Raw genomic sequence first — 70,492 nt, forward strand, 5'->3', positions numbered from 1 at the left:
GAACATCGTATCCCATGGAACTGCAGTTACAGATGGCTGTGAGCTACCATGTGGGTACTGGGAAATGAACTCTGAACCTCTGGAAGAGCAGCCACTGTTCTTAACTGCTGAGCCACCTCTCCTGCCCTGATTTTTAAATTCTTAACTGAAAATAAATTTTCATGTTTCTTCCTAAGTAAAATCATTTAAAAACTTTCATTCAAATTGAGTATAGAAAATCTTGGGTTGTTAGCCTGGCATGGTGGTACACATCATTAGTTCCAGCACTCAGGAAGTACATGTGGGTGTGTGAGTTTAAGACGAACCTAGTCTTGGCCTCATAGTGATTACCAGAACAGCAAGGGTTATATAGAGAAACCTGGTCTCAAAATAAAATCTCAGTTTGTTTGGTTTTGTGAGTTCAAGACCAACCTGGTCTTGGTCTCATAGGGTTACATAAAGAAACCTTGTCTCAAAAAAAAAAAAAAAAATCTGGGTTTGTTTGGTTTGGTTTGGTTGTTTCATTTTTGAATTCTGTATTTTGTCCAGGCTGGCTTGAAAACTGCTTCTCAAATCTCAGCCTCCTTAGTACCAAGATTACATGTGTCACTAGGCAGTGTGGGCACATGCCTTTAATCCCAGCATTTGGGAGGTAGAAACTGATGGATTTCTGCATTGGAGGCCAGCCTGGTTTGTTCACAGGTTCCAGGAGGACACACAGGGATACACAGAGAAACTCTGTGTGAAAAAAAAAAAAAAAGATTACATATGTCAGCTATCATGGCCACTTTGGTTTACTTTAACGTAAAAAAGATCCTCCTTGCTCCAGCCTCCCAAATGCATGAGATTACAAGCCAAGCACCACCATGCCAGGCTATCTTTAACATTTCCTAAAACATTTTACAGATGGGTATGGTGGATATGCTTTTAGTCCCGGCACTCAGGAGGCAGAGACTGGTGAATTTTTGTGAGTCTGAGGCCAGCCTGGTACACAGAGTTAGTTCAAGGCCAGCCAGGGAAATGTAGAGATAACCCCATCTCAAAACAAACAGACAAACAAAAAATACTTTATTCTAGGAGTAAAGAGCCCACATTGGTAGAACCCTTGTCTACCATGCTCGGAATGTGATCCTTAGCACCCAAAAACAAAAAAGTAAGCATTGTAGATTCACTACAATAATCATAAACAATCATTTTCATTCATTCATTAACTATCTCCTCAAAGCATATCAAACATACACACAATATATTTAAATTTCTTTCCTCCAGGTTTCCCCCATAAGACAGTGAACTCACTGTGTAAACCAGGCTGGCCTTGAAACTCAGAGATCAGCCTATCTCTGCTTCCGGAGTGCTGGGGTTAACGGTGTGTGCTACCACGACTGGCTTCCCCCAGTTTTTAAAGCACACAATGTCTTCATTCTTTCTTTTTCCTTTGCAAGAGTTTGACATGGTTTACTTTGTCCCTTATTAGTGGACACTCAGAATTCCAATGGTTTCATATTGCAAATGACTTAGATGACAAGCATAACCCAGCATATCATCTTGTCTTTAAAATGACTTTTTTTGGTGCTGGTGAAAATGAAAACTCAAGGGCCTCCTGCATGTAAACGCACACCCTTCCAGCAAGTTATACACTCAGCCCCTTAAAATGATCTTTAGAGAATAAAAGAAAAAACTGTATCTGGTTACCTTTCGTAAGTACCTAGACCTTTCTGTCACTTAGGGTTATGAGGAAGTGCCAAACATTCCTGGGCAAAGGATGGGTTTTCCTGAGAGACTGTATCTTTGAATTTCAGAACCATGACCTCTTTCTCTCCCACAGGGCTATGGCATGGCATACACTGTCCACAAGTGGTCAGAGCTCAGCTGGGCCAGTCACTGGGTCACTTTTGGATGCTGGATCTTCTATCGTCTCATAGGCTGAGGCATATGACCCTCACAATCCCCTTCAAGACCCCTCCTTAGGGTACCAGCCCTGATGGGGAATGAGGGAGGACCCTTTCTCTTCTCCTTGACCCCTCTCCATTCTTGAGCCCCAACACCCCTACACACAAACACATACAGCCTTTCCATGCCTGTCAAGCCCCACCCCACCACCAGGCGGGAAGGGGGTGGTCCTCGTTGGGGTCTAGGAGTGGTAGATACTTGGGGAAGCAGAGAGGAGCAGATCTAGGGCCTCCCCGCCTGCCTTCTCCCTTTTTATATGCAGTTTGTTATTGTCAAATAAAAGTAGAAATATACAATCGTCTCGTTCTTCACTGGTCAGAGAAGAAGATGAGAAAGCAAAGAAAGTACAGCACAGATGAGGGTTGGGAAGCAGATTGTGGGGAACAGATTGTGATGTTTGCAGTGAATTTAAGATTCTTCACGATTGGCGGTGAATTTAAGATTGTTCATGATTGGCTAATGAGTTCAGGATGGCAGGGTCCTGATCCTGCTTATGTGGAGCAGGGATAGATTGGGAGGAGGGGGTTAATAATAAATGAGAGAATTGAGGGATCCCTATTCTGACTGGTCTCTCAGATCAGGACAGAAAGGGGGAGGGCAGGATGTGAAGGGTAGGTGTTTATTGGTCCTTAGTATTAAGGGTTGCAGGTTATAATTAAATTGAGTCTGAGGAAAGTCTGTTTTCTGACTGAATGCTGGTGAGGTGTGGTTGCCCACCGGCTGGTTTAGCGTTCTACTTGTTTGGCTCTTCAGAACTGGCATGTAATCCCAGTACTTGGGAGGCAGAAACAGGTGGATTTCTGATTTTGAGACAAGCCTGGTTTACAGAGCGAGTTCCAGGAAAGGCTCTAAGGTTACAGAGAAACCCTGTCTTGAAAAACCAGAAAAAGGAAAGAAAAAGAAAAAGGCACGGTTGAGAGTCTGCACGCCAATTGGTCAGCAGGAGCGAGGGTTCTGGGTTATGAATAGTTTCGATTTGAAGTAGGGTCTGGTGAGGATGGCCGTTGCTTTTAGCACTGGGGAGTTTTGAGCTGAGGTGGGTGCTAGGTTTATGCGAAATGCGATCTACCTGTCATATTCTCTTTGCATTCGGACTGAGGCTGGGCCTGGGAACTGACTGGTTGCCTAGAAAACTATGAGATAGAGGGTCACTCAACGCTGATTCATTAACACATGTCGATGAGTTACCCCTTCATTATCCTCACCTCCTGCAATTGATATGGGGGCGGGAAGATTGAAGCTCAGAATAAAGTAGATTTCCTGCTTGGAGGGTCCAGGTCTCCACCCCACTGCTGACTTAGTCTCAGCCAACAGGGGAGGTGGCACCACGGGCGAGGACAGGGCTTGAGACATACGGAGGACTCCTATTGGCAGAAACAACCTCCTCCCCTTCACTATTGGTCCGCTCCATTAGGCGGGGAAACTGCGAGGGCTGGGCGAAATTGGGGCTGTTTGGGAGCCATCATCGCAAGCCTAGTGCTAAGAAGTCGCCCTGCGATCGTGCCGCTTAGGTGAGTACCCTCCGCCCGCCAGGTGCCCGAGTCCCCACACGTGCCCGGACCCTCCACAACAGCCACCTGCAGGAGAGCCCTGCCCTATCCCGCCCTAAAGCGGTTGTCCAGACGACGGAAAACTCGCCTTCTCGTTGGGCAGCTGCAATGGAAGTTTCTGGTTATGATTGGTGGTGTTTGGGCTCGGTTCCCCTTTCTCCCGGTTAGCGCTGCCCTTGAGACCCTGCCTTTGCCATTCATTTTGGGTTGCTGGCTGCATGGTACACTAATTGCCTGGAGTCTGACTTTTGGAATGTGGTGCTGGGGGCTGTAGCTCTGATTGGTCATCTCTACACCCCACCAACAACTACCCCCGCCCCCCCCGCCGCCACCTGTATTTCCTGGACCCCAGGGCAGGAGTAGCTTCCAGTTGAATGATTCCAAGCCACTGTCTCCCGCTGTGGACTCAAACTAGCTATGTTCCTGTGTCTTTCCCTGAACCCCAAGTGCTGGGACCTGGCTTGCTGACAGTGACTCTCCCACTAGAGTGTGACCAATGCTGTCCATGGGCAGGACTGATCCCTGTGTGTCCTTCACTAGATTGTGATCCCTGAGGGCTGAGATCAAGGCCTTTGGTTCTTGTCACTTCCACCAGACTGTGACCAATGAGGACTGGGACCAGAACTCCTATGTGTGTCCTTTACCACATTGTGACCCCCTGAGGCAGCAGAGTCTGTGACTAGTAATGGGAAATAAAGCTTGTTGTAGCTGGCAGTGCCTCCTGCTGATACCCCCTTGGAGCCTCGGGCCTCCGCTTAGGTTCACCGGAGGCCGTGAAGCCTGCCATGTAAGAAAATGTTAGCATGTATCACAGTGAAGCAGCCAGTGCGTTTCTTAAAGCAGAAAACTACACTTGATGACAGGGTTAGGAGAAGGGTGCACCTCGGTGCCCAGCAGAAGCTATCTGTCTAATTTGAGGCTCTTGGGAAGACACTCAGTCTCTACGTTTATTTATTCGTTTGAATACAGGATCATGCTGGGTAGCTCTGACTACCTTGGAACTTTCTAGGTAGACCAGGCTACCCTGGACCTCAATCCCTCGGCCTCCAGGATTTCAGGCATATGCTACCACACATTGTCATAACTAACTTGAAGTATTAGGGAGAGTATGTGCTTGTGTCTTTACTTTTTTAAGCTGCTGTCTTTGAAGACGAGATTTCAGAATAGCACACAGGTGAAGAAGGCAGAGAAAGCGTGTTGCTCAAAGGCATCCTTACACACATTTTGCAACGACTTTGGACTTAAGTCCATTAGCCAGCTTTGACAGTTTTGCTTTTGCTGTTTCCCAGAAATGAGGTGTAGTTCTTTTACAGGTGAACTGGCTAAGTATGTCAAAATCCCTGACATCATTCCCAGAGAGTGGGGAGGGCCTTTTCCCTGCTCATGCCCACTCTGATTTCCTAATTAGCCCTCCTGTTTCACCAGTCTCCCAGAGGCCTGGGGCAAACCTTTATTATTTATGCAGATTCATGTTTTAGTTGCTTTTTTGAATATTAATTTTATTCTATATGTATGAGTGTTTTGCCTCCATGTATGTATGTATCCACAGGAGCCAAAATGTGTTGGGTCCCCTGGAACTGGAGGTACAGATGGTTGTGAGCCACCATGTGGGTGCTGGGAATTGAACCCAGGTCCTTTTCAAGAACAAGTGCTCTAAACCACCAATACATCCTTCCAACACCAGTTATATTCTTGAAATGGCTCAAAATTAAGGTTTTTTTTTCTTTTCTTCTCTTCTTCCCCACCCCTCCCTCTGAGACAGGGTATTGCTGTGTACCCTGCTTGACCGGAAACTCACTATGTACTCCAGGGTGGCCTCAAACTCAGAGAGTTTGGGATTAAATGCCTGCAACACCAGGTCCAGCTAAAATTGGTCTGTTTTTAATCTGGTCTTACAGTAATTCCGTCAAATAATAGATCCAGTTCATTTACATTTCTTGTTGCGAACTGTTTGGATTTGGTTTAATTATCTCACCATGTGCTTTCTGTTTGCCCAGGTTTTTCTGTTTCTTTATTCTCCCTGTTTATCTTCAAGCAGCCAGTGGCCCATAGAAACATGGCCAACAGTATGGGCCCCTTACACCCATACTGGCCCAGGCACCTGAAGCTGGACAACTTTGTGCCTAATGACCTCCCAACCTGTCATATCCTGGTTTGCCTATTCTCTGTCTCTGGCGTCCTAATGGTGATCACGTGGCTGTTGTCCAGTCGAGCTTCTGTTGTCCCGCTTGGAATTTGGCGTCGACTGGCCCTGTGCTGGTTTGCCGTGTGTACATTCATTCACCTTGTGATTGAGGGTTGGTTCTCTTTGTACCATGACATCCTACTTGAAGACCAAGCCTTCTTATCCCAACTTTGTGAGTCCTGAATTCTTATACTGTGGGAGGGAATTTTCTGGGTAGAGATTAGTTTTGCTATTTACATCCCCCAGCCCACCCCCATGTTTGTTTGCTTACTTGCTTGCTCCCTTTCTTTTTTATTCTGTTAACTTCCTTTTAAAGCCTAAGGAGTTGTTATCTGTGCTGGGATTTTTTTTTTCAATTTTTAAGATTTAATAATTTTGGGCTGGGCTCAGGGTTAAGAACACTGGCTGTTCTTGCAAAGGACTCGGGTTCAATTCCCAGCACCCAAATGGTGGCTCACAGCCATCTGCAACTCTAGTCCCAGGGGATCCCATGCCTTCTTATAGCCTCTGAGGTTAGTGTACTTACACACACAGAGATTTAAAAATAACTAAAAAATGGCTCACAGAGATCTGTCTGTCTCTGCTTCCTGGGTGCTGGGACTAAAGGCAGGAACCACCACTGCCTGGCAGCCATCTTCTATTATTTTTCCAGACAGTATCTCATGCAATCTGTGCTGGCTTCTAAATATCTAAATAGATAAAGGATGACCTTGAACTTGGGATCCTTCTGCCTCTACTTCTCAAGTTTGGGGGGCCGTGGTGGCACACACTTTTAATCCCTGCAGGCAGACCTCTTTGAGTTCAAGACCAGCCTGGTCTATAAAGTGAGGTTCTAGGACAGCCAGAGCTGTCTCGAAAAAACAAAACCATAGTTTGTTGTCATAAAGTGATTATCAGAAATATGAGTCCCTTTTCCTGACTTGATTCTTCTTGTGTCTGCCTCAGGGAAAGAGTATTCCAAGGGAGACAGTCGATACATCCTGTAAGTATTTTACCTCTATCAGTGGAAACCTACATTGATGTGGGCCAGTGGTGAGTTGGGGGCAGAATACAATGATGCCAGTGTTCATCTTTTCTCTTGCAGTAATGATGGCTTCATCGTCTCTATGGAGACTATCACAGCTTTTCTCTGGGGACCACTCAGCCTGTGGGTAGTGATTGCTTTTCTCCGCCAGAAACCGTTCCGCTTTATCCTACAGCTGGTGGTCTCTGTGGGTGAGGAGAAAACCTATACCTGGCATTGCAAGGGCTAATGGGGGAATTTATAGATACAGGCACATCCCTGTGAGTGAGATATTATAAGTGTCCACTCAGGGGTGAGAGACATGCTGAATATTCTTGGTATTCTGAAACTTCCAAATCTCTCTCCAGCTTGCCTCTCCAGCAAGAATGTCTGTTTCTCTTCCTTCTCCATCATAATCTCTTAGGAAAGTCCCTGGATCCTCTAGGATTAGGACCTAAAGTGTTAGCCTTTTTTTTTTTTTTTTTTTTTTTTTGCATATATGAGCTCTCTTTAGTCCTGAAATCCAAGTTGTCATGAATTCTAGGATTTTACACTCACCTTCAATTCTAGAACTATGAAGTCTCCTGAGTTGCATTTTCCATGCTCTTTCTGGGTGTGGAGGTACATGCCTGTAATCCTAGCATTCAGAAGGCTGAGGCAAAAGGATCAAGACACATTCTCTCTCTCTCTCTCTCTCCCTCTCTCCCTCTCTCTCTCTCTCTCTCTCTCTCTCTCTCTCTCTCTCTCTCTCTCTCTCTCTCTCACCCACCCAGACACACACACACACAGGAAGAGAGGAGGGTTGAAGGGAAGAAAGGAAAAAAAAAAAACATTTCCCACACTGATTTCTGCAATTTGTACTTTGTTATCTCAGATTTTCAGCTTCAGTTTCAGACTTTGGGCTGAGCTCTGAGTCCTTGAGAAATGACTTGATAAATGCCACGGAAGGGAGTCTTGGCTTAGCTTCCTTGTTCTCACAAGGGCTTTTCCTTCTCTTACCTCCCACAGGCCAGATATACGGGGATGTGCTGTACTTCCTGACAGAGCATCGGGATGGATTCCAGCATGGGGAGCTAGGCCACCCCCTTCATTTCTGGTTTTACTTTGTTGTCATGAATGGCATATGGCTGGTGGTACCTGCAATTCTAGTGCTTGATTCCATAAAGCATCTCACTTATGCCCAGAGCATGTTGGACAGCAAGGTCATGAAAACTAAGAGCAAGCATAACTAGAGAGCACTAGAGTGGGCCCATACACTGAGGATGAGGCACCCTGCCCATATTCCAGAAGATTTAAGTCCTCCTCCCACAGGTTGGAGGGTCACAACTATCTGATGTGTCACACTCAGGCTGATGAGTGGGCACAAAAAGGACCACTAAGGAAAAGTAGGGAATGTATAGAGTCATTGGGGAAAAATAAAAGACAGGGTGGGGGAGGGGGGCTCCGTGATGGTGGCAATTTTCAAAACCGGGAAATAAAATACCTTTAATTATAACACTGAGAGATATTTAATTCCTAATCCTACCATGTCATGTAACTAACCCCACAGACCTCCCATCACTTACTTAATCATCCATAGGCCTCCATCATCACATAGCTATTCCATGTCTGGCTTTACAAACTCTTAACACTAACTCCACACACTCCCATGATTTACCCTGTAGAAGCTTGAACGCAATACACAGACCTTCATTCACGAGCACCCTGTCACTTACCGTGTAAATCCTGCCAGTAACCTGGTAGTTACCTTATATTAGCTTGGTCCATCAGCCATAACAAAATGATATGGATTGAGCATTAAGCAAGAGACATGGAAGTTCTCAGTACTGGAGCTGGTCAGTCAAGGTGTTGGAAGGTTTGGCTTTTTTTTTTTTCCACCTGAAGCCTCTTTCCTAGCACTGAATTCTGTGTTCTCACATTTCCCTGTATGCTCAGCTTCTGCGGTTCTTTGTGAGCAACTTTCCTCTTAGGACATCATTCAGATTGGATTAGGGCCCATTGGACCAGCCTCATTTTTAACTTCACATCTTTTAAAGACTCTGTCATCAGGGGCTGCAGAGATGGTTTAGCACTGACTGCTCTTCCACAGGTCATGAGTTCAATTCCCAGCAACTACATGGTGGATCACAACCATTTATAATGAAATTGGGCGCCCCCTTCTGGCCCACATGGAAATGTGCATGCAACACTATACATAGTAAACAGGTCGTCGTCGTGTCCCCCCCCCCCGCCGAGATGGTTTCTCTGTATTGCTTTAGAGGTTGTACTGGAACTCGCTCTGTAGAACAGACTGCCCTCAAACTCATAGAGAGCCACACGCCTCTGCCTCCCAAGTGCTGGGATTAAAGGTGTTTGTCACCAATGCCTGGTAATAATTAAGTCTTAAAAAAAAGATTATATCCAAGATTCTTAAAGTAAGGCCTTCAATATATGAACTTGAAGAGGACACAGTTCAATCCATAACATTCCTGCCCTGTAGTCTCCCTAAATTAACTCTTGTATGCAAACTTTGTTTATCCCATTCTTCATCCTGAAATCCTTCACTTATTCTGGAATTAACTTTTTCCGGGGTGAAGTTGAAGTGCTGGAGATCAAAGAGAATCCATCATCTTAAGCAAGGCTCTGTCCCTGAGCTACATTCATCACTCATGAATGAACGTTTTGTTTTGTTTTGTTTTTTTGAGGTTTGTTTGTTTGTTTTTTGAGACAGGCCTTCTCTATATAACAGCCCTGGCTGTCCTGGAACTCACTCTGTAGACCAGGCTGGCCTTAAACTCAGAGATTCATCTGTCTCTGCCTCCCAAGTGCTGGGATTAAAGGCGTGAGCCACCACTGACTTTTTTTCTTTCTCTTTGCTTGTTTCCTTTTGTTTTTCAGATAGGTCCTAATGCTGTAGTCCAGGCTGGCCTGGAACTAATTATGTAGCTAGAATTGTCTAAGACTCATGGCAATCCTCCTGCTTCAGCCTCCCCAATGGTGGGATTATAGGTATGAGCTACCCTCCCCCCCCAGTAATCTTCAGTGCATTTCTTAGAAATCTCAACTAAAAAAAATCCAAGTTTACCACTTACAAGTTCTACCTTTTCTAGTTCAGTCAGGTTTTTTTGCCTTCCTGTCAGTTCCCTTGTGTTCCTTATTTCCACATGAGACCTCAACAGAAATACCTAGAATGTCCACTTTTTACAAAGTCTTTTTTTCTTTTTAAATTATTATTATTTTATGTATATGGGTATTTTGCTTGCAAGCATGTCTGTACACCACATGCATGTAGGGCCTGCTGAGGTCAGAAAAGGGCATTGGATCCCATGAAACTGGAATGAGAGTCAGTTGTGAGCTGCCATGTAGGTACTGGGAATTGAACCGATCCTCTGAAAGCAGCCAGTGCTCTTAACCACGGAGCCATCTCTCTTCCCCAACCCAACAGTCTCTTAAGGCAGTTGTCTTAGTCTGTCTGGGCTGCTATAAGGAAATATACTGTAATCTGTGTATCGTATAAGCATCAGAACTTCTTTAACACAGTTCTAGAAGCTAGTACCAACAGATTGGACATCTAGTGAGGGCCACTTTTCACTTTTTCACTGTGTCCTTACATAGTTGAAGGTTTAGAACTCGTCTCTGTCTCTGTCTCTCTCTCTCTCTGATCTTTGGAGACAGGGTTTTCTGTTTAACAGCTCTGGATATCCTAGAACTATCTCTGTAGACCAGGCTGGCCTTGAACTCCCAGCCTCTGCCTCCCCAGTGCTGAGGTTAAAGGCATATGCCACCACTGCCCAGCTTCTCTGGTCTCTTCTTATTTGGCCACTAAATCCTATATCCACCTCCAAATATTGTCACACTAAAGATTAAGTTTCGGTATAGTAATAGGATGACACAATCAAAACCAAACTTTTTAAAGCATGTACGCCAAAGCTCTTCCTCTACCCATTATCTTTAGATGTTATTACAGTAGCCTCCATCTTACTCAGTATCAAGTCTGTACTAACTACCATAGATCAAGAGGCCGTGGGGTGGGGGTGTAGATAGTTGTTCATATAACTGCGACTGACCTTGAATGCCTGATCCATTGCCTCCATTTCTTAAGTACTGAGGTTACAGGTGTTGTGACTGGCTTCCATATGGCTAAGACAACAGGAATATTCTGGATCTGGTAGGGTAAGCTATTTGATATAGCTTGAGGCTATAGCTTGAGGTTCTCTTGTTCAAGGGAACCTCAAGTTCAAGGCCAGCCTTAGCAACTTGGTGAGACCCTGTCTCAAAAATTAAAAAGAGGGCCAGGCATGTTCTACCACTCAGGAGGCAGAGGCAAGTAGATATTTGGGTTCTGAGGCCAGCCTGGTCTAGATAGTAAGTTCCAGAACAGCCAGGGCTTTATGGAGGGACCCTGTTCGCCACCCCCCACCCCGCAAAAAAAGAGGGCTGGGAACACAAATACATGGTAGAGTACTCAGCTAGTTTGTGCAAGGTCCTTCTTTTAGTCCACAGTGCAACAAACAAACAAACAAACAAACAAACAAAAAAGCCATGTCTTCTCAGCCCTGAAGGCTGCAAGTTCATGTTCATTTTGTCAGGTTTGATTGTCATGAGGCTGCTGTCCTTGGCTTGCAGATGGCTATGTCTCACTGTGTCTTCATAGTGTCTCCCTTCTTTGTAAACCATGTCCTAATTGCTTTGTATCAGGACACCAGCCAGATTTTCATTCGAGCTCAACCTACCGGCCTAATTTTTTTTTTTTTAAACTCATTTCATCTCTTTAAAGGCACTACCTCCAAATATAGCAACTATATAAGATACTGGGAATTAGAACTTTAGCATGAATTTTTTTTGGACTTGCATTACTCTGATTAATCATCATAGATATCCCCCACACTACTACATAGAACCGAAGAAACTCCCAATGCTCACTGTAAAAATCCCCACCACAAAGTCTAAAGATCCCCAGCTCTAGCCCTACAGACATCATCACTCTCATAGACCTCATCTTGCCCCCATGGGCCCCATCACTAACTACATAATTTATATCACTCCACAGACTCTGCACCATTCACCTCACAGAGCTTTCCCTGAATCATTTAGCTCCTGGGCTCCTAATCACTCATTCCACAGACTCAACCATCATGAACCTTACAAAACTCACTCCATAGGCCTTTCCATTCACCTCCCAGATAGCCTATCATAATTCATTCAGCTGCACCATTATTCCCCAAGCCCTGATCTTTCACAACATAATACCCCATCACTTACCTTACAGACCAGCACAACAACAATGTCTACAGATCACTATCCCACAAAGCCCCTGTCACCTGACAGCACATCATCAGTCACCTACAGATCCCTAACCACTCACCCTAAAAACCAACTACAGTCCCCTACAGACTCATTCATTATTTGCACCATAGGCTCCATCATTAACCCTGTCCCTTACCTCTCAATGCCTCTTATTCACTGTAAAGACTCTCCACCAATGAACTTACCTATCACTACCCCACAAGTCCTCATCAATCAGCTTCCAGTATCTTAATCACATCTAACACAGGCCTCGTCTGTGTAAAGCAGGACTTCAGTTCACATCCTGGCTTTATTCTGGTTTTCACTGTAACTTTGGAGAAATGCCTTCTTGAATAAGTACATTTCAAGAGGCAGCAAGTATGGCAATAACAGGAATCCTACCAGCAGTCAAGAAATGCCTGACCAGCCAAATGTTAAGACCAAAGTCCTGCATAATTTCACCTCAATTCTTTCAGTCCAGATGTTGTCACTCAATAACCTGCCTTATTTAAAGACATGCTGACTTTGCTTGGCCTCACACACTAGGCACAGCCCCAATTTCTGACCACTGTGCTACCTACTCTTGGTGTTACTTTGCCTTTTGACCTTGAACTTGTTTCTCCACAGCCTTTAATACTAACACTTCTCAATGGTGAGTGATAGCTAAAATACTACTATTAATAACATCTACCTCATTAAGTTTTGAATACAGATAAAAATGAACTGATATATGAAGTCTGTCTAGCATATATACTTTGTTGACAGAAGAATGAATAAAGAAACAAAAGGAAAAGTTCTCCCCATAATAATAGCAAGGGCCTCCTGTTTATCTCCTTGATTCCAGTATCTTTCTGTCTAAGCCCCCTGCACACCCAAGAAAAGACATCTTACCCTGTCAAAAGGGTATGCCAATGCTTTCAATGCTAATGGGTTGATCATTCCACTTTAACGTAACTGAAATGAGAATCAGACTGTCAAAATCTTTCCCAGCATAAAAATCCACTAGTGATCTGGGTGGTGGTGGTACACACCTGTAATCCCAGAACTCATGAGGCAGAGGCAGGCGGATCTTTGTGAGTTCAAAGCCAGCCTGGTCTACAGATCGAGGTCCAGGAGAGCTAGGGCTATTACACAAAGAAAACCAAGAGAGGGAAGGCTGACATGCCCTGAGTCTGATCTCCAGCAACCCATGAAGCCAGGCATGGTGGCACAACCTGTAATCCTAACATGAAGGATCAGAAGCTCAAGGTTTTCTCCAGCTACATAGCAAGTTCAAGGCCAGCCTGGGCTACATGAGAACATTTCAAAAAAAAAAAAAAAAGTTGGATGGTTCCCTGGGTTAAAAGTGCTTGCTGCCAAGCCCAGTGACCTGAATTTGATTCCCAGTATTTAACATGGTGGACGAAAAGAATTGACTCCTGAAAGTTGGCCTTTTGACTATCACATGCATGCCATGGCATATGCACACGCATTATAAAATGTAAGAAAGTTTTAAAGTTTTCCGCTGCACACGGTGGTGGTACACTACACACTTTTAATCTCAGCAGCATTCAGGAGGCAGTGACAGGTAGATTTCTGTGAGTTCCAGGTCAGTTTGGTCTACCTGGAGAGTTTTAGTACAGCCAGGGCTACATAAGGAGAACCTATCTCATTTTTTTTCTCAAAGGGGCCTAAAATGCCAGCAGTGGTGGTACATGCCTTTAATTCCAGCACTCAGGAAGCAGGAGTTGGTGGTTCTCTGAGTTTGAGGCCAGCCTGGTCTACAGAGTGAGTTCTAGGACAGCCAGGACTACTCAGAGAAACCCTGCCTGGAAAAAACAAGGGGAAAAATGCCTAAGATGTGTTCAATCATCTAACCCATATTTAATAGACACATTTTTTTTGTTGTGATTTCAGTGCCGTGGGTGACCAGTACGCTAGACATATATTCTATCAATGAGGTAAACCCCAGGCAGACAGAGCTTATAACGGCTGACCGCAACAAATTATAAGGATTAAATAAAACAAAGACAATGTAGGGCCAGCATTTTCTAGATGTTGCCTGAAGGATCAGGACAGCCTGGGATACATTAAATTGTTTCAAAAATAAAATAAAACTTGGGAAAAATTCTTTTGGAGAGAAGTAGGACCTCCAGAAAGCATAATATGTCTTGTTTTGGTAAATTACTAAATGAAGTATAACAAGAGTTCAGAGTGTGTGAAACTATTACGTACAGTTCCTTGATTTTTTATTTATTTTTTTCAAGACAGGGTTTTTCTGTGTAGCCCTGACCATCCTGGAACTTGCTCTGCAGACCAGGCTGGCCTCGAACTCAGATTTACCCGCTTCTGCCTCTGGAGTGCTGAAATTAAAGGTATGCCAGTACCTTAAATTTAAGTGTAAATTATTTATTAAGAGACTCTGGAAGGTGGGCACGGGGAAGATGATTCACACCTCAAAGCCCTTGGAAATCTGAGGTTAAAACAAAACAAAACAAAAACCATGAAGTTCGAAGTTACCCGGGAAGATTAGCGAGATTCTGTTAAAAAAAAAAAAAAAAACCCAGCAGCAACAACAAAAAGCTAAATATAAAAATCTTTGAGGATTTTTCCCCCCTTCTGGGGATTCATTTGAAGGGAAGTATTTGAAACCGATGACATCATCTGTCACCCGAGGCACGTGGCTACTCCGAGTGCAAGCAAGTACTGGAGGATTGATGTCACCACGCTGGGGCTTCCGCGCCGCCCTCCTTCTTGAACTGGTCGTGGTCATGAACACGCCAGTTCATGAATCCGGAAGTTGACTACCAAAACAACCGCGCCACGGGACCAGGACAGGCGGGACCTAAACAGGCACTTGCACACTGGCAGAAAAAAAGCAAAATTCATGACTTTGGGGGGCGGGGTTCCTGGCAAGAGCACTGTAGGCGCATGCTCAGAGGCGACCTCCAGGCCAGGTGGGAGGGGCAGGGTCGTACAGTACCCTGTGCGCCTGCGCTCTGGTGTAAGGTGGGGCCGCGGGCGCCCGCACTGTAGGGTGTTCGCTGGGGTAGGGGGCAGCTACAAGCTGTCACCCGGACGGAGACGACCTTAGCGGCGGGATGGCATCAACGTCCGCGGCCTCGGACTTGGCATGCTCTGCAGCGCCCCCGCCCGTCGGGGCTGCCCAGGCAGCAGCAGCGGCTGAGGAGGAGGAGCGAGAGGTGGTGCGGGTCCGAGTCAAGGTGAGGGTGGCGGCTGGTCAGCCAGCCTGCCTGGCCACTCAATGGACGAAAAGATGGTGGCTGTCATAGGATAGAGGGCAGGACCTGAAATTTGGAGCGTTACTTGCAGACGGGGGCGAGGTTTGAGAGCAGAATGATGGGAGAACTAAAACATGGGTATTGGGGACCTATCCTGGGGTGTGTAACTGGAAATAGAGGGGAAGGGGCCAATGGAGTGGGGGGGTGGAGACTACGGGTAGAGAGGTAGGTTGTAGGGTTAGAGGAGGGGCCTCTGGAGGCCAGAGGAAGGACGGAGGTGCTGTTGCTGTCGGAAGGTGGAGTCCTAAAGTCAGTCAACATTTGGGAGAGTGCACTTTCGTGCTTGTCTCCACCCCTGAGCCCACGTGCTTGTGGGAGGGGGAGGGACAAAAAGAGTTAAATGCTTGTTTTGGGCACTGGTGTCATAAGAAAACAATAGGAAACGTTAGGATCTAGGGAATTCCTTTACCCAAAGTCATATAGGAAAATTCCCCAAGGAGGACTGAAGTCACAGAGACCTGAATCAAAGAATCAGCTATGTGCATTTATGGTGGGAGAAGAGTTGTAGGTAGAAGGGACACCAAAGGTAAAGGCTAGGAGGTGGAGATGGGCTTGGTATGTCCCTGTAGTTCCCCTTTTGGAGAAGGAAGACTGAGGTAGGACAGTCGGGAGAGAGAAGGGCAGGTGGACAGTCTGTGAAGCACACTGAGAAAGGAACTTGCTGAAATAATTCGACCAAGCTCAGACTGGAGTGGTAGCATTGGCAGTGATGAAAAAGTCAACGGGGACCCAGTAGTGGTGGCATACTACTTTAATCCCAGCAGAGGCAGGTGGTTCTCTGATGAGTTCGAGGCCAGCCTGGTCTACAGAACAAGTTCCAGGACAGCCAGGGCTATACACAGAGAAAGAAAAGAGAGAGAGACAGAAAAGGTCAACAGATCATGTCAGTGTAATATTGCTTGAGGCAAAGATTTAGTGAGTGAGCCAGAAGTGGGGAGGATAGTTCAGACCAAGGGAGATCAGCAGTCAAGGTAACTCCCAACAGTTTGGTACTACTAGAGCATAAAGTTCAAAATAAATCTGAGTGGAAGGAGGGCTAGCTTGGAACCCAAGATTTGCTGTTGTAAAGATTTAACCATCTGAGTGTTAACAGGTAGATTTGCTAGATTGATTGCAGTGTGGAGGACCAGTTTTATTGTGCTCAGACTGGACATGGTGATTCTGGCAACCATATTTAAGGGAATCTAAGCAGATTGGACACTGGACTGTTGTAATAGCCATCATTCTTGCCAGTCTATTTTGTAGAGCAGACATAAGGACTTTGTACAATTCTTTTTTATTTATTTGTTGTTATTTTTATTGGTGTTTTGCCTCTGTGTATGTCTGTGTGAGGATCCTGGATCTTGGAGTTACAGACAGTTGTGAGCTACCATGTGGTTGCTGGGAATTGAACCTGGGTCCTCTGGATGGGCAGCCAGTGCTCTTAACCGCTCAGCCATCTCCCCAGGCCCAGGGCGCCGTAAAATTCTAAGGACACATCCATTCTTTCTTTGCCCAGTAACTTCATGTGCCTTCCCCTCACAGAGATAAAATAAAAACCAGAATAAAAACCAGAGGCTCCACTATGGTCAAGAGCATCTCATCTAAATCTTGATTCCTGTTACCTCTTTGACCCTGCCTTCTACCACTCTGTACCTCACCCCCTCTTCCAAATGGTGATGTGGCCCCTCATGGCTTACCCCTTGTTTTCTTTCCTCAGAAGTGTGAGAGCTTCTTGTCGCCTGAGTTCCGTTCTTTTGCTGTAGATCCTCAGATCACCTCACTGGACGTGTTGCAGCACATCCTCATCCGAGCCTTTGACTTGAATGGGTGAGTGGGAGGATGAAACAGGCCACTCATCTCAACAGCAACTGTCTGCCTTTTGTGGTTTATTTGTGTGTGTGTGTGTGTGTGTGTGTGTGTGTGTGTGTGTGTGTGTGTGTGTGTGTTTCAAATAATTCCACAGTGATGATATGTGACTTGCTTGGAGTGTTTGGGAAATGTCATAAGATAAGCTAACAGAAGTACTCTGGGCTTCAGAGTGTGTGTTTTTAAAACTTTCAATGAATGTTTCCAAAATGTCTCTCCAGACAACTTTTACCAATACAGCCTCAGCAGCAGCATTGAAAATGTTTTTTGCTGGATGTGGTGGTCCACACCTTTAGTCCTAGCATCAGACCTCTGACAGTTCAAGGCCAGTCTACTCTACATGGCAAGTTCTAGGACAGTCAGGGATACATAGAGACACCTCTCAAAAAACCAAAATAAAATAAAATGTAAGTTTCACCAAGCATGCTGAGGCATACTGTAATCTCAGTACTCTGGAGGCCGAGATGGGAGGATCAAGACCAGCCTAGGCTACGTAATGAAACTATCGCAAAAGGAAGAAAGAAAATAGTGAAATTGTTTATTTTTTTTTGTGCCCTTACAAACAGTGGTTACTAAAAGACATTGCAAAATTTGTCAATGTGCTAGCTGAGTTGATATCTCTTGAGGGCAGATGTGATGATTATGTTGTTATGGTAGATTATTTTGGAGGAATATATGACTGTGGTAACAAATTTTAAAATTTCTTTAACTTATTTATTTTATGTGCATTGATATGAAGGTGTCAGATTCCCTAGAACTGGAGTTACTGACAGTTGTGAGCTGCCATGTGGGTGCTGGGGATTGAATCTGGGTCTTCTGAAGGGACAGCCAGTGCTCTTAACCACTGAGCCATCTCTCTAGCCCTGTGTTAACAAATTTAATTAGTATGAAATTAAGGTAGGTGAGGCAGTCCAGGCATTTAATCCCAGCACTCAGAAGGCAGGGGCAGCCAGATCTCTGTGAGTTTGAGGCCAGCCTGGTCTTCTACAAATCCAGTTCCAGGGCAGGCAGTGCTGTTACAGAAAAATCCTATCTTGAAACACCAAAAGAAAGAAAAAAAGTATGAAATTGGTGGATATTTAGATGATACTTGGTTTACAGTGATAATCACACAAAACACTTCTATATATAGTTGCACAAGTGTATCTGAAGAATACGTTCATTTGTGCATTAATATTCTGTTGTGAAAAATAACAAACATACAGTTTTTTTTTTATGTAGTAAGAAGGCTGCTTTCTTCCCACTTCTATCCCTCAACTATACTGTTACCATCCCTAGAGGGGATCAACATTTTACCAGTTTTCAGTGTGCCCTCCAGATATAAGCAGGTGTGTATCTGTTTCTGTGTTTGTGTAACAAAGTGGATATAAATGACCTAACCTCGGCCTACCCATAATCCTTAGCATAGTTCCCAGCAAATTAGAAGGAAGTTGTTTTCAATACCTTTCACACTACCTTCCTTGTCTTGTGAACTGTTCCTGAAGCTTCTGGGGAACTGGGGATCCCCAAAGCTCCCTCATATCCTTTGTCCAGGAAGAAGAACTTTGGCATCAGCTACCTGGCGCGGGACCGGCTAGGACAGGAGACTTTCCTCTCCCTCCTCTCTGATTGGGACCTCAGCACAGCTTTTGCCACTGCCTCCAAACCTTACCTGCAGTTGCGTGTAGACATTCGGCCCTCAGAGGACAGTGAGTACTCAGTGCCTGAGGGGTACTGCTTCAAGATCTAGCTTGTCCCATAAATGATAATTCTAGCCCGCACAGTATACTCCCGGTAGGCCACAAGGACTCATTTTTTAAAATTATGTCTGAAGACCTGGGTTCAATCATCAGTAATGCCCCGAAAAGTTTATTACGTTAATGACACTTATATATTTTGAACTTAAGCTCAAGGCTAGCCTTAGCTATAAAAGCAGCCAACCCTATCTCATAACAAAATTACAAAATTACTCAAGTTTTGATTTATTTTTTTTTTTTTATTTTCAGATTAGGAATATTCAACCTATATTGTCAAATTGGCAATGGATTTGAAAACATAGCAGTATAGTAATGTTTTCAGGTCTGTTGAAGGAAAATATCCATGTTCTTGGGGAAAACCCCTTTAAGTATGAAGGGGTAAAGTGCATGGTGTTTCCAAATGATTTTGCAAAAATGTGTTTACATGTAGAAGAAGTAAGATAAAGCAAACGTGACAGAACAGGGAATGGGTTCTGGATGAGGGTTACAGGCATAGGGTGTTCAGTCTGCTCTCTTTTGCAATGCTAGACATGAAAGCCAGGCCTCACTCATTCACCTTAGGCACACATCAGTTCCTGTGTATTCTGGTAGTGTTTTGGTGGTAGTAGCAGGGTTTCCTGTCTGTTTTTGTTCTTTTTTTACATATAGGAATGTTGTGCCTGTATGTATGTGTGTGCACTACGTGCATGCTTGGTACCCAAGGAAGACACAAGAAGGCATAGTATCCCCTGGACTAGAATTACAGATGGTGTGAGCCACCTTCTTCGTACTGGGAGGCAAACCTTGGTCCTCTAGAAAAGCAGCCAGTTTCTTCTAAGCCATCTCTCCAGCCCCACCCAGTGTGTTCTATTTTTAACCTTATTATGGGTTTGAATTTGGCTTTGGTTTTGGCATTTTTGAAACAGTTGTGGACTATAGCCCCGGCTAGCCTGGAGCTTGCCATGTAAACATGGCTGGCATCAAACTTACAGTGATCCTCCTGTCTGTGCTTCCTAAGTCCTGGGATAGACAGGACCCATCATACTTGGCTATGCTGTTGTTGTTTTGTTTTTTGTTTTTGTTTTTTTTTTTACTGAGAATTGAATGCCGGTCCATGTGTTTGCTACAAAAGTGTTATACCACTGAACTACACTTTACCTTTTGGTTTTTTGAGACAAGGGTTTCTCTGTAGCTTTGGAGCCTGTCCTGGAACTCTCTCTTGTAGACCAGGCTGATCTCAAACTCATAGAGATCTGCCTGCCTCTGCCTCCCGAATGCTGGGACTAAAGGCGTGCGCCACCAACGCCAGGCTCACTTTATCCCTTTTTATTTTAAGAAAGGTCTCACTAGGTTTCCTAGACTGACTTAAAATTTGACAGTTCCTCTACCTCAGCCTTATGAATAACTGGGAATAGAAGTGTGTGCCGCCACACCTAGTAACACTCATTGGGTTTTTCAATCACATTTTTATTTATTTTGTATGTGTGTGTATGCATGTGTACACTTGCACATGTGTGTTGTGACATATATGTGGAAGTCAGAGAACAACTTGTGGTCAGTTGTCTCCTCTTATGTGACTCCTGGGGGTTGAATCAGACCATCAGGCTTAGCAGCAAGTGCCTTTACCCACTGAACCGTCTTGCTAACTCAGCAGGTATTTTGCCCTTGTTTTGTAATAAAAAAAAATGTTAAAGAGCCTTAGCGAAGTTTTGTACCCATTTGGGATGATTGAGATATTTTATTGACATCATGGTAATCATAAATAGCTAAATGGATTACGTGGGCCATTAAGTGGGTAAAGTTAATTGTTAAAATAATCTTGTAGAGCTGGGATGGCATGTGTCTTTAATCCCAGTACTTCTGAGGCAGATCTCTGTGAGTTCAAAGCCAGCCTGGCCTCTTACAGAAGAGGGATTATTATTTTTCCATAAAACAGATGGAAGAAAGAGGCCTAGAGAGGTATAAGATTTGTCCATATCATATGGGTAGTGGACAACCAAGATTTGAAGTCAGCCTATTGATGATCTGGCTCCAGAGTCTCCCCACCCTTAAACAATTTAACTCTGTGATGTTTTGAGTTTGTTTAGACTGGCTGGGGCCAGGCCTGGTGGCACATGGCTTTTATCCCAGCACTCAAGAGGCAAAGGCAGGTGGACGGACCTCTTTGAGTCTGAGGCCAGCCTGGTCTACATAGTTCAGGACAGCCAAGGCTACACAGAGAAAGACCCTCTTTGGAAAACAACGAAAGACTGGCAGCCTTCCTAACTCTTAGGAGGCTGAGACAAGAGGATTGCCATGACTTCCAAGTCAGCCTAGACTGAGTCTTTAAAAAAACAAACAAGCAGGGTGAGGTCTACAGAGCAAGTTCCAGGATAGCCAGGACTAAGCAGAGAAACCCTGTCTCAAAAACACAAAAACAACACAAAAGCTTGACTTGAAAAGAGAAATAGGGAGGTAGAGAAGGGTAAAGAGAGAAAAGCAGGAGAAAATAGAGGAAGAGGAAGAAAGAGAGAAAAGTCAGACAGTAGGGCACAGAAAAATGTGTCAATAACATAAGCCAGTCACTTAAGTAATTTCCCAGGCCTCAGTTTCCTCACCTCTAAAATGAAAAGAATAGTAGTATTTAAACAAGGAAAGTCCAGTGACATAAGAATTGAGAAGGTGCTAGTAGAGAATGCGTAGAGTCAGTGATACCTGTCTCTTTCACAGGAGCACATGTTTTTTAAAAAAGTTCCTTTTCTGTGTCTGTTGTGTTCATGTGGGGGTGCATGTGTGGGGTGCAGCATACTCGGAGTTTATCGATCACCATCCACCTTATTTTTAAAATGGGTTTTTCACTGAACATGGAGATTACCGATTGGCTGGTCTTGGATCCTCCTGCCCTACTCCCACTATGCCTCCCATTCTGTGAGGGTTCTAGGAATCACCAGGGTCTACACTCAGGCCCTGGTGATTATGTGGCATTCACTTTACTGACTGAGCTATCTCCCTAACCAAAAAGTTACCTTTAGCTGGGCAGTGGTGGCACTCACCTATAAACCCAGCACTGAGGAGGCAGAGGCACATAGATCTTGAGTTCAAGGCCAGCCTGGTCTATAGAGTGAGTTCCAGGACAGCCAGGACTACATAAACAAACCCTGTTAATCCCACTACCACAGTTTAAAGCCAAATTTGAAATGAGCATCACTTAAGTACTGGCCAGGTGGATGCCCTCTGGCCAGGCACATACCCAGTTTCCTGGGAAGTGGTCCTGAGTCATAGTTTGCAGTGGTTTAAGAAGGAAAACTCATAATTCATTGTATTCCCCATCAGGTCCCATTACAGGCAAGCATACATCTTTATATCCCTCCACCCTGTGGACCTCCCTGCCACTTGTTATCAAGCAAATGTGGTGTTTAAGGGAGTGAAAACATGTAGCTTGTTATCTCCCATGAACAATAGACTCTAGCATTTCAAGAACTATCTGTCCTTGGGCAAGGGGTTTGCATTGCAGATGAGAGGCATTTTTGTTTCAAAATGTAACTTTGTCTCTCACATCCCTGTCTTAAAAAAAAAAAACAAAAACAAAAAAGAAGTCTTTCAAGCTGGTTATTGGTGGTAAATGAGCACTTGGGAGGTAGGGGAAGACAGAGGCAGGCAGATCTCCAGGGTTCTAGGCCAGCCTAGTTTACAGAATGAGTTCCAGGAAAGACGAAGAAACTCTGTCTCGAAAAACCAAACCAAAACAAAAATAATAAAATAAAAGTTTTCTATGGGCTGGAGAGATGGCTCGTGGAGAGATGGAGAGAGTACTGACTGCTCTATAGAAGCTAGGTTCAAGCTGGGCATTGGCAGACTTCTGTGAGTTTGAGGCCAGCCTGGTCTACAGAGTGAGTTCCAGGACAGTCACAAAACAATAATACAGAGAAACCCTGTCTCGAAAAACAAAACAAAAACAAAAAACAAAAAACAAAAAAAAAAAAAAGAGGAAGAAGAACCTGGCTTCAGTTCTGAGGACCCACAGAAGTCTGTAACTGCAGTCCCTGGTAATCCTGATGCCATCTTCTGGCCTCCAAGGGTACTGCATCAATGTGGTGCACAGACATACATGCAGTTATGTCACAAAATAATTTTTAAAAAATTAATTCTTAGCCTGGCATTGGTGGTGTACGCCTTTAGTCCCAGCACTCAGGAGGCAGAGGCAGGCGGATTTCTGTGAGTTTGAGGCCAGCCTGGTTTACAGAGTGAGTGCCAGGACAGGCTTGAAAACAATGCAGAGAAACCCTGTCTCAAAAAAACAAAAACAAAATTAATTCTTGGACTGGAGAGGACTGGGTGTGGTCGCACATGCCTCTAATTTCAGCACGGAGGAGGCAGAGGTGGGAGGATCTCTGTGAGCTGGAAGCCAGCCTTGGTCTACAGCAGCTGTGGCTGCACAGTGACGCCTTGTTAAAAAAAAATCCCAGCCTTGTGGAGGTAGAGCACACCTGTAATCCTAGCACTTTGAAGGCAGAGGCAGGCAGATCTCTCTGAGTTCAAGGCCAGCCTGGTCTGCAAAGTGAGTTCCAGGACAGGCTCCAAAGGTATACAGAGAAACCCTGTTTCAAAAAATGAATAAATAACTAAAAAGAAAGAAAAGAAAAAAACCTGCCAACTTGGTGGGGCATGCCTTTAATCCCAACACTTGGGAGACAGATTTCTGTTAGTTCAAGGACAAGCCTGGTCAGCCTAGTGCAGGGATTAAAGGCATGTCCTACAATGTCCAATGTCCAGCCTTAGAGTTAAATTTTTTAAAGGAACAAAATTTAGGGGCTAGAGAAATGGTTTAGAAATTAAGAAAGTATACTTCTTTTGCAAAGGACCCAAGTTTGTTTCCCACACCCATGTTGGGTGGATTACAACTGCCTAATAACTCCAGTTCCAGGGCAATCTGAAGCCTCTGGCCTCAGTGGACACTGGTACTCACACACAGAAACTCAAATAAAAATTTTAAAAGAGCCCCCCAAAAAGCCAGGCAGTGGTGGCACACACCTTTAATCCCAGCCCTTGGGAGACAGAGGCAGATGGATCTTTGATAGTTTGAGGCCAGCCTGGTCTACGGAGCTAGTTCCAGGACAGCCTCCAAAGCAATGCAGAGAAACCCTCTCTCGAAAAACCAAAACAATAAATAAATAAATAAAATAGAGGCCCAGGAAAGTTAAGATTTGCAAGATCAACCTTCCTTGACCATAGATGAGTTCAAGGTTAGCCTGGGCAAGTAAAAAATGTGTGGGGGTAGGGACAGGGGTAGAGAGCAGTGCTGGGCTTGGGATGGAGTTCAGTGGTTGACCATTTGTCTAGCATTTGCTAGGCCCTGAATTCAATACCTAGTACCGAAATAATAATAAAAGATGAACATGAAGGCTGGTTACATAGTATAGTGGTAGCCTAGCATGCTTGAGGCCCTGGTTTTCATTCTCAGTATCAAAAAAAAATATATATATAAATGAAAATGTTTTTTAATGCTAGAGACTATAGCTGGAGTGGTAGTTGTGCACATCTTTAATCCCAGCACTCTGAAAGCAGAGTCAGGCAGATATCTGTGAGTTCTAGGCCACCCTGGTCTACAAGTTCCAGAATAGCCAGGGTTATACAAAGAAACGCTGTCTCGAAAAAATGCTAGAGACTTTAGAGAACACTGTGCTTAATTACACACACACACACACATCCCTCTCCTTTGACTCAGTGATCAGTTTGCTCTATAACCATACAAGTCCTTTACTATTTGTAAACAAATGTACAGATTTATTCATATGTAGGAACATAAGAGTATATTTATATTTATATCCAACTGGTTTATGTTCCACATTTATAAGGTCCAGTGTATGGGCCTTGTAGTATAAATATTGTTAATGCTATTCTTGAGATCATTTTTCTGTTCTTTCTTATTATTTTCTGTGTACATGTTTTTGCCTACATGTATATATGTACACTGTGTGCATGCCTAGTGCCCATGGAGGACAAAAGAGAACATTGGATCCCTTGGGCCTGGAGTTACAGATGGTTGTGAGCTGCCATGTGGGTTCTAGGACTTGAACTCAGGTCCTCTGGGAGCACTCGTAACAGCTGAGCCATCTCTCTAGCCCCTTGAGATTATTTTCATGGCTCTGAAAGCAACAAACATGTCATGACCAAGTCTCTCCGAGAAACCCATTTTTGTCACCTTTACCACTTGGTCAACTATCAAGCCAAAATCTTGAACCAACTTGGACATTAGTGATAGACATTTTCTCTATATTATAATTACAGGGTTTCTCTGTGTGACAGCCCTGGCTGTCCTGGAACTTGCCTCAGACTCAGATATCCACTTGCCTCTCTGCCCAGCTCCTACTCTAATGTGGATATGTGTGTTTGTGCGAATAGTGTCATGTGACCTGCCCAACGTGGGTGCTGGGGTCTTAACTGCTGATCCAGCCCCCTTATCTTTTGTTTAATGGCTTTGTTTATAGGCTATCTTTGTCCTATATAATTTTATTTAAAAAATAAAAACTAAAAACTTGTTTGTACTTTGTTTTGAGACAGGTTCTTCCTATGTAGCCCTGGCTGACCTTGAACTTGAGTTCCTCCTGCTTTAATCTCCTGATGCTGGGATTACAAATGTGGGCCTCACACCAAACTGTAACACTGTCCAGTCAGCATTTTGGTAAGTCGATGTAGCATTTCTCCTGAAGTTCTGGATTTAAGCAGGGCCTCATGCCTAATAGACCCATCTCACTGGAATACTAGATTATAGACACTCATACTATGTATCCATATGGTATGTGGATTGTGGAAATTCTAACTCAGGTCCTCATTCTTGAATAGTAAGTACTTTTATACACTGAGCCATCTCCCCAGCTCCACTTTGAGCTTAAAAAAAACCTGAAAATATGCATTTTTATATTATTATTAAGTTACATCCATAGCTCCAGAAATTTTTTTGTACATTCAAGGCCAGCCTAGGCTGCATAGTCAGACATACACTCTATCCCTCTCTCCCTCACTACACAAAGAAAAAATAATTCAGATAGTTGTAATGTTAGCTACTTGAGAAACTGAAGCAGAGACTCAATAGTTTTAAGACCTGCATGCACTACGGAGTGAGTCCATGGCCAGCCTTGGGCAGGTTAGTGGTGCTCTGTCTCTCATATACATATTTATGTATGTATATATGTTGGGGCTAGAGAGGTGGCTCCATAATTAAAAGAGCTAGCTGCTTTTTCAGAGAACTTGGGTTCAAATCCCAACCATATGATAGCTTAAAATTATCTGACTCAAGTTCCAGGGAATCTATCTGGTGCCTTCTTCTATCCTCCATGAACACCAAGCATGCACAAAATGTACAAACATACATAGAGAAAAACATCCATATACTCCAGGTAGTGGTGGCACACACCTTTATTCCCAGCACTCAGGAGGCAGAGGCAGGCAGATCTTTGAGTTTGAGCCCAGCCTGATCTACAGAGTGAGTTCCAGTCCAACCATGGCACATGGAGAAACCCTGTCTCGAAAAAACAATGTGTACATACTGGGTTTTTTTTTTTTATGTGTATGAGGTGTTTTTTTTTTTTTGGTTGTTGTTGTTGTTGGGGGTTTTTTGAGGGGGGTTGTGTTTTCAAGACAGTTTCTCTGTGTAGCTCTGGCCGGTACTCACTCTGTAAACCAGGCTGGCCTCAAACTCAGAGATCTACTTACCTGTGCCTCCCAAGTGCTGGGATTAAAGGTGTATGCATCACTGCCTGACAAAGACTTTTTTAAAAAAAGAAAGAAAAAGTATGTGTAGTGAGATATCCACCCCGCCCACACCTGTTGCACTGACCACGCCCATTGGGGCCTGGGGACAGGTGTGGACATGGGGGGACTAGGTCTCGGGTCCTGCACCCCAGCTCCCTCTCTTACTTCCTGGTCAGAGACAGAGAGCATCTGGAGGCATCCTTGAGATGGGAACCTGTGGCAGTCATTTGTTTCTGGTGTAAGTGATTTCTCCCTGAATAAACATCCATTAGTCTATCATTTCTCAGATTCTTATTCACCACCCTTTAAGTGTAGGCTGGAAAGGTGGCTCAGTAATTAAGAACTCTTACTGAGTACTGATCTTTTGAAGGATCTGAGTTCCCAGCACCCTCAATACAGCAGTTCACAACTACCTGTAACTTCAGCTCCAAACAGTTGATACTTTCTTCTGACCCTCTTGGCTCTGTATGCACAAGCACACACATGCACACACACACACACACACACACACACACACACACACACACAAATAAATAAAAAGAATAATACATTTAAAAAAACAAACAGTGAAAAAGAGGTTGGGGTTATAATATCCAGTGGTAAAGGTTTTGTCTAGTATATTGATACCCTAGATTCAAGCTGTAGGATGGCCAAAAGAAATGATAACAATATCAGTAATAATAATTTAGTCAGTTATGCCAACATCACTTGTTTAAAAACACACACACATACACTGAGAGCTGGAGAGATGGCTCGCTCAGCAGTTAAGAGCACTTGCTGTTGTTTCAGAGAATCTGGGTTCAGTTCCCAGCACACACATGGTGACTTCCTAATGTCTATATAACTCCAGTTCCAGGGGATCTGATGCTCTCTTCTGATCACAGCTACCAGGCAATCAAGTGGCTCACAGACCTGCATTCAGGGAATACACATAAAATACAATTTTAAAATGAATTAAAAAAGAAACACTGATTTGAAATACCACTGTTTGTGTTTTGTTTTCGAGACAGGGTTTCTCTGTGTAACAGCCCTGGCTGTCATGGAACTAGCTCTGTAGGCCAGGCTGTCTCAGACTCACAGAGATCAGCCTGCCTCTACCTCCCAAGTGCTGGGATTAAAGGTATATGCCACCACTGCCCGGCAAAATGACAGATTGGGTTCCCATATATACTTAAATTTAATTCTGGACTTCCTCTTGCATTCTGTTGACTGACTTCATTTGTGCTACATTTAACATTATGTAGATGTGTTTTAATTTTTTATGTGTATTGGATGGGGCTTTTACTGTGTGTGTATATCTGTGTACCAAGTACATGCCTGGTGTCCTTGGAGGCCAGAAAAGGCCATTGGATCCCCTAGAACTGGACTTACACATGATTATGAGCCACTTTGTGGTCACTGGGAATAGAACCCAGGACCTCTTTAAGGAGAAGCCTTAGCCACTGAGCCATCTCTCCAGCCAAGTGTAAGTGTGTGTGTATGTGTGTGTGTGTGTGTGAGATGGGGTCTCACTGTGTAGCCCTGGCTGGCCTCAAACTCAGAGATGTTCACCAGCCTCTTTCTCCCAAGAACTGGAATTTAAGGCATGCACTACCACACTGTTATTTTGAATGACAGTGATTTTGAGGTCAGTTTTAATGTTAAAAAAGAAGCCTTTGCCATGTTCCTGATGTTGTTCTTCTTAGCTATTCTTAAACATGAATTTGTTCTTGTGAATCTTAAAATAATTTCATCCAGTTTCAGGGGGAAAACACTAGAATAATTCTGATTGGTATTACACTAGATGTATATACTAGTTTAAGGTTTGCCAAGTTTGACAACTTTATGATAAAGAATGTAGCATGTACCATATGCATTATGTAATACCACAAACAGGGTCTGGGCCACAAGCTCATAATGAAATGCTTGGATGTGCAGGAAATGTATGCACACTCACCCAAAGTGGGTCATGTAAAAACTATTTATAGCCTCATGTTGGTCCATGTCAGGTTTTGCCACTAGACAAGTTTGTGCTTGCAGAAATCCTTTGCCTATTTCTAAACGTGTTTTCAATTTTCCTATTGTGTATCAGTTTATAATAGAATACATCTCGTTTCCTGGTAACTACTTTTGGCCTTCAATAGCTCATATTTTCTTCTCTCCCTGCCTCCTTTCTCTCCCTCCTCTCTCTGTCCTTCTCTCTCTTTTCTCTTTTTCCCTTCCCTGCCCCCTCTCTGTATTTCAGATAGCCTAAATTGGCTTCAAACTTCTGATCCTCCTTTCTCTATCAGGCAAGTACCAGGATTATAGATAGGTACATGCCATGATACTGGGTTGAGCTCACTCTTTGTGACGTTCATGTTGTTGTGATTTTCTGCTTGTGTTTGTCAGCTATACCTTAAAGTTTCTTTAATTTTCAACACCTCCATCCCTTACCCCCTCTATTTTTGAGGCAGATTCTCACTATGCATCCTATGCCAGCTTTGTATTCACTATGAGCCCATGCTGGCCTCAAACTTGTGATAGTCCTCCCTAACTTCATTCTGCCAAGTACCGGGATCACAACCACGAGCCACTACATGCAGCTGAATTTTTTTATAAATATTCATTCATTCATTTTTAATTTTTTATAGGTTTTGCATCCCTACTGCAATTTTCCCTCCTGCCTCTCCTCCAGTCCCTCCCCCCACCCCCTCTATTCCCACCCTCCAATCCCCTCCTTTTCTGTCTCCATCCTGGGAAGGGCAAGTCTCCCATGAGTATCAATAAAGCATAGTATATCAAGTTGCAGTAAGACTAATCGTCTCTCCATGTATTATAAGGCCGGGCAAGGCAACCCAGTATGGGGAGTCAGTGACACCAGGCAGTGGTGGCACATGTCTTTCATCCCAGCACTTGGGAGGCAGAGGCAGGTGGATCTCAGTGAGTTCAGAGTCTGGTCTACAAAACAAGTTCCAGGACAGCCAGGACTATTATACAGAGAAACCCTGTCCTGAAAAACAAGAACAAAAAAAAGTCAGTGACAGCCCTAGTTCCCACTGTTAGGAGTCACACGAGAGGACCAAGCTATACAAATGTAATGTAAGTGCAGACTGCCTAGGTCAGTCCCATGCAGGCTCCATGGTTGTTGGTTAGTCTCTGTGAGCCCCTGGGAACCCAGGTTAGTGGATTTTGTGAGATTTCCTGTGGTATCCTTGACCCTTAAGGCTCCTACATCCTTTCTCCCCCTTCTACAGGATTCTCTGATCCCTGCATAATGTTTGTCTATGGGTCTGCATCTGCCTCCATCAGTTGCTGGATGAATCCTCTGATGACAATTGGGCTTGGTACCAATTTGGTCACAGGAGATGGCCAGTTCAGGCTGCTTATATGCTATTGCTGGGAGTTGTAGCTGGGGTTATCCTTGTAGATTCATGGGAGATTCCCTTGTGCCAGGTTTTTACCTAACCCTGAAATCCCCCCCCATTTTCCTAGTAGTCTCCCCTCTCTGTGCCCCCTACCTGGTCAATCATGTTCCCGTCCCCACCCACCCTCAGTCCACTCACAAAATCTCTTCTATTTCCCCTTCCCCTTCCTAGGGAGATCCAGGTGTCACCCCATGAACCTTCCTTGTTACTTAGTCTCTTTGGGTTTGTGGATAGTGGCATAGTTATCCTTTATTTTATAGCTAATATCCGCTTATGAGTGAGTACGTGAGTATATTCCATGTTTGTCTTTCTCAGTCTGGGTTACCTCACTCAAGATGACTTTTTTTTTTTAGTTCCATCCATTTGCCTGCCAATTTCATGATGTCATTGTTTTTAACAGCTAAGTGATACTCCACTGTATAAATGTACCACATTTTCTTTATCCATTCCTTGGTTGAGGGGCATGTAGGTTGTTTCCAGGTTCTGGTTATTATGAATAAAGCTGCTGTGAACATAGTTGAGCAAGTGTCCTTTTGGTATGATCAAGCATGCTTTGGGTATATGCCTAAGAGTGGGATTGCTGGACATTGAGGTAGATTGATTCCCAGTTTCCTAAGAAACTGCCACACTGACTTACAAAGTGGCTGTACATGTTTGCACTCCACCGCAGTAGAGAAGTCTCCCCCTTGCCCCACATCCTCTCCAGTGTGAGCTGTTGCGTGTGTTTCTTATCTTAGCCATTCCACTGAGTGAGTTCCAGAACTTCCAGGGAAACACAGAGAAACCCTATTTTTTAAAAAAAAACCCAAATACTTACTATTTTATGTGACTGTATATGTCCTTGAGTGTACACCATGTACATGCAGGTGCCTGGAACTGGAATAACAGGTGGTTGTGAGCCACCCAGTGTGGCTGAGAACTGAATTCAGGGCCTCTGCAATTAACCACTGAGTCCTATTAACCCTGAGCCATCTCTATAGCACTTTCAGCCTTCTTGGTTTTACGTATAATGTTTTTGAAGGGTTGAACCATTTTTAAAAGAATTGAAGGTTTTGTAAATGCTGGGCAAGCACTCAACTTCTGAGCTACCTCTCTACCACTATTTTTTTTTTTTTTTAATTTTGACATAGGATCTCTCTTAGTTATTTTTCTACTGCTGTGATAAGATACCATAACTAAGGCAACTTAAGAAAGGAAAATATTGGGAGGCTGGAGAGATGGCTCAGAGGTTAAGAGCACTGTTTGCTCTTCCAGGGGACCCTGGTTCAATTCTCAGCACCCACACGGCAGCTCACAACTGCCTGTTACTCTAGTTTCAGGGATCTGACTCCCTCATACAAACACACTTGCAAAAAAAAAAACCCACCAATGCATATAAAAATAAAAAGGAATCATCAAAAATTAATTACAATGAGAGGAAAGTAGTGTGTGCTTACAGTTTCCAGAGATTAGAAGTCATGACCATCATAGTGCCAGGTAGGCTTGACGATGAAGCAGTAGCTGAGAGCTCACATCTTGCTTTTGTTTTGTTTGTGTGTTTGTTTTTGTGTTTGTTTTTGAGACAGGGTTATTTTATGTAGCCCCTGGCTGGCTTAGAATTAACTATATAGACCAGGTTAGCCTTAGACTCAGAGATCTGCCTGTCTCTGCCTTCCAAGTGCTAGGGTTAAAGGCGTACACTACTACACCCAGCTTAATTTATGCATTTTAAAGATTTATTTTATGTGTATGTATGCCTGCATGTGTGTATGTTAACCATGTGCATGCAGGGTGTTCAAGGAAGCCAGAAGATGTTGGATTCCCTAGAACTAAAGTTTCAGGCAGGTGGAAGCAGGTCCTCTACAAGAATAGCAAGTGCTTTTCAGCACTGAGCCATCTCTCCAGCCCCCATATGTATGCATTTTAAGATAGTTGACAGTGAATTTCTTTATGTTGTTTTGAAACCGGGTTCTGCCATATATCTTAGTCTGGTTGGCCTTTAATTCCCTGTGTAGTCCAGGCTAACGTCAACTCAAAGCACTCATCCTGTGTCAGCCTCCTGAGTGTTGTGATTACAGATATGCACCACCATGCATGGTGTTTGCTAAACTTTAATGATAAATGTTGTATAATATGCCTGACTTAGTGGTGCACACCTTTAATCCCAGCACTCAGGAAGTAGAAGCAGGCAGCCAGTTTGAGATAGATACCAGTCTAGTGTACATAGCAAGTTCCAAACTAGCCAGGGCTATAGCCCTGGTTGTCCTCACAATGTAGACCAAGCTGGCCTTGAACTCAGTGATATGCCTGTCTCTGCCTCCAAAGTGAAAAAATTAAAGGCATAAACCACCACCCCTGACCTAAAATGGTCTTAAGATTTTGGTTTTAATTTTTTGAGATTTATTTACATGTATGGGTGTTTTATACTACATGTGTATGCAGTGCCTGTAGAAGCCAGAAGAAGGTGTCAGGTTACTTGGAACTAGAGTTACAGGCAGTTGTGAACTGCTTGGAAGAATAGCCAATTGGTCTTAACTACTGAGCCATCCCTTGGTGAGCCATTTCCATCATACTTGTTGCCTGTCATCCCGTGTCCTCTCCCCCCCCCCCCCCCCCCGTTGGTTTATTTGAGATAGAATTTCTGTAGCTTTAGAGCCTGTCCTGGAACTCCTTCTGTAGACCAGGCTGGCCTCAAACTCACAGAGATCATCAGTCTCCACCTCCCAAGTGCTTAGATTAAAGGAATGCACCACCAACGCCTGATCTCTACCTGATCTTTGTACTCTTCTCCATTTTTTTTGGTATTTGCATATCCAGTCTCTCAAACTTGGCCTCCAGGTCTTTTTACATTTTTACTGAAATCATTTAACCTAAACTCTCTGTCTTACAGTAGTTTCTTAACTTGGTAAGTAATACAACCTTCACCTCACTTGGAAAGTGCTAACATTTTAGCAAGTCCACACTGGCAGCTCTAGGGAGGGGACACACAAAAGGAGCAGGAACTGGTTAGGAAGCAGTGGTCACAAGGTGAATGAACAATGAGTTGGCATTGCAATGTATTTTACAGGAATAAGTCACAGGGCTTGGTAATGATTTGGACTTGGGAACTTAGGAAATGGGAGGGGCAGGGATTTGAACAGATGAAGCAAAATCGAATAGCTGTGCTGGGAGGGGCTCTCTAGCTTTCCTCTGTGGCCCCTTAGTTTTGGAGTACCCTCCGAGATATTCACACAGAAGCAGTGGCATCTGGATGTGACATTGCTTTCCTTTTAGCTCTGTGGAAGAAAGGGCTGTGAGTCATGAAAATGCTGCTTAGGGTTGCCATTGACCTGGAAATGGCAGTGACTTAAACAAATAGAAGTTGATTTTGTTTTTTACATAATTGTTTCATATAATTATCCGTATAATGGAATTGTTTGGATGTTGTTAGCTTTTACAACACTGTGATGTCAGTTTATATCTATTAAAATTCTTTTTTTTTTTTCTCAAGGCAGGGTTTTTCTGTATAACAGTCCTGGCTGCCCTGGAACTCTCTCTGTAGACCAGGCTGGTCTCGAACTCACAGAGATCCCCTTGCCTCTACCTCCTGGGTGTGGGATTAAAGGCGTGGGCCACCACCGCCCAACACTATTAAAATTCTTGAATCATTCATATAATGCTAGAACTCAAGAAGCTGAAGTACGAGGATCACTGTGAGTTCAAGGCCAGCCTGAGCCACAGAATTAACTTCGGTCAGCATGCGTTAGAGTAAGACCCTGTATCAAAAAAAAAAAAAAAAATCAAACTTAATGTGCAGGTAAGGTGCAGGTGACTGGTGGAGTACCCTTTAATTCCCATACATTGGCCTTAGGTTTCATCTCTAGAAAAAGGAACACACACACAAATGATTCATGGTGGCTGAAGAGATGGTTCGCAATTGAGAGTGAGATGGCTCAGCCAGGAAAAGCACTTGCCAGCAAGTCTGACAACCCAAGTTTGATTTCCAAAATGCATATGGTACAGAGTGAGAAAACTGTCATAGGTTGTCCTCTACCTTCCACACAGACACTGCAGCCCATACTTGTACACATACAATACATAAATGTAATTGGGTTTTGCTTTTCTAGACAGGGTTTCTCTGTGTAGCTTTGGAGCCTGTGCTGGAACTTACTCTGTATACCAGGCTAGCCTGGAAATTACAGAGATCTGCCAGCCTCTGCCTCCTGAGTGCTGGGATTAAAGGCAGGCTCCACCACATGGGGCAATAGATGTGCTTTTTTTAATTAAGAATAAAGGAGGCTAGAAAGATGGCTAACTAGTTAAGAGCAACATTGCTCTTCCAGAGGCCCGAAGTTTGGTTCCCAGCACTCTTGTCAGATGCCTCACAACTGCTGATAATTGCAACTCCAGGGGATAGGAGAGCCTCCTAGGAATGTCATGGGTATCTCCACTTCACGTGCACGTACCCCAGCACAGGCATGCATACACACACACACAGCTCAACAGCAAATAAAGCCTTAGAAAAAAAGAGTGCTTACTGTTCTTTCAGGGAACCTGAGGTCAGTTCCCAGCACCCACATACGGTGGCTCACCGCCTCCAGCCCCAGGGAGTCCAAGGCTTCTGACTTAGCAGGCACCTGCACTCATGCATATATCTCCATAAACACACACACTCATGCACGCAATTACAAGCAAAAGAAAATCTTGCTCAGCAGTTAAGAGTGTTGGCTGTTCTTCCAGAAGACCCAGGTTCAATTTCCAGCACCTACATGGCAGCTCACAACTGTCTATACCTCCTAGTCCCAAGAGATCTGATGGCCTCTTCTGTCCATCCTGAGCACTAGGCATGCATTTGGTACACAGATATACATGCAGGCAAAAACCCATACATATAAAAAATTTAGGTTTAATCTTAAAATACGAAAGGGTTCTTGAGCTCACCCTCAGGTGGCCATTGCTGCTGCAGCCACATCATATTTGAAGTGAGGAGAAAGAGGAGGAAGAGATCTTAAGGGAAGGGGGAGAGGATAATGGGATACATGTGTCATGAAAACAGAAGGAGAGCCGGGCGTTGGTGGCGCACACCTTTGATCCCAGCACTCGGGAGGCAAAGGCAGGCGGATCTCTGAGTTCGAAGCCAGCCTGCTCTACAGAACAAGTTCCAGGACAGGCTCCAAAACCACAGAGAAACCAAAAACAAAAATGAAAACAGAAGGGGACCAGCAAGAGGAGGCAGGAGGGGTAGGGGAGGGCAATGGGGACAGGCACGAAAAAGAACAAAGTATTTTGATATGTGTTTAAGGAAATGTCATAATGAAGCCCGTTACTTTGCATGCTAACTTAGAAAACTTAATTTAAAAAAAAAGGAAACTATAGTGAACAAAACTACTCCAAAAGGATGCAAAGGAGAAATATAGAGAAGGAAGAAGTCTCTGCTGATGTTTCATGGGCTAGGAGCGGCTAAGGTCAAACATAGAATGGTTTCCTTTATCAAATGTATACAATATACCTCTTCACTAACACTTTTTCTAAGATATGTCTGGGCTATGAGGTAAGGTAAATGAACCTGTTGATTCTAGGAATAGGAATCTACCATTTCCCAGCTACAGAATTTTTGTCACTAATTGTTCCAAATCTTTTTGTCCTTTTCTGTAAAACAGGAATGGTAATAGCTCTATCATTTTGGTGAGAGAACTCTCTAAGACATGGTTTCTCTGTGTAGCCCTGGCTAACCTAGAACTCATTTTGTAGATCAGGCTGGCCTCAAACTCACAGAGCCTCCTGCCTCTGCCTCCCAAGTGCTGGGATTAAAGATGTGCACCACCGCCGCCCAGCACATTCCACTTTCGTTCACTAGGTATGGGGCTTTGAACTAGTATCTATAAACCCATTTCCTCATCAAAAATAATGATAAATCCAAGCGTGGTGGATTTAGTTCTTTAATTCCAGGTGTTCAGGAAGATGAGGCATAAATTGGTTCAAGGCCTACCTGGACTAGAATAAGTTCAGGGCCAGCCTTGGTAACTTAATGATACACTATTTCAAAAAAGGTTTGGGGGGATTTTGTTTGTTTGTTTTATGAAACAGGGTTTCTCTGTGTGGCTTTGGAGTCTTTCCAGGAACTCACTTTGTAGACCAGGCTGGCCTTGAACTCATAGAAATTGGCCTGCCTCTGCCTCTCGAGTGCTGGGACTAAAGGCATGTGCCACCAATGCCCAGCTCAAAAGAGATTTTTTTATGAAGGCCTCATGGCCGACTTTTTGCAGTCCATTTCCTATGGTGGGATACCTTGCTCAGCCTCAATGCAGGGGGTAGGGGCTTTGTTGACTCTCCTTGGGAGGCCTTACCCTTCCAGGGGGTAGGTTGGGGAAAGGTGGGGAGGATGAGAGGGAGGGAAAACTGTGGTTGGTATGTAAAATGAATAACAATTTAAAAAATAAAAATAATAAAAAGACCTCAAGATATAGCTCAGCAATAGGACACTTGCATAGAATATGTGATACCCTGGGTTTGATTCCCCAGGACTCCCCCCCCCCACACACACACAAAAAGGAATGCTAGCTAGTATTTCCATAGAACTGAGTATAAGGAACCGATTTATTTTATTTTTATGGGTGGGGGTGTTTATGTAACCCTGCATGTATGAAGGTCAGAAGTTGGGTGGGTTCCAGAGGTTGATTTATTTTTGTTTTGAGACAGGCTCTTACTATGTAGCTCTGACTGTCCTAGAGCTCACTTTGTAGACCAGGCTGGCCTCAAACTCACAGAGCTTTACCTGCCTCTGCCTCCCAAGTGCTGGGATTAAAAGTGTGTGCCACTAGGCCCACAAGTATTTTTTTAATGAGATAAGAGTCTCACATAGCCCAGGCACTGGCCTTGAACCCTCCGTCTTCCTATCTCAGCCTCCAGAGTAACTGAGATTACAGGCCTTAAGGTTAATCCCTTGCTTCAGTGCCTTGCAATAAATATTAACATAAATCATTAAAATATTAAGGGCTTCCCTGCCATTTTGTAAAACATTTCCCATGTAAGAACTGTTCATGGTCTTCAAAGCAATACACAGATACCATGTCTCCAAAAACCTAAAAAAAACCAAAAAAAACCAAACTGTTCATGGCTGATTTGTTTTTATGCCATTTGGATGATACAGGGAAGCAAGAAGAGACATTGTTTATTGTCATGCAGGTAGCTAGGCTTTAGAAGAGGAACCCAGCCCTATGACCTGGGTTTGCATCCCTGTTCTTATAGTTCTTCACTCTGTGTGCTCAGGCCCATTGCTGGAAGACTGGGACATAATTAGCCCCAAAGATGTCATTGGATCCGATGTGCTACTGGCTGAGAAGCGTTCCTCTCTGACGACAGCTGCCTTGCCTTTTACACAATCCATCCTCTCTCAGGTGATTTCCAGAGACTGTGGGCTCTACCTGTGGTTGGAGGGAAGGGCCTCTCTGGAACTCCCATTCCAGAGATTGCTGGTTGACATCTGCTCTATCCTATACAGGGACCTGCAGCTTCTTTTCCTCTTTCCTTCCCAGGTGGGACGTACCTTGTCTAAGGTCCAGCAGGTGCTGAGTTGGTCATATGGGGAAGATGTCAAGCCTTTCAAGCCACCTCTGAGTGATGCTGAGTTCCACACATACCTGAATCATGAAGGCCAACTCTCCCGTCCTGAGGAGTTGCGCTTGCGGATCTATCATGGCGGTGTGGAGCCTTCACTTCGAAAAGTGAGCGCCCTCGGTCATTCACTGCACCTATCACTCTGTGGTCACTTGTAGCTCATAAGATACATTCAGTGGAACATACTGTCATAGGTAGAGTAGAGAGATTCCAAGGAAGGAGGTTCTGTTTCAGGTAGGTCAGTGGCAGGAAGGCAGACCTATCACAAGGAAGACAGAGGCCACAGGAGACAGGGTGGGTGGTGACTAATTGACATGAGTATGGCAGACACTAGTTGAAGCTCAGCTTCATCCATTTTTGTCTCTGGCCAGGTGGTATGGCGGTACCTCCTGAATGTGTACCCAGATGGACTGACAGGCCGTGAGCGGATGGACTATATGAAACGTAAGAGTCGAGAGTATGAGCAGCTCAAAAGCGAATGGGCCCAGCGAGTGAACCCTGAGGACCTGGAATTCATCCGCAGCACAGTACTCAAGGATGTACTTCGTACAGACCGAGCCCATCCTTACTATGCAGGGCCTGAGGATGGCCCACACCTACGGGCCCTACATGACCTGCTTACTACCTATGCCGTTACCCATCCACAGGTATCATACTGCCAGGGCATGAGTGACCTGGCATCACCCATCCTTGCTGTCATGGACCATGAAGGCCATGCCTTTGTATGCTTTTGTGGCATCATGAAGCGCCTGGCTGCCAACTTCCATCCTGATGGTCGTGCTATGGCCACCAAGTTTGCCCACCTCAAGCTGCTATTGAGACATGCTGACCCAGACTTCTACCAGTACCTGCAAGAAGCAGGCGCTGATGACCTCTTTTTTTGTTATCGCTGGTTGCTGCTGGAGCTTAAGCGCGAGTTTGCCTTTGATGATGCTCTCCGAATGCTAGAGGTCACCTGGAGTTCCCTGCCCCCTGACCCTCCTGAACATGAAGTGGAGCTTGTTGGACCTCCCAGCCAAGTGGCAGACACTGGCTTTGGTAGCCACAGGGGACGACCAGTACGTCAAAGGCACATGCTGAGGCCTGCTGGTGGAGGAGGCAGTTGTTTTGAAGATGCCGTTGTCCACTTAGCTACATCTAGCCAGGGACCTAGTGGTGGGGGACGTCTCCTGAGACAAGCCAGCCTGGATGGTCTCCAACATCTCAGGGATAACATGGGCCCCAGGAAGGACTTTCTAGTCCAACTAGCCCACCCAGCTACCCTCATTAGTTCTAAGTCCCTCTCCGAGCCCTTGCTGAACTCCCCAGACCCACTCCTCTCTTCCTCTTCTAGGCCTGATTCCCCATCCTCTTCATCTCCTCCATCTACCCAGGAGGCTTCTCCTTCTGGTGACATAGCTGTAGGATCCCCCTTAATGCAAGAGATAGGTTCTCCCAGAGATCCTGGCAAGTCCCTACAACCCCCACCTCCAATGGGCCTTCCCCCACCCCAGGAGTTTGGCCGAGGGAACCCATTCATGCTCTTCCTCTGCCTAGCTATCCTGCTGGAACACCGTGACCACATCATGCGCAACGGGCTGGATTACAATGAGCTAGCCATGCATTTTGACCGCCTGGTGCGGAAACACCATCTAGGGCGTGTCTTGCGCAGAGCCAAGGCTCTGTTTGCTGATTATCTGCAGTCTGAAGTGTGGGACTCTGAGGAGGGAGCTGAGGCCACGGCTCCATCTTGATTGTAATCCCTCCAGTTTTCCAACCCCAGTGGTACTCAGTTCTTTGCCTTGAGGGCCTACACACGAGACATTATTCCTTGCCTGCCATCCCCAGACGTGTTGGAGCCCGGGGCCCTCTCTCCCTGGGTGTGTGTGTGGCTCAGTGTTGGCACTGCCCTACAGGGGCCACGGCCTCTTTTCTGTTTTTGTTGTTTTGTTTTTAAACTATACTTTGCACACACAAAGGTCACTATGGTATGTGTATTTCTCTACTTCCTGGATCAAAAGTTACTTTGGGCTCTTTAGTTGATGGGACTGAAATAACTCCAATGATTTAGGCTGACTCCTGCTGTCTCTGCCACAAGGAGAGTAGCTGTTGGAAAGCAGTTATTGGTGAACCCGGCCTAGGAACTGCTCTAGAAAAGGCTAAATCTGTGTTTGCTTGCTTGGGTTTTTTTTTTTTTTTAGTATATCATTCTGCTAGAATACAAAGGTCTATTTAATAGCTGTGAATGTTATTTTACAATAGACACAAAAAGATGAGGAAGGCGGCGTTGTTGGCACACGCCTTTAGTCCCAGCACTCAGGAGGCAGAGGCAGGCAGATCTCTGTGAGTTTGAGCCCAGCCTGGTTTACAGAGTGAGTTCCAGGATAGGCTCCAAAACAAGGAAGGAGGAGAGGGGGAGGGAAGAGAGAGAGAGAGAGAGAGAGAGAGAGAGAGAGAGAGAGAGAGAGAGAGAGAGAGAGAGAGAAAGACAGAATACTCACTACCCTTGCAGAGACCTGCATTCAGTTGCCTGCACCAACACGGTAGCTCATCCATAACTCCAGTTCCAGAGGTTCTAACTCCCTTCTGACCTCTGGCCACCAAGCATGCACATGACATACATACATGCATGCAAGTAAAGCACTCATATAAAATAAAACACATCTTTTAAAAAATCAGGTCTTTGACCAGGCTGCAGTGGTATGCAAGTAATTCCCAGCTACTTGGGAGATTAAAGGAGAATCACAAATTCAATTCTTGCCTGGGCTACAGAGTGAAAAATCTGTCAAAAAAAGGCAGACTGTCCTGTACTAAGGATATGATAGATGGTGGATGAGCTAACTGGGGTCCCCAAGTCATGAGCTAGCTGTGCCAGATCTGATTAAACGTTATGCTGCCAGAGATGACAGGCTATCAAGGAAAAATATCTGCTCCCTCCCACATAACCATGTAAAGCTGAGGGTGACCCTTAAAAGGTTCTTATCATCCCCCAGTATTGGAGGAGTAGTCACTTGAAGAGCAGGACAAAACTACCTTTTTGTGTCTAGGGTATTCAACACTATGGCTCTACCAAGTGCACCCTATAAATAAGGTGCTTGGACTCCATGGAAGCCATCCCTAGTATACGAATGTAAGGAATGTAAGGGCTTTCTGGGAATTTTATGTATTCCTTTCATTAGTAACTAGCCAACACCCTAATGGGGTATGTTCTATTATTAATGAAATATGATTTTATTCTTTAAAGTTTTTTTTTTTTTTTTGAGATAGGGTCTCTATATAGCCCTAGCTGTCCTGGAACTTGCTTATGTAGCCTGGCTGGCCTCTAACTCACAGGGATCTATCTGCCTCTGCCTCCTGGGTATTGATATTAAAGGCATGTTGCCACATGGCTGGGTGGTTGTGGTGGTGACAGCACATGCCTTTAATCCCAGCCCTCAGGAGGCAGAGGCAGGCAGACATCTGTGAGTTCGAGTCTAGCCTGGTCTACAGAGTGAGTTCCAGGACCAGCCAAGGCTACACAGAGAAACACTGTCTCAAAAAAAAGTGTTGCCATCATGGTCAGGCTTAATATTAATTTTAGGTGTATGGTTCTTTTGCCTACATGTATGTTTATGCACCACTTATGTGCCAGATGTTTGCAAAGGCCAGAAAATAGTGTCATAGCCATTGGAACTGAAGTTATAAATGGTTGTGAACTCCTGTTTGGTTGCTGGGAACTAAACCCCAGTCTTCTGGAAGAACAGCCAGTACTCTTAAAACAATGAGCCATCTCTCCAGCACCAAGTAGTGATATTTAAAGGGTCATGTCATGCAAGTCAATTGTATGTATGGCAGCTTGGGCCTTGTGAATGCCAATGAATCCAGTCTGTGAAAGGCTCTGAAAGGCAGAAACCTCTATTCTTTCTCAAGGATACTTGGACCTTCTGGTCCATTCCAACATTCCAATATAGCAAGTGATGCAAGCTGCTGCAACCACCAGTAGAGAAACCACAGAGGAAAAACACAGGTTCCAGGGCTGACAGGAGGGCCCAGTGGGTAAAGATGCATGTCACCAAGCCTGATAAGCTGAGTTTGTTCCCTAGGACCCCTATAAATTTTCCTCTGACGTCTACATTTACTCCCCCCTACACAAAATGAATAATGTAATAAAAAAATAGTTTAGAGCCAGGCAATAGTTGTGCACACTTTAATCCCAGCACTGGGGAGACAGAGGCCATCTGATCTTTGAGTTTGAGGCCAACCTGGTCTATAGAGCTAGTTCCCGGACAGCCAGGGCTATACAGAGAAGTTCTGTTTCAGATAACCAAAAGTGTGTTGTGTGTGTGTGTGTGTGTGTGTGTGTGTGTGTGTGTAGGTAGTATATGTATGTGTTATATATGTGTGGGCATACACACACACACACACACACACACACACACACACACACACACACATATAAAATATATACATATATTCCCCTTGTAGACCAGGCTGGCCTCAAACTGACAGAGATCTGCCTGCCTTTGTCTCCCAAGTACTAGGACTAAAGGTATGATATATATATATTTTTTAATTTATTTTTTTAAAGAAAACATAGCTTCCAGAAATTGTAACATAGCTCTTAGACCCATAGGGTCTGGAGACAAGGATTCTCTGTAGCTTTGGAGTCTATCCTGGAACTTGCTCTGTAGACCAGGCTGACCTTGAACTCACAGAGAGCCGCCTGCCTCTACTTCCCAAGCTCTAGGATTAAAGGTGTGCACCCCCACTGCCTGGCCCTTTTTTATATCAGTCTTTTTATTTTCATTTTTTAATTGCTTTTAATGCACTGGTGTTTAGTCTGCATGTGTGTCTGTGTGAGAGTGTTGGATTTCCTGGAACTTGAGTTACAGACAGTTGTGAGCTGTCATGTGGGTGCTGGGAATTGAACCCAGGTCTTTTGGAAGAGCAGCCAGTGCTCTTAACAACTGAGCCATCTCTATAGTTCCATACAATGTACTCTTGAACTGGTATGATTTGAGAGACAGATGGCTGGCGGCAGCAAATACAGTCTAGGCTAGAGAAAAACACAAGTTATTATGGCTCTTACCTTTTCTCCACATTACTTTGGAAAAGTCTTTGCTCTCTTACTGAAGAAATCCAGACCCCCAAATACAGGCGTCCAGATGGCTAATGTGAAGGCAGCAAGTATCCTAGGGGAAGAAATGGCAGCCAACTGTAGTCAGAGTTTCTCTCCCCCAGCAGCTAGCAGTCTTCCAGATGCCAGTACTCTGAGAGAAACTACCTCCTTTTTTTTCCTTTTCTGGAACTCTGTAGACCAGACTGTCAAATTCACAGAGATCCATCTGTCTCTGCCTCCCAAGTGCTGGGATTAAAGGCTTGTGCCACCACCGCCCGATGAGGCTATCTCCTTTTAAAGTGATTTTTCCTCTGAGGATTTGGTGATGACTCCTTATTAGAACATTTGCTGGTGTTAGGAGAGCAGGTGTGAGGGACACCTTCTGTGATACTAGGGGCCAACAGTCTGTCTCATCCCTCACACTTCTATTCACCCCTCAAAGCCCGGGTAAGTGAGCAGGTGGAGTTTGGTCTCAGCTTTCCTCAGTGCATTTGGCCTGTTAAAGTATCAGGCAACTTCAGTTCAGTATGAGCTCACCACTAGACCATAGATAGTAGGGCAGTGAAGCTATTGCCAGAGGAAAAAAGTGTGGAAGTAGCAGCTATTTATGACTGTATAACAAGTTACTTCTAAACATAGAAGCTCAAAACAGCAGGGATTTATTTGGCTTGCAGTTTCCAAGGGTCAGGAATCTGGAAGTAGCTTAACTGGGTGGCTTTGTCCCAGGATTGGTCCTGTGGTTTCAGTTGAGTTGTCTGTCAGCCAGGAGGCCTGACTTAGCAATGACTTCACTTGTATCATGACCCATTCATAGGAAAACTGGCAAGTGGTTTTAGGTTCTTAGTACCTGAGCCTTTTGGTGAGGTTTCTCACAACATGGGACTCAAGCAAACAGATGAGATTATGACCAAGTTACAAGACAGTAGTTCCAATGCCTGTTCAACTCTGAGAAATGAAAGACTGTGTGCATACCCACACAGGCTTCTCATTATGTAGGTAACAAGCTGCTGAGATTACAGGTCTGAACCACCATAACCAGTATTTTGCAGTGCTAGGGACTGAATACAGGATTTTATCTCTTTGGGGGGGGGGTTAATTATTAATTTATTTTTTACATTCCAGGCCCAGTTCTTTCTCCCACTCCCTCCACCCCCCCCGACACACATCTGCTCCACGGAGAGGATAAGACCTCCCTAGGAAGTCTAAGTCGGTCCCACCTCTCCACCCCCACACCCATGTCTAGGCTTAGCAAAGTATCTCTTCATACAGAATGGTCTCCACCAAGTCAGTTTGAGCATTAGAGTTAGATCTTGGGCCCACTGAATGTGGCCTCATACATTGCAGAAATCCACAATTAACCAATGGACCAAGCTCCTGGAGAACAATCAAAGTGAGGGAGGTGCAAAAATATGAACAAAGGAGTCAAGACCATGAGGGGAAACCCACAGAATCAGCTGACCCAAGCTTGTGAGAGATCACTGACTCGGGTCTGACAAATGGGGAACCTGCATAAGACCGAACTAGACTCCCTTAATATAGGTACAGTGGTGTGACTGGGACAATTTATGAGGCAACTGGCAGTGGGTCTTTTTTGTTTTTAAACTTATTTTTATTTTATTTTCGTTGGTGTTTTGCCATGGGTGTAAAGTCCCCTGGAACTGGAGTTACGGTTGTGAGCTGCCATGTGGGTGCTGGGAATTGAACCTGGGTACTCTGGAAGAACAGCCAGTGCTCTTAACTACTGAACCATTTCTCCAGCCAAACACAGGATTTTATGCATGATATGCAGACATTCTATCAATTGAGTTGCATTCCCAGCCTTCAAAATATATATTGTAAGTACAGAAAATGAAATAGTAGGACTAACTCCTGATATAATAGTAGTTACCAAAATATATTTAAAACAGATTCTCAGAGCTGTAGACATAGCTTAATGGTTTAAAACACTAGCTTCTCTTCCAGAGGACCTGGGTTCAATTTCCAGAAACCACATGCTAGCTCACAATCATCTATAATTGCAGTCCTGGGAAATCTGACCCCCTCTTGTGGCCTCCTGGGATATCAGGCATACACACACATTATACACAGATGTACATGCAAAACACCCATACATTTAAGTTTAACAAAGAAACAAATCCTAACTGCAATTTTTAAAGGTCCAATCTAGGCATGTAAAATAAGAAAAATTGTGTGTGTGTGTGTGTATGAGAGAAAGAGAGATAGAGCACATATTGAGATCAGAGGACACTTTCAAAAAGTATATTCTCTCTTTTGTGGGTCCTGGGGATAGAGCTCTAGTCCTCAGGCTTGGAAGCACGTGCCTGTATCAATTGAACCATCTCACCCAAAAATGCAGGATAACAAGTGTATGCCATCATGCCTAGATTGGACCTTTAAAAATTGCCACAAACATTTTAAGCTTGAGATATAGATAGAAAGATATATCTAAGCCAGGAGTTGGTGGCATACACCTTCAATCACAGTACTCAGGATTATATATGGGATTAGAATGATTTACAGCCTGCAGTCCATCTACTACAACAATGGCTGGCTGTGAATGGAAAGTTCAAGAATCCAGTAGTTTCTCAGTCCCACAAGGCTGGAAGTCTTAATTGGTCTTCAGTATATGCTGGAATCTTGAAGAAGTAGGCTCAATGCTATTAAAGGAATGGACTTGCTAGCAAGGCCAAGGCAAACAGGCAATGAACAAAAACTTCCTTCTTCCATGTCCATATATAGGCTTCCAGCAGAAGGTGTGGCCCAGATTAAAGGTGACCACCTCAAGACCAAGATTAAAAAGCATGTATCTTCCAGCCTTAAGATCTAAATTAGAAGTAGATCTTCCTACTTCAAATTAACCAAAAATTCTCCCACTGGTATCCCCTCCATTTTTGGATTTTAGTTAATTCCAGATATGGTCAAGTTGTCAACTGAGAATAGCTACCACAGCTGCTTACTGGCTTGCTATGACTTGTTCAGCCTGTTTATACAACATAGAACCATCTGCCCAGGGATGGCACTGCCCACAGTGGGCTGGGCCCTCTTACACCAATCATTTAAAAATAGAAAGAAAGAAAGAAAGAAAAAGAAAGAACGAAAGAAAGAGAAAATGCCCCCACAGTCTTGCCTACAGGCCAATCTAATGGAAGTATTTTCTCCTATGGGGTTCCCTCAACCCAGATGACTTTTAACTTGTGTCAAGTTGTCAAAAAGAAAAAAGAAGAAAGAAAGAAGAAAACCCAACATAATATCTAAGCAATCTTCTACTTAGATACTGCTAGATAACAGCTGAGCCAGATCTCTGGCTCCTCTCTTTTCTTTCTTGATGAATGTACATAAAGTTTCTTTGTAGCTTCCTGTTATTGCTAGTTTTATTACATATGGTCAGAGAATACACACACACACACACACACACACACACACACACACACAAAATATTTTTTTGTAGTGCTGATGCTCTAACCAGGGCTTTTTCCATTCTAGGCAAATACTGTAACACTTAGCTACACCTGCAGCCCTTAGTATTGATGCTCTTCGATTGACTGAGGCCTTCTTTGCATGCTAATTAAAAACTTAGTATATAAGTTGTGTTTTTTGTTTGTTTGTTTTAGTATCCTAGGTGTTTTTTGTTTTTGTTTTTTTGAGACAGAATTTCTCTGTAGCTTTGGAGCCTGTCCTGGAACTCACTCTATAAACCAGGCTGGCCTGGAACTCACAGAGATCCGCCTTATTCTGCCTCCCAACTGCTGGGATTAAAATGTGTGCTGCCACCACCTGGTAGTATCTAAGTAGGACCCCAGTTCAGTTGCCAGGACCCATTTTTGTAACTCCAGCTTTAGGGGCTCTGATGTCCCTCTGGCTCTTGAAGACAGCCCACACATGGGCACCCCCCCCCAACAAACACGCCATTAAGAACAATAAAAATAAATCTTAATTAAAGAAAGAAAGAAAGAAAGAAAGAAAGGAGGGGCTTGAGAAATTGTTAATTGGGTAAGAGCTCCGGCTGCTCTTCCAGAGTTCAGTTTCTAGCAATCACATGATGGCTCACAGGCTTTCATAACTCCAGTTCCAGGGAATTCAGTGTCCTCTTCTGCCTCTGCAGACACCAGATGCACATACATGTAAGCAAAACACCCATACACATGAAATAAAAATAAATGGATACATTTTAAATTTTTTTTTTTTTTTTTTTTTTACAGAATGGAGCCAAGCATGACAGCTCATACCTGTAGTTCCTGATCTCATTCAAGAAGCTGAGGCAGGGAGGATTGTTGTGCCTCAAAGGACAACTTGAGTTAGATAGTGAGTTACAGACCAGTCACCATTACATAGCAATACATGAAGGAGGAAGAGAGAAATAGATAATTTAAGCATTCAACTCAAGAAGTCAGGTGAAGCTGGGTGGCTTAGGCCTGTGATTCTAGCACATGGAAGGCAGGGGATCGCCATGACTTTGAGGCTGCCCTGGGCTACATGAGACCATGTCTCAAAGAAAAGAACAAACAAAAGCTGGACATGGTAGTACATGTCTTTAATTTTGGCACTTAGGAGGTAAAGGCAGCCAGATCTCTGTACGTTTGAGGCCAGCCTGTTCTATATAGCAAATTCCCAGCCAGCCAGGGTTACAAGGTGAGACCCTGCCTCAAAAATCAAATCAAATCCACAGTGATCTCTAGTGTCATCCCAGAGGCTGAAGCAGGATGATGACTTGAGCCCAGGAGTTTGAGGCCCCCTTGGGAAACGTAGCAAGATCCTATTTTCAAATGTGAAGTTGGTCATGCACATCTGTAGTACTAGGCAGGAGAATGGAGACTGTAAGTCTATCCTGGGCTATGTAGTGAGTTCCAGGCCAACCTAGAATATATAAAGAGACTCAGTCTTTAAACAAAAGAAAACCATTTCATGCTCTTTGATGGGAAAATTCTAGTGATGTATTAGTTTCAACTGATACCAAGCTTACTGACTACATGCATGCATGTAATTCTAGTCTTTGTGATGCTCAAGGGGCAAGGGAACTAGGCTCCAATTCACAAGTGGAACTACACAGTGAGAACTTGTCTCAAGACAAAACAAAGGAACATCTCTGATGGTTTTGGAGGATCAGGATTCTGGGAGTGGGTTAGTGAGGTGGATCTGATTCAGGGTGTCAGCCTAGACCACAGCTATCTGGAGGTGTAGATCCACTTCTAAGAAGGTCTCTTCCCATAGCTGTTGGTAGGAGATCTCAGTTCCATGCCACTTTAGCCCCCTCTATAGGACTACTCTCGACAAACCAGCAAAGATTTCACAGAATGTTCAATCTGTACGAGAGAATAGAAAACCAAAGCGCCTTTTTATGACCCAGTCTTGAAATAAACTGTCACTCCTGCTTCACTTATTGTAAGCATTGCAATTGATCCACTAGGTCCAGTCCATATTCAAGGGGCACAGGAACTAGGCTCCAATTCTTTTGTTTGTCATTTTTTTTGTGTGTGTGTGGCTGATCAGGTAGGCCAGGCTGGCCTTGGCAAGAGTCTACTGCCTCAATCTCCCCAAGTGCTAGGATTACTGGTTGAGGTCATCACACCCAACTAAGGTGCCAAACCTTAATACTACAGGTAATATCACATTATTCCCCAAATCTTTACATAAAATGCAATTCCAAGAAACGTCTGATTTTTTTGTTTGCTTGTTTCAATACAGGGTCTCATCATGTAGCTACAGTTAGCCTGAAACCTTTTAAAAGTCTCAACATCACAATCCTGCTTCAGTTTCCTGGTAGATGATGATGAGAGACATCTGGCTAAATGGTACAGTAAAACCAGGCACAGCTCTTCCTTCTGCTGGGATATAAATCAAGGGACTTGCATATACTAGGAAAGCACTCTGCCACTGAGCTAAACCCCAAACAAGGGTTGAGGACCTTAAATTAAAAGTAAAATTATAGAGCTAACAGAATAAGTTGTAGAAGAGTATCTTTGGGACTTGGGGGAGGATTTCTTTGAAAATACAAACATGTTGGTTGTGATCCCAGCACTGGAGGCTGAAGCAAGAGGTTTATGATTTTCAGGCTATCCTGAGCAAAGTGAGGTATAGATCATAGAGTGAGAAATGATTAAATGAAAAATAAATGTATTTAACTAAAGATACTATTTAAAATTTTAAAGATTGATCTATTATGTATATAGTGTTCTTCCTGCATGTATGTCTGCAGGCCAGAAGAGGTAACCAGATCCTATCACACATAGTTGTGAGCCACCATGTGGTTGCTGGGAATTAAACTCAGGACCTCAGGAAGAGTAGTCAGTGCTCTTAACCTCTGAGCCATCTCTCCAGCCCCACTACTTACAAATTTAATAACACTAAAATCTCTGAAAAATCACTGAGAAATATGGGAATAAGCCTAACAGAATCCATAGATGAATAGCATCTGAAGGTTAATAAATCTATTTGTGTTGGGGTTGGTGGTGGAGTGGGGGACAGGCCTTTACAAAGCTGAACAAATTCATTCTGTGAGTGAAAAATGTAGAGTCCCCGAAGGCAAACAAGTTGTTATTAGACATCAAAGGCCGGGAAAGATCAAATCGTCAGGCAGTGGACTCAAATACTATTTGCTTTGGATTTTACTATGTATTGCAAAAGTCAATCCTTTGGATCAAGAGCTATTACCCTTATTAGAAAGAAATATTCATTCTCTGGGTTGGATTTGCACCCTTTGATGATAGGATACCTGTTTTGCTGAAAGTATATGAGGCTTAGTGAGACTGTCAGATAAGGATGCGAGTTGAGAAGGATGACACCAAGGGAAAGGGTCCTGTAACATCACTAGGTGTTGGGCAGACGTGACTAAGGAGTAGGGGTTAAGCACTCAAAAACGTAGGGTCTGACATCAAGAATTCTGAAGGTGATGACTTTAGAGACATGGAGGGATAGAACTTTGGGGCCTTAAGGGGTATGAGATTAAAGGATTAGAAGTAAATAAGATTGATTGCTGAGGATGGTAGTTGGTTGGCACTGATCAGTTAGGGACTTCCTAGCGAAGGGGAGAAATGACGTCAAATGCAGTGAAAATGACGTCAGGGAGGAAAAGGCTATATGAATCAAACCGTCTGTAGAAAAGGGTGTAAGCAGAGAGGTGCTTACATTAGGATGCACTGAACTCAAAGTTCTTCTCTATTCCCGGAAACGGCAAAGCGAATTGCATCCTCCGCCTTCCTCTCCCTCGATCCAACCCCCTCGCCGACCTTAACCAATGAGCACGCACGCCGGGGCGCGCGGGGGTACGTTCTGTGACGTATCTGCTACGCACGCTTTATCAGGCGTCTTCCCGCGCGGCAGCCTCTCTGTTCTCCCGCTTCCTTAGAGCTTGCCGTGTCTGCAGCCTTTTGGTTTTTAAGCAGGATTGTTCAGGTAAGCGGCGTTTGGCTTGCGCAGTGGTCGTCCCTTGCTGCACTGCTTTGCCCTCCAGGGGCGGGAGACTAGGAAGAGTAGCTGCCGCTGGCACGTAGGCTTGAGTTCCGAGGAGAGCGAGTCCCAGGCTCGAAGGAAACTCTTCCGATTGGGGAGGCTGGCGTGCTGCATCCGAGCGGGGGGAGTGCCGGGAGGTACGGGCTGGCTCCGTGGCGGGAATGACCACGCGACAACCTATACCGGCTGTCTCTTCCCACGTGACCGCCGCCATCTTGTTCTGCAGGGAAAGAGGAAATGCAATGCCTCTGCGACCGTACAAAATGACGGGTGTGGTGGCATGGGGTGTTGTGGGCATGCGCGGTAGCGGTCGTCAAATGGCGGACAGGCTCTCTGGCTCGCTGGTTCCCGCCTTTTATTTCTCTTAACGCACTTTTTGTGTTTCTGGTAATTCTCAGTCTTCAGGTGTTAGACATCTCACTACTTCCACGTTGACTGTTTTCCCCAATTTCCACTTGCTTGCCCTATAGGATTTTCATTCTGCCATGTCTTCTGAAGAAGGGAAGCTCTTCGTGGGAGGGCTCAACTTCAACACCGATGAGCAGGCACTTGAAGACCACTTCAGCAGCTTTGGGCCGATCTCTGAGGGTGAGCCTTGGACCAGCCCCCGGGTTTCGGGTTGGTAGATGAGAGCTGGTTTAGTCTGGGACTTATAACCTGAAACTCTCCTTAACTTCCCGTGTTGTAACATAGTTAGCCAGAGAAGAATCCAATGGGATACAGGACTTGGGAGGGTGTGTCCATTCTCCTTTGCACTTAATTAAACGTTAGAGTCCTAACATTTACATTTCTGCCCCTCCCAGTGGTTGTTGTCAAGGACCGGGAGACTCAAAGATCCCGGGGTTTTGGCTTCATCACCTTCACCAACCCAGAGCATGCTTCAGATGCCATGAGAGCCATGAATGGAGAGGTGAGGCCTCATGCCTGCAGAGGAGCTTTCTCCCTGTCTGCCACTTTCTTCGTTCTTTGTTTTCCCTCTATGTCTGCCAGGGGCAGCGTGGCCATGAAGCCCCGCAGTGTCCACTCACAGGAGCATGACTGCCTTCTGTTCTAGGGGGTGGAGGGCAGCGGCAGACAGAGCCGGGCTGCCTGGGAGGCGACGACTGGTCCTGCATGAGGCCGAGAAGCCACCTGTGGATGGTTGACCTGCTCTGGGCTTAGGTAGTAGAGTCTGCAGACCTGTGGGCCTGGCCCGGAGAGGACCTCGTGAGTCTTCTGGGATGGACTCTGAAGCCTCAAACCGAGAGAGGTGTCTAGCCCTAATAGTCGGGCAGCTTAGAGGAGTGGGGAGGAGAACTCAGCCTGAGTTCAGTCAAGATGTAAGTAGTAGCAGGGGAGCACGGTGGATTCAGGTCATTTGTGGGAACCTGTAGCTCCTGGTGAAGCCATTCTGGTCAGAGGAGCTTGCTCTGGAACATGGCACCCAGAATTTGGTGCCCAGCAGGAATTTCTGGGCTCTTGTCCATCTGCCTGTACCCATTCTTCTTCAGTCACTAATCTGACTGACTGACAAGGCTTTCTTGTGTCTGTCTCCTTCCCACACCTAGTCCCTGGATGGGCGCCAGATCCGAGTGGACCATGCAGGCAAGTCTGCCCGGGGAACCAGAGGAGGGGGTGCCTTTGGGGCCCATGGCCGTGGTCGCAGCTACTCTAGAGGTAAGTGCAGTGGTGGTTTGATTATGAGATGAGGTAGAGTCATTTGTTAGAAGCCTATGTCTAAACAGCTGTGATTTCTTTGAATATTTTTCTGTAGGTGGTGGAGACCAGGGCTATGGAAGCGGAAGATATGACAGTCGACCTGGAGGATATGGATATGGATATGGACGGTCTAGAGACTATAGTGGCAGGTGGGTGCTGAGAGACTGGGATACCTGTGGTACAGTATTCTTTATATATAATTCAGTAGCCTGATATTCCGTTTTGTTTTGTGTGACTTGCATATATCAAAGATGTGACAGGCCCTGGATTTAATCTCCATCACCACAAAAAGTAGCTAAAGTATGTTGTGAATGCACTATTATGGAATTGACATGTATAGGTTTTAATTCTGTCTGCTGTGTAGAATACATTCCTGTAAAAGAATTTCGCTTTTTCCCAGAAGCCAGGGTGGTTATGACCGCTACTCAGGAGGAAATTACAGAGACAATTATGACAACTGAGACGGGGCATGCGCACATAATGTAGGTGAGACCTACATATTGGCACTGAGTCAAACTTCCTCAGACCCTCCTGTCCTAGCCCTTTTGCTTTCTGGCCACACTACCCTTTATCTCTGTTGCCTTGATATCTTAGCCAGCCAGTCTATCAACACCATTTGGCTGCTCTTGCTATTAGGTGCATGCCAACGCTAGTTGTGGGAGTGTAGGGGGTTGGAGTGTAATCTTTTGTTCTATGGGGCATGGTAGAAATAAAGAGGCGGTGTGCAGTATCTTTATCAACTCTGGGAGGTGAGCATGTTATCTATCAGTCTGTTTCTTCCTGATATCAAAATTCTACCCCTTCTTACTATTCTCAGATACACAAGGAATAACACTTCTGATCCAGGATCGTCCTTCCAAATTGCTGTATTTATAAAGATTTTTGGAGCTGCGCTGAAACATCTGTTTTAGTACATCGAGTTCTATTTTTGAATTGAGCTCCCAAGGTAGTTTGTTAAAGACCTTTTAGAAAGCTCCATGTGTTCTTTAAACATTTTTCCCTTTTAAAGACAAGTTTTAAGATATTGGTTGTGGTACCAATATATTTTTTTTTCTTTTACCAATTTTTGTTTAGGCTCAGGATCGTTTCTGGCCCAAAAAGCTGGCCAGGTTAATGTTTTTAAAACTAATGTATTTAGGGACATTTAAAAAAACTGTATACAATGTTTATCATGGCCAGAAAGTGATTTCTGAATGTATAAGCAATCTGAATCAAGATTACGATTACCTAGAGATGGTTTTTATTCAAGATCACTGTCCTGATTATATAGAAGAGCTTCTTTACAATGTTTGTGAATGTCATTTTTTTAATACTGGAAGAAAAGATATTCTGTTGTGTCTGATGTGTTTAGGATGTCCTTTATGGAGCTAATTAAAAGATGAAACCTGAACACAAATCAATACTGATAATGTTTTTTCCTTATTCAACACAGTATACGGTTTAGAACTAGAGGCAAGTCAGGAGGGTGGAAGCTTGGAAATGTAGTGGGATGGACAGAAACTGCTAGAAGAGTTGAGCCTTGAAGATGAAATTAGTAAGGGTTAGATTGCTTTATTGGGTGTATGGTAAGATGGAGTTTGGATACAGATAAGTCAATTCCCTTACAACTAAAATTGGGGTTTCTAAAGTAGTTTGTCTTTTTCACAACTGCTCCTTAAGTTTGCTTTTGTGAGCATAAGGTGGATACCCTACTTACAGGATTGTCCTGAGAGCCTAAGCACATTAATCTCATGACAATGATGGATACACAGAACAGATAGATACCTTAAATGATGGAGATTGTGGAGGTGGAGATATACTGAACAACTTCATGTCAGGCAGAAGGGAAACCTGGTTAGACAGTAGGCATTAAAGAAAATTCAGACTAGATTCACATGTGGCCTGTTCGTTTGACTTCTGTTTCTTGTAGCATAGAGTGTTCCACATCTGGGGAGGAAAGTCGAATGCCTAAGTATATAAAGCCACTGAGTACAATCACAGAGGTCTTGGGTGAGAAGCCAGTTGTGTCCCTTCATATAATTTTTGGGGTGGGGGCTTCTATCTTTAGCTGCTCAGTTCTACCTCTAACCTTCAGTAGAGGTTCTAGGGGCTGTCTGGATCCCATGAGTGTTCCTCCATTAGTCCCAGTTAGGATGGAAGAGTCCGTTCTATCTATGTTTTCACCTGGCTAATATTGAGCCAAATACCACCAGGTTGCAGACTGCACAACATTTACTCTGAACAGTTTGCTTCATCCTTGGGTCATGAAGGCCTCTCCTCAGGTCTTCCCCAACTAACAGGGACAGGCCCCAAGGATCCTTATTTCTCCCACCCAAATGGTCATGAATTTGCTTTGGCAGGTGGACGAAGACTCAGGAACTTCCCAGAATTCTGCCTCACCCACTGAGCCAGGCCCAGATTATGGGGCATTGTGGCTAACCCCACCAGGTGGGTACTTGGTCTGAGGAAGCGTTCTATGCTAGCCCATTGGGGAATAAGGTGGGGGTGGGAAGGAAATACTCAGTGTCACCTGAGGTAGTATTTCATAATCAACTATAAAATGACTGTAGCTGGATGATTTTTCCGTGTGTGTGTGTGTGTGTTTCTTATGTCTGGATTTCTACAGCATTTGCTGTTCTACTTTGCAGATAACTGGAGCTGTATTATAATGTAATTGCAGAAAGTCTGTGGCTCAGTTCTAAGTAATTGTCATGAGAAGGAACTCAAATTTGAGGGTCAGTGTAAGGGATTGGACCTAGAGCCAAAGTTATAAATGCCATAGTTAAGCACCTTGGTGTGAGCTTTACAGGAGTATGATACCATTCTGGGAACTGAACCCATGGCTTGATGCGTGCTAGCATTCTACCAGCTGCACTGTATTTCCAGCCTCCAAAAATAGTATTTTTAGGCCCCACTTCCTCACTTTTAGCATTTAGAATATAAACTATTTACCTCACTAGGTTTTTGTTTTGTTTGATTTTTGAAACAGGGTTTCTCTAGGTTTGGAGGCTCTCCTGGAACTCTGTAGAGAATTCAGGCTAGCCCTGAACTCATCTGCCTGCCTCTGCCTCCCAATTACTGGGATTAAAGGCATGCCCCACCAGCACCCAATTATAGGTTGGGTTTTAAATGGAAAAATGTCTAAAATGCACCAAGTTCCTGAATAATAAATACTACCACACCCCCACAATTTGCATTGAAGGCATGTAGAATGAGTACTATCTGATTTTACAAGGTTTTCAATGAACGTAAGTTCTGTGATTACTTAAGGCACATGAAAACCTGTCTTAAGTGTCCTGATTTTGCTTGTTTATCAAAATGAAACCTCAGCTGCAATCCTCTCTGCTTCCTCACCTAAGGCTAGCCCTTATGTTCAATTCATGGTTCACAATGATCTAAAATACACTACTTCCAAGTGGTAAGACCTGACAAGGGTTTTATAGCCATTAACCAATAAGGTTTTTGTTATTTTGAGACAGGGTTTCTCTGTAACAGACACAGCTGTCCTGGCCAGCTCTAGACCATGTTGCTGAGTTTTGAGGAACTGCCTTAGCAGATCCTGTGGATTAGATAGAAGGTGGGACTTGTAATCATGGCATTCCAAATAAACCTTTCTTAATATTTGGGGAATGGTTTTATTGTTTTTTTTCTAGGCAGGGTTTCTCTGTATATTCTTTGGAGCCTGCCTGGAACTAGCTCTGTAGAACAAGCTGGTCTCCAACTCACAGAGATAGGCCTACCTCTGCCTCCTGAGAGCTGGGATCAAGGATTTGTGCTACCAACGCCTGTCTTGGTTTTATTGGAGATTGAATCCAAGACAAAGCCTTGATATGTGAGCTACCCATCATTTACTGACTTTTCTACTATTAATGGAATATCATTGTGAGTTTGTATTTTGTTTCGGGTTTTTCGAGATAGACTTGGGTTTCTCTGTAGCTTTGGAAGCCTGTCCTGGAATTTATTCTGTAGATCAGACTGGCCTCGAACTCCTTGAGATCCACCTGCCGGTGCCTTCAGAGTGTTGGTACTAAAGGTGTGTGCCACCACCTCCCCATAAATTTGTGTTATTTTAACAGTAAAAATTAGCATGCCTATGAGAAACCATTTGGTAAAGAATACAGTAGTAATGTGCTTTGAAATTGAAAATTTGTGAGCTATATAGTTGCTTTGTTTAGATTCCAATATCTTTTTGAAATTTCTTACCAAAAAGAAAAGATGCATTTATTAAGAGTGTGAACACTGGGAAGGGAGCAGAAGACACCTTAGCAAATGAGAAGACATAGAAAGGCACCTTGAGCCAGGCATGAGATTGAAGTCTATACAAAGAAACACATTTGATTGACAGATACACTTTTAAAATATTAGTAAATATTAAATTTTTTGTAAGATTTATTTATCATATATACAGTATTCTATCTGCATGTATGCCCACAGGCCAGAAAGAAGGTATCAGATTACAGATGGTTGTGAGCCACCATGTGATTGCTGAGAATTGAACTCAGGACCTCTGGAAGAGCAGCCAGTGCTCTTAACCTCTGAGCCAACTCTCCAGCCCTAAATTAATGTTTTTTAAATATTAACACCACCTCAGACCTGTTTTAGCAACACAGTATTTTGGCAATTGGCTCTTCATCACCCAGGGTTTCATAGCAGGTAGGCAAGCACTCTGTTGACTAAGTACCCAAAGCTTGTTTTTTTATTATTTGAGAGGAGGGTTTATGTAGCCAGTGCTGGCCTCATTTCTACTTCCCAGGTGCTGGGATTGCAGGCACATTTCCTTTTCAGAAGCTTGAATCCTTATTGTTCCTGTATACTTAACTGCCAAGATGGTATACATTTAAGGCATAGGGCATAGTTTGATGAATATAAATATTGAAGATCATTGCCATATTTATTGCCTTCATATAATCTGCTTTAAGTGTATGCTGCAGTATTACTATGCTGATGCTGTCTGTCTTCAGGATGAAAACAGGACTTCAAATATTAGGTGCGTATGTTACCCTTGAGCTATCTCCTCGGCTTATACAGACCTTTAATGGTTGGATGCTAGCCTTATACTTGGGTGGGGTCTTTACCTTGGCTTTTATGAATTTGATATATATTCTTATTTTTCCAAGATGATTGCTTTAATTTAGGCCTGTGTGGTGTTCCCTTGGACCAGCCCTGGGGCTTAGCCACCTAATGGCATTGTAAGTTAAAACTCATGTCATGTGAAGAGCAACATTACTCTTAAAAGGCATTGGGACATTTTTCCAGACCTTGAGATAGGGGTTTTTTGTTTTTGTAACCCCAGTTGGCCTCAATTTCTGAAGGCTGTTAAGATGGTTCTGTGTGGGCATACTTGGTTCACACTCTGACTTGACTGACTCCAGGTTCCACAATGTGCTAGGAGAGACTGACACTTCAGAGACACAGCTACACTCATAAAAATTTATCTTTTTGTGGGTTGGTTGGTTGGTTTGTATGAAGACTTTCTCTGTAACAGCCTTGGCTGCCCTGGAACTCACTTTGTAGACCAGGCTGGCCTCAAAGAGGCTCTGCCTCCCAAGTGCTGGGATTAAAGAAGCGCTCTACCACCACCTGGCTTTATCTTTTTGTTTTGCTGATTATGTGACCAAATGACTATAGTAATATGTCACTTTTGAAGAAAATAGATATTATAAATTACCTTATGCTTTCTTTGAGCCATTGGTGATTTAAAAGTAATGTCTTAGGGCTTCTATTGCTACATACAGCATCATCTCAAGAGATAACTTGGAGAAAAGGGTTGTTTTGCTTACACAGTTTATTAAAGGAACTGTGGGCAAGAACCCAAAGTCAGAAAATGTTGGCAATAGAAGAGTCCTTAACTAAATTGTTCTTCATGACTTCTTCAGACTGACTCCTTAAAAGATTCAGAATCGCCACTCTAGGTACTACCTAGAGTGGCCTGGGCCTTCTATATGAAGAAAATGCACCAAGCCAGGTGATAGTGGTACATGTCTTTAATTCCAGCACTTGGGAGGCAGTGGCAGGAAGGTCTAGAGTTCAAGGCCAGCCTGGTCTACAGAACTAGTTCCAGAACAGCCAAGGCTGTTATTTATAGAAAGAAATCCTGTCTCCAAAAAAAAAAGAAAGAAAGAAAGAAAGCACCACAGGCTTGAGAATTTCTCCTACAAGAAATTCATTGTATCTGTTTTTGCTTTATCTTAACAGTGTTTCCCTATGTAGTGTACTTGTCCTGGAACTGTAGAACAAACTGGCCTTGGATATTGGAGGTGGCCTTGCCTTTGCTTTCTAGATTAGGGGTGCGTGATACTGTGCTCATAATCTATAGACCAAGAGCCACACAGAAAATGACTCTTCTCCCCCTACCGCCAGGAGCTATCAAGACTTAGCTAATTATCCTGAGCCTTTCCTACTCCACCATGCTGGAGTTGACCAACTTGAGCTAATTCAAGTAACCATGCTGCTGCGAGTTGATTAGTATAGTGGTTCTATAATGTACAGAAGACACCAAGTCTAGTCGTAACACTTGGCTCTTTCCACCTGCTCTTGGAGAGGGCCTCTTAACCTTGAAGAGCTTATGATAATGCCCCTTCAGTTGCCTGTGTACAGCACATATTCTCTGTGCCTTTTTAATGTGTATAAATTTGGAAATTTCCATAAGGTAATCCCAGCATTTCAGGGGCTTAAGCAGGTAGAATCCCTGTTTTCTACAACCTTCTGCCAACCTAGGTTAAAAGCAGGAACTTATCTCAAAAAGATGAAAAATAATTAGTATCATTCCATTTAGCCACCACACAGGAATGTGATGGGCAACTCCTGTTTCTGTTTCATATTTGTCTAAAACCCTCTAGGGGATGGGACGTGGCTCAGTCTGGAAAGTGTTTACTGTGAGGACTAGCTTGATAACATGGGAAAATAAAGGGTTGGAGAAAACAGGCTAAATAGATTCAGAGAGAAGTAACATAAAACATGGCCAGCAGGTTCTAACCCCAAGGATGCCTCTGGATGCCCTCTGACTGCTACCCAGACAAGCTAGAAATCCAGGGTTTCCTACCCCCACAGGGCATGATCAATGCAACAGTGAATATTCTAAAGAAAAGACTTAGGCTTGTTACAAAGCTATAAACAAAGACAGTGACTCTTGAGTATGCTGTAAGAAAAGGAAAATCAACATACAAACTTCAAGACCTACATATCTAGTCCTAGGATGAAGGCATAACATGTTACAATATAGTTGTCCTAAGCTGGAAAACTTAAATTTAGTACCTAATATTCCTACTTAGGAATTGGGATAGTCTAGTCTTCAACCTCATCAAAGACATAAGGAAGATGACAATGCTAGGGTAGGCATGAAGTGCAGATGGGCAACTTGCCAATGTGCAGGAAGGACAAACAGCAGGCTACCTAGACAGTCACCCAAAGTCTCACAGCAACATTCATGCAACCAGTCTTGGCTAAGGCCTAGAGTACCTGACAGCACTACAGAAGCAGGCAGGTAGAAAGGCCTGGCTTGGCAGGGTTCAGTAGTCTGCAAGCACAGTAGGACAGCAAGTCCAAGTCAGTGGTCCAGGTGGGGGCAGACTGGAACATAGCTGCGTGTGATGGTGTATGCCTGTTATTCAGATGCTACAGAGACTTGAGAATGGAGGGTCATTTGGTGCCATCCTGGGCTATGTAGCAAAACTGTCTCAAGTACCTGTTACATTGGCAGGGCACCTGGGTTCAATTCCTAGTGCTCACTGATTCCAGAAGTTTTTCTGCACCATCTTCTGAACCCCATGGGCACCAGCCATGCATATGGTCAAATATACATACATGCAAGCAAAAGACCATACAGAAATAACCTCTTGAGTTCAATGAAGAATCAGGACTTAGGCTGTGAGGACAAGTGGGTGGAGCCTATGATAGGGAAACAGACTGATGCTTGAAAAGCATGGGATGAGTTTAGCTTGTGATGCAGGCAGGCCTATAGCATTAGCATTTGAGAGGCTGAAACAATTATCAGCTAGTCTGAAGCCAGCCTTTTCTACACATCAAGTCCCAGGTAAGGATATATAGTTTTTTCAAGACAAGTGAGATGTGACAAGGGAGGAGTCAAAAGCTACACCCACTTTGGCAATAATGGCTGTGACAGCAAACCCAGGGCACCAGACATACAATTGAGGTGTGAGTCACTGAGTCCAGGATGTCACCCTTAGCTTATATGGTTTTAGAAACAGGTAAGTTTCCCCATCAGGAAATGAGGGCCACACACAGTTTCTATAGATCAGGCTGTCGTCAAACTCCGATTCACCTGCCTCTAGGTTCTGAGTTCTGGGAACAGGAAAAAGGTGTTCACTATCTCTTTCCAGTTGCGCCTCAGTCTCTCCTTCAAATAATGTTCCAGTATGTCCCGTAAATTTAGTATGTAATACCATCTATGAGAGCAAGTAAATGATTTAAAAATTGTAAGGAGACTTGGTGTGGTGGTGTGCATCTTTAGTCCCAGCACTTGGGAGGCAGAGGCAGGTGCATCTCTGTGGAGGCAGCCTGGTCTACAGAGTGAGTTCCAGGACTGCATAACAGACCCTGTCTCAGAATAGTAAGTAAATAAAAAATAGAAATTTAAAAGATGTATTTGTGTGCGTGCCTGCGATGGCCAGAAGGCATTGGATCTCCTAGAGCTGGAGTCTAGGCAGTTATGAGGTGTCTGATGTCATCCTAGGCGCCAAACTAGGGTTTACTGGAAGAGCAGCAAACCTGCTCTTAAATGTTGATCCATCTCTCTAACCCCTAAAAATTGAAAATTGCAGAGTAAGTGCAGGAGGTGGCTGTAGTTCTAACAGCGGCCTCTGCACCTGAAATACGTTGACAAATGTGTCCATTTAGTTTTATTAAATAAAAACAGTAAATATAGGACATGAAACTGAAAGAGGATCATGAGAAGGGGAAAGCATTATTAGAGAAGTGAAGAGGGTCACTGAAATATATGTTAATTAATATTTGGTTTTTCGAGACAGGGTTTCTCTGTATTGTTTTGGAAACTATCTTGAAACTAGCCCTATAGACCAGGCTGGCCTCAGACTCACAAAGATCCACCTGCCTCCCAAGTGATGGGATTAAAGGTGTATATTGCTACATCCCCCCAATTATTAACTTTTATTGTCTACTTGTCTGATCTTGAACCATGTTGTATGCTAATTTTTGAAAGTAAAAATTTTAAGCCGGGTGTTGGTGGCTCACACCTTTAATCCCAGCACTGGGGGAGGCAGAGGCAGGTGAATATCTTGTCAGTTTGAGGCCAGCCTGGTCTACAGAGATAGTTCCAGGATAGTTTCCAAAACAATACAAAGAAACCCTGTCTTGAAAAAACCCAGAAAAAAGTATTAGCCAGGTGGTTGTAATACACACCTTTGATACCAGCACTTGGGAGGCAATGGCAGGCAAATCTCGCCTAACCATGAAAAATTATCAAAATCTAGCATCTATTCCAGATGCTAGCCAAAGCTTTACACATTGGCTCATTTAACTCACATGTGAGACGGGTTTTTTCAGATGAAGAGACTGAGTCACAAACAGGTTGTATGAATTGCCAGAGATCAACAGAGCCTCTCCTAGTGGCCAAGTTATACTATTTTTTGAAAATTTACACTGCTTCTTAAAATGGCAAGTATTCACACAAAAGCTAGCACAAAACCTTTGCTTTAAGCTTTAATGACTAATTCACATTGACTCCTATCATTAGATTGTAGTATCTGACCTGAACCGTCCTGAAAGAGCGCTCAAAAAGAGAAGGGCCAACAAGATAGCTCAATGGGGAAAGGCTCTTGCTGCCAAAGCCAAGGACATGAACTTGATCCCTGAGACTCAGACTTGACAACTACATGTCATCCAGTGACTTCCACACATGCACTGTAGTATGGGTGTACCCTCCCAAAGAAGTAAAACATTGATGATAGCATTCTTTATATTAAGAAAGAGGTAAACAGAATGTCACCATTTAATTCTATAGACCAGGTTCAATAACAGGATTCACAACATTCCTATTAACGTTTAATTGGCTGGATGTGGTGATAAATAACGTAATCCTGACTACTTGGAAGAATCACAAGGTCCAGGCCAGCCTGGGAAATTTAGCAAGACTGAGCCTCAAGAAAAATTCAAATAGATCTGGGACATGATGGCACATGTGTTTAATCCCAGCAGTGAGGAGGTAAAAGACGAAATAAACCAAAAAAAACCAGGAGGATCAGAAATTCAAATCAATCCTCTGCTACATATCCAATTGAAGGCCAGCCTGACCTACTTTTTATTTTGTTGGTTTATTGACTGTTTTGTTTGCAACAGAGTTTCTCTGTGTAACTCTGACTAACCTGAAACTAACTCTGTAGACCAAGCTGGCCCTCAACTCAGATTTGCCTGCCTCTGCTTCCTGAGTACTGTTTTGAGCAACCACTGACCAACTTAAAATGTCAGAATGTCAGTGGGTTTTTTTTTTTTTTTTTTTTTTTTTTTGAGGTTTCTTGCAAATACCAGACTGGCCTCACAGAGATCCTCCTGCCCCTGCCTTCTGAGTGAATACTGGGGTGAAAGGCATGTCATATCACTGCCTGGCTCAAACCTGAAATAAAGATTTTTGTCTCAGCGTTTGGGAGGCAGAGGCAGGTTGATCTCTGAGCTCAATGCCAACCTGATCTACAAAGTGAGTTCACCTATTTTTATTCCTCACTTCAGGCAACCTAAAAACAGTACTTAGTTGATGGTTAGTTTTTTTGTCAGCTTGACACAAGTCATTTGGAAAGAGGGAACCTCAATAAAATCCATCAGATTGGCCTGTAGGGATGTCTGTAGGGCAATTTCTTAATGGTTGATGTGGGCAGTGCCACCTGTGGGCAAGTGGGCCTGAGCTGTATGAAGAAACAGGCCACAACAAGCCTTGGGGAGCAAGCCAGTAGGCAGTGTTCCTCCATGGTGCCTGCTTCAGTTCCTGGCTTGATTGTCCACCCTGACTCCCCTTCCTGATGGATTGTGACCTGGGAATTGTAAGGTGAAATAAACCCTTTCCTCACTCAAGTTGCTTTTGGTCAGTGTTTTATCACAACAAGTTCATGCAACAAACAGTACCCAGTGAGCCATCGCCACCTTGCTTGCTTTTTGTGACAGACTCCCACTATGTAGCTCAGGGTGGCCTGGAATTGACTATGTAGGCCAGGCTGGATTCAAACTCATGATCCTCCTACCTCTGTCTCCCCCCCCCCCCACTTAACCCCCTCTATAGGATTATTATTATGCTAGCCCTACATCTTGAATTTCAGCCTTGTAAATTCTGTTTATCTTCCTGACCTGGAGATGAATATTTGAAATACATATTCTAAACAATTGGGATTGTTTCCTTGGGTCAGAACTCCAAAGCTGTTTTTTCCTAATTGCATCTTGTTATTTAAAACACTCAAGTTTAAAGTTTCCTAGGGGCAGCCATCCAAATCCTGTTACTCCCAGTAAACACACGAATGGATTCTTCTCATCACATAGGTGTCCAGAGAGTCATCACTGCTCTAAGAACTAGACAGTGTTCTAGGAGTCAATCTCTTCATAGACTTTATTGAAGTTTTGCCTGGCCAAATTTGTGCTGCTTTCACAAGAACGTCATTATTTCTGATCTTTAGCAAGTGGTTGACGTGCTCACCCTGTCCTTCTGACCCCAGTACTTTACCCCTGTGTATACAAACGGTGGCAAGGGGGAAATGAATAGAACTCAAGGGGTGGAGCCTCTGTCCTTGTACTAGAAACTACAATCCTTTAATGCGCCTGCGAGGCTCCCACGCCCTAGAAAAGGTTCCTATCGATTTGCTCTGTGCTCCGCAGCTCTTTCTGGTTGCAGGCAGCCATCTTGCCTGGAGCTTGAGACAGGAGCAGAGAAGGAACCGGTGGACACCGGGCTCTGGGCCGCCCCGGGGGCCTCAAGAGCCAGGGGCAGCCCCGGAGGTGGTCCTGGGTCCTAGGCTATGCTCTAGGACCAGAAAAGGGGAGGCAGAGGCAGAGGGCTTGATGGGTGGGGAATGTCAAACAAGACTTGCTAGGTGGGGGAGGGGCGTTGCTAAGGCAACTGGGGAGGGCGGGGTCATGTCTGAATTGCTGCTGTGAGTCACCAAGAGTGCTGCCCAGGAAAGGCAGGGCTGGGGTGATGACCATGCTAGCGACCCAGTGGGATTTCGCGACATCACCTGTGTGGAGGGACTTCGTGTCTATGGCAACTGTCACCTGGTGGAAGGGGCGGAACTAGATTTCCTCTGCCTGGGACGCCGGCGTTCCAAGCCCTTGCCCTGCAGGCTTCCGCAGGCAGACGCGCCATAGAAGGAAGCCAGGGAATGGCCGCGGTGTGGCAGCAAGTCTTAGCAGTGGACGCGAGGTGAGGCGTGGGGTTGGAGCCCATGGGAGCGGAACTTACTGTGGTGCATGAGCAATGGCGATAAGTGAGGCTGGGCGGAGAACTTGGCTGGTGCGGCTGCGTGAGCATGCGCAGTTAGCTTGGTGTGGAATATTCCAGCGGTGAAGTGGCCTGGTCAAAGAGGGTTCTAAAGAGCATGCTGGGAAAATGCGGTTAGATTTAGACATGCGCAAAGAGACTGTCTTCTGGTGGGTAGTGGAAGTCAGGCTGGTGACTTCCTATCTAGCTCCTTATTGCCAATCCTCTTCCCCAACTTCTCTTGATACCACTACCCTACTCTTATTACCCAATTGCTACCCCATACTAACCTCTGTCATTCCCTGGCCCTAACCTCCGTTGCCAATCTGATGTTTGTCATCATGCTAGACTGATAATATAGTTGGCCCAGACTGACCCCAACAGAGCTACAAACTGACTATATTGTATCCAGACTGACCTTTTCATCATACCCGTTATTAATGCAATATTACCCCCACCACAGTACCAGGAAGAATCCCCCTTTACCACTGGTAATCACTCTTAACATCCCAATCACTGCCAAATACCTCATTACACTACCCTATTCCTCGAGCTGACTTATTCCCTCTGTCCTGTGCCTGCTGCCTGCCCTGCCTCCTGAACCCCACAGGTACAACGCCTACCGCACACCAACGTTTCCACAGTTTCGGACCCAGTATATTCGCCGGCGCAGCCAGCTGCTGCGGGAGAATGCCAAGGCTGGGCACCCCCCAGCACTGCGTCGGCAGTACCTGAGGCTACGGGGCCAGCTATTGGGCCAGCGCTACGGGCCACTCTCTGAGCCAGGCAGTGCCCGTGCCTATAGCAACAGCATTGTCCGCAGCAGCCGCACTACCCTTGACCGAATGGAGGTGAGCGCCTGACTGCACCACCTGCCATGTATCTCCCCTACCTCCATAGTCACCAGTCTTTTGTCCAACACAGGCGACATACAAAAGTACTGTTCCAGTGTCAGAAGACTAAGAAGTAATATAGCAACTAAGTCAATAAGCAAGATAAACAGGCAGTGAATTAGATAAACAGAACAAGTCAGATTAATGAGTTGATAATTACCATGGTGTAGTAGAGAATGCTGTGATAGTAACATAAAATCGACTTGGGAGACAAAAAGGAATGAGAGTTTGGTGCAGGAATGTATTTCAGTAATAGAGTACTTGCCTAGTATGTGTGAGGCTGATGGTTCTATTCCTAACATAGCAAAGAAGAATAAAAAGTCACTACTAGGAGTCAAGACCAGGATGGGGAAATGCACAGAATCAACTGACCGAGCTAGTGAGAGGTCACTCACTCGGGTCTGACAAATGGGGAACCTGCCTAAGACCGAACTACACCCCCTTAATATAGGTGACAATGGTGCCTGGGGCAATATATGAGGCCACTGGCAGTGGGTCCAAGACCTAACACTAATGTGCAGACTGACTTAGGGGAGCCCATTCTATATGGAGAGATACCTTGCCCAGCCTAGACACGGGGGTGGGGGTGGAGAGGTGCCTTGGTCCAGCCTCAAGGAGATGATGGGACAGACTTAGTAGACTTCCTGAGGGAGTAGACTCTCCGAGGAGCAGATGGGAGGAGCGGGGAAGTGGAGGAGTAGGAGGAAGGAGAGAGGGAGAACTGGGATCGGAATGTAAAAATAAATTAATAAAATCGTACATTTAAACATATAAAAGAAAAGTCACTACTTTGAGCTAAAGGAGGAAACTGTTTCATAGGGAAGACTTCTCTGAAGAGATGACAACAAAACCTGACTAAAGTGGAAGACTGATCTGAGTGGTTTTCTGGGGGCAAAGTAGTTCTTCTTTGTGAGGACAGAAACAGGGGCACTAGGGAAGAAACTACTGAGGCAGTGCAAGCAAGCAGTGATAGTCATGGCAGGCGCCACATTGGTGAGGGGGGATCAGGTCTGCTCGTATTTTTGAAGGCTTCAGACTTCAGTGGTTCTCTATGTAGCCAAGGCACACCTTGAGCTCAGTGATCTTCCTGCCTCAATTTCCCAAGTGCTGGAATTAGAGGTATGTACCATCCCTGACTCTCTCTTGTTTGCAGGACTTTGAAGACGATCCTCGAGCCCTGGGGGCCCGAGGACACCGCCGTTCTGTCAGCCGAGGTTCCTACCAGCTGCAGGCACAAATGAACCGGGCAGTCTATGAGGACAGGTACATGCCAGAGGCAGGCAGGGGGTGGAGGGTCAACAGGAGGAGAGGGGCCCTGGGATATGGCAGTCTGAACACCCACACCTAACTCCTATTGCCCCCTACTTCCTGTTGGGGCTCAGGCCTCCCGGCAGTGTGGTACCCACATCGGTGGCAGAGGCAAGCCGGGCCATGGCTGGGGACACATCGCTGAGTGAAAACTATGCCTTTGCAGGCATGTACCATGTTTTTGACCAGCACGTGGATGAGGCAGGTAAGCTAATGGGTGTTGGGACCCATCACCAAACATTTGTTCAAACAACTACCCAAGACATCGATTTTTTTTTCTAGTGCAGGGTTTCTGGCACCGTACCTCAGCAGGAGAAATTACCACTCACAAAACTATTAGCAAATGCAAAAGCCCCCTACAAAGTGGTCTGCAAAGTTTGTATAACTTTAGGTACTGTGAAGAGCCACAGAGACTCAAGAGAGCCCTTTTTAGCAGGCTGCCTGAGTTCATGAGTCACTGGGAAGCCTTTGCCAATGATAATTTCCTTGCAGAGGGCATAGTAAGCCACACTCTGTGAAGGGTTTTACAAACTCCCGAGAACTTGATTATTGTCCTCAATAATGCGGTACAAGCATTTTTGCATTGCAGAAGACCTTTGTAGTCCTCAAAGTACCTGCTAAGATTTAAAGAGCATGTTGGCAGTGAGCTTTCTAAGGTTTACAACTGCCTTTGGAGCCAAGGAAAGCCCTTTGTTGAGGCTACCATTCCTTGTGCTCAGTGAATGTGTTGACTCCCACAAATGGCTCCTTGGCATTTGCAGTACCAAGGGTGCGCTTCGCCAATGACGACCGGCACCGCCTGGCCTGCTGCTCACTGGATGGCAGCATCTCCCTGTGCCAGCTGGTGCCTGCCCCACCCACTGTGCTTCATGTGCTACGGGGCCACACGCGTGGCGTCTCCGACTTCGCCTGGTCCCTCTCCAATGACATCCTCGTGTCCACCTCCCTCGATGCCACCATGCGCATCTGGGCCTCCGAGGACGGCCGCTGCATCCGTGAGATCCCTGACCCTGATGGCGCTGAACTGCTGTGCTGCACCTTCCAGCCCGTCAACAACAACCTCACTGTGGTCAGGTTCCAGGATACCTGCTCACCAAGGGCGGGCATGCTGGGTCTGGAGGGCTGTCTTGGGGCACCAGAGTATAAGATTTAATACTCCCAAGTCCTGTCACAGCAGGCCTGTGGTCAGACTCCAAGAGAAACAGATCAACAAAAAGCACAGTTCATGGTTTGGGATGGCCTTGCTGTCTCTGGTAGACTTCTGGGCTGGACTGGGCTGGGCTGGGGGTCATGACCCTGGGATTCCTCTGTCCCCATCAACCACAGTCTTACAGTTTTCTGTCTACAGAGGCTGCTGCTAGGGAGCAGATGATGAGGCTGAAAGCTCGTTTAGTCTGTCAGTGGCAGCCCCACTGTGGTCAGACTCCAAGACAGACTGGTCAGAGCGCAGAGGAAGGACATGGAAAGTCTGGCATGGCCTGGGGGTAGGGAGTTGAAATATAGGGGGACAACAGGCCATGAGTGAGCTAGAGCTTCTTGGGGCTCTGTCTCACTTCAAGGGTAGTAGCTCATGGACTTCAAAAGGGGGCAGTCCAGAGTGCAAGGGAAAGATGTAAGGATATTGTAAACCCAAGTTGTCAGATTGGCCAAGTGGCAGCATTTTGGCTCTGAGACTGCCTTAGTCTCATGAGCAACTGGCCTATTGTGAGCCTATTGAGGGGATAGCTAGGGAGCAGGAATTATGCCTGGGTCCCTTTCCAATGTGCCTGCCATAGTCCTACTGTGGCAGTAGGAAAGACTCTATGGGTCGGAATGATGGTGTATGTATTCCACCCACAGGTGGGGAATGCCAAGCACAATGTGCATGTCATGAACATCTCCACAGGCAAGAAAGTGAAGGGTGGCTCCAGCAAGCTGACAGGCCGTGTCCTTGCCCTGTCCTTTGATGCCCCTGGCCGGCTTCTCTGGGCAGGTGATGACCGTGGCAGCATCTTCTCCTTTCTCTTTGACATGGCCACAGGTAGGCAGGCCACAGACCTATGTTTAGGCAACCTCCCTTTTTATTCTCCCAGAACTCAGTCCTTGTCCTGACCTTTGCCTCCACTGATTCAGGGAAGCTGACCAAAGCCAAGCGACTAGTAGTGCATGAGGGCAGCCCTGTAACCAGCATCTCCGCCCGATCCTGGGTCAGTCGTGAAGCACGGGACCCCTCACTGCTCATCAATGCCTGCCTCAACAAACTGCTGCTCTACAGGTGGGTTCCTCCTACATTGGGACCATCTGGGCATGGAGGGCCCATCCCTCCCATCAGAGTGGAACAAGACCTGTCTGTATCACATTAATTTCACCAAGGACAGAGGTCTGACTTCATAGTATTATGGTAAGGTTAGGGATGTAGCTTGGCAGAGTGCTCGCCTAGAAAGTGCAGAGCCCTGGGTTCTATCCCCAGAAACACACGCACATACAACTACACACACTCACACACACCATAGTATGGTGATAACATGACCTACAGTGTACACATTGTACAATGTACAATAGGATGTTATGATATCAGTAGCAACATAAATAGGAGTAGCAGTAATGAGCCCCTACATGAACATTGCTATGGCCAGGCCCTGTTCCAGGAATTGCATGCATACCATCTTATTTAATCCTCATAATAACAGCCTGGGAAGCAGATACTGTTGTTGTCTCCATTGTACAGTTAAGAAAACTAAGCCAAAACACAGAAAGGGCTAAGAAGGTAACTCAGTGGCAGAGCACTTGCCTAGCATGTATGAGGCTGCAAATTCCACTCCCAATACTATAATTAAATAAAAATACCAGCACTGTTTCCCTTTCTTTGTTTTGAACTTTTTTCTCATTTCTTTCTCTGAGTATGTGCATGCCAGTATGAGTGCTCGCATATGGAGGTGAGAAGACAACTTGTGGAAGTCTGTTCTATCCTTCCATGCAGGTTCCAGGAATCGAACTCAAGTTGTCAGACCTGGCAGCAAAGGTTTTTACCCACTTGAGTCAACTCTCCAGTTCCCTTTCTTTTTTCTTGATTTGGTGCTGGGAATTGAGCCCAGAACCTTGTACATGCTAATAACACTCTGCCACTGATATTCACCCACAGCCTATATTATTTTTTTGTTCTTTTGCTTTGGGGGACAGAATTCATTCTTCCCACCATCTCTGTCATGTTACAATACTGTAGCTAGGGTACAAAACCTAATGACCAGACTCACTTCAAAAAATTAGGCTTTTTAAAGCTGGACTTAAGCTCATGCCCTGCCAGACATGGTGGCGTATACCTTTAACCCTAGCACTTGGAAGGCAGAGACAGATGGATCTCTGAGTTTGAAGCCAGCCTGGTCTACAAAGACAGTTCCAGAGCAGCCAGGGCTGTTACACACAGAAACCCTGTCTCTGGGCAGGGGAAAGGCTCATGCCCTAAATCATGGTATTTGTGGGACAGAGGGAGGTTGAGCTCTATGAATTCAAGGCTAGCCCAATCGACAGCAAGTCCTAGGTCAGCCAGAACCACACAGTATAAAAAAATACTTAGGGGCTGGGAGATGGCTTAGCAGCACTACTTAAGAGCACTGTTACTCTTACAGATGACTGAAGTTCAGTTCCCAGCACCCAGCTGACTAATCCCAGATCCAGGGGATCCAATGCCCTCTTTTGGCCTCCTCTGGTTTTATATATATATATATATATATATATATATATATATATATATATATATATATATTCACACACACACACACACACACTCATGGTGCATAGGCATACATGCAGGCAGAAAAGCAACACACATAAAATGAAAACAAATAAATTGAAAAAATGCTCGGGGTGATAATATATACCTATGATGCCAGCACTCTAAGGGCTGAAGCAGGATCACTTGAATGTCTGAGTTCAGACTCAGCTTGTACAACATTGTAAGACTCTGTCTCCAAGTGGAAACAAATCTGAATTTCCTGAACATTGTAAATATCTCAGGCACAGGATTCAGAACATAAACTGGTCATCTCCTGGGGCTGAGCTTGTGCCCTGACCCTTTCTTTTGCCTTCTCTTCAGAGTGGTGGACAACGAAGGGACGCTGCAACTGAAGAGAAGCTTCCCCATTGAGCAGAGCTCACATCCTGTGCGCAGTATCTTCTGCCCTCTCATGTCATTCCGCCAGGGGGCCTGTGTG

The 70,492-nt window shown here is 44.6% G+C and overlaps 4 protein-coding genes across 8 annotated transcripts in view; all 4 read left to right on the forward strand.

The window, feature by feature from the left end:
* Window positions 1-5,332: 5,332 nt before the first annotated feature.
* On the forward strand, window positions 5,333-8,090 carry Ebp (EBP cholestenol delta-isomerase). The gene is made up of 4 exons (XM_051179675.1): window positions 5,333-5,836; window positions 6,610-6,646; window positions 6,749-6,879; window positions 7,676-8,090. Exons 1-4 carry the CDS (start codon window positions 5,536-5,538, stop codon window positions 7,897-7,899), a joined length of 693 nt encoding a protein of 230 aa, XP_051035632.1. The 5' UTR covers window positions 5,333-5,535; the 3' UTR covers window positions 7,900-8,090.
* Window positions 8,091-14,705: 6,615 nt separating this feature from the next.
* On the forward strand, window positions 14,706-39,425 carry Tbc1d25 (TBC1 domain family member 25). The gene is given in 8 exon segments (XM_051179676.1): window positions 14,706-14,893; window positions 14,895-14,963; window positions 14,965-15,135; window positions 16,913-17,022; window positions 18,595-18,749; window positions 37,121-37,248; window positions 37,387-37,575; window positions 37,840-39,425. Coding segments are annotated over 8 exon segments (2,235 nt in total). The 5' UTR covers window positions 14,706-14,842; the 3' UTR covers window positions 39,202-39,425.
* A 10,973-nt stretch (window positions 39,426-50,398) lies between these two features.
* Rbm3 (RNA binding motif protein 3) lies at window positions 50,399-53,089 on the forward strand. 4 transcript variants are annotated; one of them, XM_051179679.1, is made up of 6 exons: window positions 50,399-50,579; window positions 50,795-50,901; window positions 51,539-51,647; window positions 51,745-51,838; window positions 52,090-52,175; window positions 52,507-53,089. In XM_051179679.1, the coding sequence occupies exons 1-5, from the start codon at window positions 50,477-50,479 to the stop codon at window positions 52,148-52,150; spliced, it is 474 nt and encodes a 157-aa protein (XP_051035636.1). In that variant the 5' UTR covers window positions 50,399-50,476; the 3' UTR covers window positions 52,151-52,175; window positions 52,507-53,089. The 4 variants fall into 4 exon arrangements, with proteins under 4 accessions (XP_051035636.1, XP_051035635.1, XP_051035638.1 ...); XM_051179678.1 differs by having other exon boundaries at window positions 50,404-50,579; window positions 52,090-52,171; XM_051179681.1 differs by having other exon boundaries at window positions 50,406-50,579; window positions 52,093-52,175.
* A 10,269-nt stretch (window positions 53,090-63,358) lies between these two features.
* Wdr13 (WD repeat domain 13) overlaps window positions 63,359-70,492 on the forward strand; it is a 9,904-nt gene continuing 2,770 nt past the window's right edge. The window contains exons 1-8 of one of the 2 annotated variants that reach the window (XM_051179682.1): window positions 63,359-64,044; window positions 64,712-64,952; window positions 66,148-66,257; window positions 66,377-66,507; window positions 67,064-67,371; window positions 68,142-68,322; window positions 68,415-68,556; window positions 70,375-70,492. The exon at window positions 70,375-70,492 is cut by the window's right edge and continues 1 nt beyond it. In XM_051179682.1, coding sequence (XP_051035639.1) covers window positions 64,004-64,044; window positions 64,712-64,952; window positions 66,148-66,257; window positions 66,377-66,507; window positions 67,064-67,371; window positions 68,142-68,322; window positions 68,415-68,556; window positions 70,375-70,492 — 1,272 coding nt within the window. In that variant the 5' untranslated portion in view covers window positions 63,359-64,003. The other variant, XM_051179683.1, reaches the window with a different exon arrangement.

Source organism: Phodopus roborovskii, unplaced genomic scaffold (assembly GCF_943737965.1).
Source record: "Phodopus roborovskii unplaced genomic scaffold, PHOROB, whole genome shotgun sequence".
In the NCBI taxonomy this organism is placed as follows: domain Eukaryota; kingdom Metazoa; phylum Chordata; class Mammalia; order Rodentia; family Cricetidae; genus Phodopus; species Phodopus roborovskii.

Coding starts and splice junctions, on each gene's coding strand:
- Ebp (XM_051179675.1), top strand. CDS start 5,536: ATGGCCAACAGTATGGGCCCCTTACACCCATACTGGCCCAGGCACCTG. Junction 5,837..6,609: donor AGCCTTCTTATCCCAACTTT/GTGAGTCCTGAA, acceptor TGTCTGCCTCAG/GGAAAGAGTATTCCAAGGGA. Junction 6,880..7,675: donor ACAGCTGGTGGTCTCTGTGG/GTGAGGAGAAAA, acceptor TACCTCCCACAG/GCCAGATATACGGGGATGTG.
- Rbm3 (XM_051179679.1), top strand. CDS start 50,477: ATGTCTTCTGAAGAAGGGAAGCTCTTCGTGGGAGGGCTCAACTTCAAC. Junction 50,902..51,538: donor TGAGAGCCATGAATGGAGAG/GTGAGGCCTCAT, acceptor TCCCACACCTAG/TCCCTGGATGGGCGCCAGAT. Junction 51,648..51,744: donor TGGTCGCAGCTACTCTAGAG/GTAAGTGCAGTG, acceptor ATTTTTCTGTAG/GTGGTGGAGACCAGGGCTAT.